The 72089-nt window shown below is 33.1% G+C and overlaps 2 protein-coding genes across 3 annotated transcripts; both read right to left on the bottom strand.

The window, feature by feature from the left end:
* Positions 1-7606: 7606 nt before the first annotated feature.
* LOC139521480 (acetylcholinesterase 4-like) lies at positions 7607-13046 on the bottom strand. The gene is given in 4 exon segments (XM_071314955.1): positions 7607-7888; positions 7890-8199; positions 8243-8462; positions 13004-13046. Coding segments are annotated over 4 exon segments (855 nt in total).
* Positions 13047-16778: 3732 nt separating this feature from the next.
* Positions 16779-35141, bottom strand: LOC139520243 (probable peptidylglycine alpha-hydroxylating monooxygenase 1). Of its 2 annotated transcripts, XM_071312729.1 has the most exons (14): positions 34862-35141; positions 30538-30641; positions 29700-29754; positions 28538-28628; positions 26958-27073; positions 25512-25601; positions 24071-24119; positions 23638-23702; positions 22982-23062; positions 20870-20946; positions 20435-20488; positions 19026-19075; positions 17537-17750; positions 16779-16877 (listed from the first exon to the last, which is right to left on the bottom strand). In XM_071312729.1, exons 2-14 carry the CDS (start codon positions 30631-30633, stop codon positions 16866-16868), a joined length of 1050 nt encoding a protein of 349 aa, XP_071168830.1. In that variant the 5' UTR covers positions 30634-30641; positions 34862-35141; the 3' UTR covers positions 16779-16865. The 2 variants fall into 2 exon arrangements, with proteins under 2 accessions (XP_071168830.1, XP_071168829.1); XM_071312728.1 differs by having other exon boundaries at positions 16779-17750; positions 34862-35140.
* Positions 35142-72089: the final 36948 nt, after the last annotated feature.

Genomic DNA, 72089 nt, shown 5'->3' with positions numbered 1-72089 from the left:
TATTTTTGAGTGTAAATTCACATTGCGATAAGACGTGTCACGGTACTTGTCTATCCCAAATTCATGTATTTGGTTTTGATGTTATATATATGTTCCGGACCATATGAGTATTTGGACCATACGCGTATGGTCATGACCATATGCGTATACTCATATGGTCCGACCATACGCGTATGGTCCGACCGTACGCGTATGGTCGGACCATATGAGTATAATACTCGTTTGGTTATTAACGGGCCGGACCATATGAGTATTTGGACCATATAGGTATATTTATGTTTCCAAATTACATTATAAACGTTTCAATAATACAAGAACTTTATCTAAAAAAAACAGTGATGGTTTAAAACATGACAATTTTTTAATTTTATAATAAAAAAAACTATGTAAAAATTTAATATTGATGCCATAGTTAGTTTTCATCGCTAGTTACATTAGTGCATGTAGGCTTGGATGACATTCACTTCCACACGGTATCATAGCTTTTTTGCATTTGCAAGTTTTGTGCACGATCTTTTTCATTTTCACATTTTGTTTGCGAGTGAAAAACAAGCCTTTTTTGCAGCTGCGTACAGTGATACCGAGGTCTTTGGCAATTCTGATGTCTACAGTGTTTTTAAGAAGCTCTAGATCTCAAATATCGTAAAATGGTTGACTGCAATACACCATCTTCACAACACAACTTAAATAAACTAATAGTATGCTACTTTCCAGTGACTTCTTATCATGTAACAGTTCATTACGAAATTTTTGGAATTTAATTTTTTAGTCGACATATTGCCATTTACTCGTAATAACAAATCGGTTATGACCATCGGTAATGACCATCGGTAAAAAATGTGTTTACTTTAAATTTGACAATTAAGTGAAATTAACAATGTGAAACTTCTTATTTTTATTTAGCTTATCTTTTTATTATAATATAACGATAAAATTACCTATATGATAGCGTCTTTTGAATGAACGGTCATACCATATGAAGAGTTTAGAAGTATTAAAAGTAAACTGTAACAGAGTGTTAATTACCCCGACCATACGCGTATGGTCCGACCATACGCGTATGGTCGGACCATATGAGTATATACCCATATGGTCATGACCATACGCGTATGGTCCAAATACTCATATGGTCCGGAACATATATATGTTATATTTGTTATTCTCGTGGGATTTTGTCTATATGTGTTACATTTTAGTGTTATGTCGTTGTTCTCCTCTTATATTTAATGCGTTTCCCTCGGTTTTAGTTTGTTATCCCGATTTTGTTTTTTGTCCATGGATTTATGAGTTTTGAACAGCGGTATACTACTGTTGCCTTTATTCATTCCTATATTATTTTTTGTTTTTTGAGTACATCTTTGATGATGAAATGGACCGTCTGTCATATGTCTAATGTTTTTGACTACATATTTCAATTTATGGTTTAGTGACTGCTTTAAAAAAAATCATTTTTGGTCGAGTGAAATTATCGCTTATTATGAGTAATATGATCACCATAATTGGTGTATGTATTCCTTTCAACGTATGCATATCCGTCTGATAGGGTTCATCTGTCCTCGACCTCATGTCACAGTTAAGTGATTTGAGTTACGTGGTCAATAAAAAAAAAAGTGGTATGATTGTCAATGAAACAACTCTCCACAAGTGACCAAATGATACAGAAATTAACAATTATATGTCACCATACGGCCTTCAACAATGAGGAAAGCCCATACCGCATAGTCAGCTAAAAAAGGCCCCCAAATGACAAATGTAAAACCATTGAAGGAAGTTCGCTACTCAGTTTAAAAAAACAAGCTTTGCATAACACTAGTATATATCGATGGTGGTTTAATAAAGGAACCAAACGAGCAAAAATTAAATATTGGTCAATGTGCTTGTTTTCGAAATGTTTGCGGGAAAATGTTTTCTCTTGACTTTTCATAGCTTTATCATTGACAAGTTTAAATTCTCAAAACTGTTAAAAAATAACAAATATTTATAAGACTTTTACAAATGGCTTATAATTATACATGCACAAGATTTTTAAAAAGAAAAATGAGGGCCAATGGGCAAACTCATAAGTCGAAGACAACCTGACAAAGTCATGGCTAAAAAGAAAACATACAAACAATAGTACACAAAACACAACTATCTGTATGCCCCTTTATTTAGCGGATGAAACGATTGTAGGTGATACATATACGTAATGCAGGTCTCATCTGACATTATTTTCATAGTTCACTGGAAAATGTTAAGTTTTTGTGGTTGCTTATGTTTTTTCAGATATGTGAGCATAAGTTGCTTTATTCCTTATGTATGGAACATACTTGTCTGTCTGGCGGGGTAAATATGACATTTACCTCATTTTATGGTTCAATGATCAATAATAAGTTTTCGTAGTTTGTCAATTTATTAGATTAGACCACGAGCAAGAGGCAATTTCTAGAATGAAATTCAAAACAGTGTGGCTGTGGCCATTGATTGACACATTAAATTCATCCATTGACTGGGACAATTTACGTGAACGTTTGTCTGTAACGATCACTGTTCACGACGTAACTACGATAGACATTTAAAATGTGGGGTCACCAAAGGTTTCTTAACGCCTTTAATTATAAAATAATTCGAAAAATTAATCAGGAATAACCTTTATGTTTTGATTTATATAATTGATATAAATCAAAACATCGTGTTATTTCTGATTATTTTTTCGAATTACTTTATTAAGGTGTTGAGAACCTTTGGTGACCCCATAGTTTAAGTGTCTTTAAAAAGTACATAGTGAGCAGTGGTTGTTACATACAAACGTTCACCTAAATTGTCCCAGTCAATGGATGAATTTAATGTGTCAATCAATGGTCACAGCCACACTATTTTGAATTTCATTCTATATGGTTTACGGAAAGAATGTAAGATGAACCTGTCTGTCTGGCAGGGTCCATATGACTTTGACCTCATTTTCATTATTCAGGAATTCAGCAATGGGAACACTATTATTTAAGATGAAAATGTCTTTTTGATGGGATTTCACCTACCTTTACCTTATTTAAATGGATCATTGATTATAGTGATTGTATTTGAAACCTTCTAATTACAGACTTTTATCATAATGACAACAATGATAAGTAAAGCATGCGATACATTTCAGAGCGGGCTCTATTGGTTAATCATAAATTATGACGTTTGTTTTCTGGTTTGAATTGTTTTACATCTTGTCAACGTGGGGTTCTCTTTTCTTGAGGGGGCTCTGTGGTCTAGTGGTCCGAGTAGTCGAACTTGCCTGTCAACACTTACCCCAGCAATGTGACAATCGGTTAAACAATCGATCTCGAAGGCCGTACTATGCCTATAATTGATAACAACACCATTTTGATTTGGCAGATAGTTGTCTCATTTTATTCTATATCTTCACAATATTAAATAAACCCGGTTTAATTGGAAAATGTGAAAGACAATAAAATAAAATTATTAAAATAGAACTGGTTTTAAGATTTTAATCAAGCTTTAATCAGGGCTTGGGCGCAAGTACTTTCTTTAAGAAAGCACACTGTGATTTCCTCAGTCTTTTGCCATCTTGAGCACAAGCACTGTCAATAATCAGATACTTCCTGTCCCGACAATTATATATATTCCAATCAGCACAAGTGTCTGTACAGAAGTTTGGATTTCTACGACAAAAATGAAATCATTTCATAATGTATAACTCTAGATCTTTATTAGTTGTATCATGAATAAAAAAGAAAATTATATTAACAGAAAATAGACATTGGGATTGAACATCTTAAAAGTCAGTTACTTGATGTACATAGATAATAAACTTTAATTGCCGAAACAACTGTAAATAGAGAAACCATTTAATCGTTTATTGTTAAAATGGAGGTTAATAAAGTGTCTCATTGATAGAAAAAAGAGACACAAGAAATGAATGGGACGAGGGATTACCGTAGCTACCTCACACCAGTGTTCTATATTGCAGCAAAACTTTTTTTCCGAAAAGAGATATACTTATTTGATGCATGATGCATTTCTTACTAAAATATAGGGTACTATATGAAAGCTTGGTATGTTGTATAAATATGTAGTTTGTGTGTACCTCCACACATCGTTTGGTGTATTGCTGTCTCGTAGATACAAATTCCTGCATAGCCGTTTATTCTTATCAGGATAATTTTCCACTTCATTCAATTATTTGTTTTATTTATTTGTTAAAGCGACAATTGTATGTGTATTCTTTTTTTTTTAATTTTATTGTTTTTTTTTTTTATTTTGTTGTTATTCTGTTTATAAAACAGTATTGTGTTTAAGATATTCTTTATATTATAATTATTAATAAATTTCATTTCACAAATATTCAGAACTTTCTGATATATCTTAACAAAAGATAAGTGCTCATTTGAACGACCTTTTGTGCAAAATATATACTGAGCCAAATAAGTTTAGCAACACTTTTTTTTTCATTTTCTTTCTGGAAAAAAATTATTTAAACATCATTGATATAATCCTGTAATTTAAAACCGTCCTACTTTTTTCGTGGTGATTGATTTCGCGCCATTTCAGCTTTGCACGTGCACGTGGAATTGATGTTTGACCTTCTGTACCTGTTCTTTTAAACGACATTAAAAAAATCTTTTTCACTAACATTCAGAAACACACCATTGGTAAGAAATACACATACACCTTTGAAAAAATTGCATGAGGCGTCAACCAGGCCTCCCCGAAAATGACCGTCAGAAAGCTCTTGTAATGGTTGATGCCGGAATGAGTGTTGCTGACATCGTGGCTCGATTTAATGTGCATAAGGCAACAGTTTAGAAACTAACAAACAGATATCGACAAATTGCAACTGCACAGGATAGGTCGATATCTCGTAGACGAAAAAAACTATTGTCAAGGTTTTTTTCAGGCCACAAAAGTAGTGCATTGATTAAGGGCAGCTACTGGTGTGCCTGCCAATCCTTCATAGGTACACTTAGGGCATGGATAAGAAATTGATTTTGAATAACACTATACTCAATTCCGCATTTTGACTCTCCCGCGCTTCAATGTGAGTGATACACATCCATGTTGCTTCTGACATGTCATAATTCCAATATGTTATTATTAAAATTATATGTTGCTATGTTTTGTAATAAAATAAAATTCCATATTTTTGTTGCTAAACTTTTTTGGCTCAGTATAATAGTTTTAACATTACAGGTCTATTTGACGATTCTATTTCAAATTTGGACTGGATGTCATTAGCACCGTCTGTTTCTTTGATATATTATTAAGCAATGTTTTACATGAAAACTTGCAATAAGAACGATAATATCTTTAACTATAGAATATATTATCGTTCTTGGTAAAATATACAAAAGCGTTCACAAAATGTTGATATTGGGTCATAAACAATGGGAAATCAAGCAGTTTTGGGTGCTTTCGAACAAATGTTCCGTTAAGAAAAATGTTTTCACCAGACTTTAAACAAATTTTGAAAGAAAGAATAAATACCCTGTTTTAGCAAATGTTGTCCAATAGTTCATGATTCTCCTGCTGACAATTATGTCTGTGTCAGAGTAGTTGCCGCTGTCTATCAAAGGCGCATCAAAGACAAAGTCATTTTCAGATGCGTGTGGAACTCCAAAAAATGGAGGTATAGATTCAAATGTTGCCCTATAGTCGAAGGAATACATGTAGACTGGATTACTAGGGTTAACTCAGGAGAGAGTCTGCGCAAGTTCTATAACACCACATTTGTAATTAATATCTGAACCTACAAGTATCATATTAGAAGCATCTATCATAAAACATTTTAAAAAAGCAAATACAAACATACTTATACATATTATGTATAAGTATGTTTGTATTTGCTTTTTTAAAATGTTTTATGATAGATGCTTCTAATTAAACTCTTAACTTTATGCTTTACATATATACATTTTCATCATTGACGGTTTGTACACTTTCATTATAATATTAGTAATTAGTATTTTCTTAATGAAAGTATTTTGAAAAATGCCTGAAAACATTGTAAGATTTAGGTATTTTTATTCCTGAAACTATTTTATCGAATGAAATATTAACCAAAAACTTAGCAATTGGTAGTGTAGAAAAACATGTAAGTTTTATCTATAATAATTACTAAATTTTAACTCTCACATAATAAGAGTTGATAATAATAATAAATAAATAAGGCTGTAGTGTGACCTATAGTTGTTAATTTCTGTGTCATTTTGGTCTCTTGTGGACGGTTGTCTCATTGGCAATCATACCACATCTTCTTTTTTATAATTACTGATTTTTTCTCATAGGACTGAATTCGACATGTATGTGTTAGTTCTTAAAATGTTTGGACGGCAAGTGCTGCTCCACATCATATCGGAGTTGTTTTGTTTTATTTTAAATACATCGTTTGCGGACATTCAGATCTGTTAATACTTTTTTCTGTTAAGCATTGGAAAAACATTAGGCTTTGCAAACAGTAAATATATCCGTGTTATACCAAAGGTTTCAAGTTAATTAAGCATGCGCATGTTGACTTAATATATACTATGGCTTATCATAGCAAACTACAGACTGAAGTAGATCTTCGAATGTTGACGCACCCGGCATCGCTTTTTAAAAAGTGCATGCAATTCCCTCATGTTTTAATTGAATACTTTGATTTGTCTCTTTTTAATCAATTTTCGAGATTTAAATATCGGAATAGTACTTTCGCCTTATTTGATCAAGAATTCCCTTGAAGCAATCATATCACAACCAAACACAGCATTTCAATGTGAAACAAATTTTATAGGAGGTAATATGTTTGTTTTTTCATGATGTATTTTAAAAATCGCTATTTTTATGATTGGGACGTAAAATAGTATGTCTCTTGTTAGGCGACTGATACAATGTTTGCAATTATGTATCTCAATTAGATACTTTTTATACGAATTACCTAATTGGTGATTTTTGTTTCAAAACTTCAATCATTTCAGATGACTAATTTAAGTTTTTTTATTCTTTTATATAATGCCTGTCAAGGTAAGGCATTTGATAAATTGTCTGAAAATTTAGTAATTTTACAAAATTTCTGTAACATATATAGAGACACAAAATTTTAATCTTATGATTTCAATATATCTTACTGTGTTATAACATATAGGATATACATGTTGTCAATATTACCTTTTGTAAATTTTTTAAATTAAATCATTTTTTTTCTTCTGTTTGAAATGAGTCGTGGTTGTTGTATATAGTTACACAATTGAAAATATAAGTGATCTAAATACAGTTTAACAATTGTTTACATATCGCAAAAGTTATTTAATAACATATATAAAAACGAAGGAAAACCTGAATGTTATTTCATATAGTATCTTAAAGTTAAACAATAACCTATGTCTATGAAGACATCTAGGTATGACTGGGGTTCTCCTGGTAGGAATGGACGACGATAAAACAATTGACGAAGTCTATATCTAAAGTCCTCTTCCTTCGAAATAACTGTCTCAATGATGCCTTCTAAAGCAGGGATAAACGATGTCTCATCTTTAACAACCCCTAGCAACACTGGTATATGCTTGGGAAGAGGCTGTTTATTGAGCTTTGTTGGTGATTTAGAAATGAACCTATTTTTGTCAATTGTAGGTAAATGTAAATTTCAAAACCATGGAGGTCTCGGCATATGGGTAGCGTGTAATGTCCTCATAAATGATTCTGGAAATGATTGTAGACATTTAATTGTTTCCTCTACTTTGGTTTTGTTACAACTATAATCCGCGGCAAAAGTATAAGCAGCATTAAGTGCTTCAGAAGGGGAATAGAAATATTTCTTCGAATGAGCTTCTCCGCTTTGTATGATTGCTTTTTGAAAATATGGTCGCGAAAACTTGGATAACATGTGATAATTCACACTAGCACCACCGGCACTATTTCCAAAAAAAAGTAATTTTATGTTTTCTTCCTCCAAATTTTCTCACGTTGTCGTGTATCCATTTGATTGCTAGTGATTGATCAAGCAGTCCTATATTACCAGGTGATTCTTTGTGGTCAATATATAGAAAACCTAATGGCCCAGCTCTATAATTAATTGTGAACACAATAGTATCTGTAAATGCAGCAATCGCCTTTGGATTACTTCGGGCCACATCCGCAACAACGAATCCCCTTCCTTCAATCCATACCATTGTATGTTTGCGTTTACATCCTCCTTGTGGGATCCATGCATTTAGATAAAAACAGTCTTCACCTTGACTGTTTATTTTAGTGACTGTTGGAATATAAGAGTTAGAATAACTTGGCTGTGGACACGATTTGGCGAACTTCTGAGTTTTTCTTGTTTCTCTCCATGGCCTTTTTTGGAACAGGTTTCCTAAATCTAAAATGTCCGACTGGAGGTTCGGCATATGGGATTCCTAAGCATGTAATTATCTCTTTACCAAGCACAATCTGAGTAAACCCTTCAATTTTTCCTCTTTTCGTTTTTATTTTTGTATTTACTGATGTGCAATTGGTTACTAAAAAACAATTAAAAGAAAGCACGATACAAACATTCTCCAAGTATATGAGGATTGATGAACCGATTCCAAGATTGAAACTGATAACATTAACAACTATTCTGGAATGCCAACAAAATTACTTTTTATAATTACTCTTGTAACATTTGTTAAAACATGCGTTTTTAACATGTGTTTTGCTCTTTTCTTAATTTATTCAAGATAGTGAATTTCCAGAAGGCTGATGCATGTTCATGCACATGCCAGTGCTGACGTTTACAGACTTCAAGGTCCTTTGTTATTGCCAAGGACATTCATGAGTAAATTCAAAATGTCGTATACAACAGAACATAACAATAGATATATATGATATAGATATTTAAAAAGATCAACACTCATCTAAATTACAGGTTTAATTAAACGAATGCAAAGCAATGTCAGTAAAACAGACGATTAATTTCTTGCGCGCTGTCGGTCAGATCAGTTGACCATTTTCATTTGTCCTATTTAAAATTTTCTTTAGTGTGTGCGTTTTGCTATTCACGTCCAAAGTAAAAATGGTATACGTTTTTGTTACTGATGTACAGGTAGAACTGTTGTAGCTTGGTGTTTATCTGGTTACATTTTGTTCCAATAAAAATATTTTGTATTTATAGACATTGCCATATATTTCACTGCTCTCTTGAGGGGCATGAGTTGATTGTTTGGTAAGATATAAAAACGTAGGCATAGAGTTGATTATCAGTCTTAACGAACCAATCATTCAAATTTATTACACAAGGTTTTCAAATACAATTGAAGACTGTTTTCTAATTTTACTATCAAGGCATAGAGTTGTTAATTTCTTTGGTCTTTCTGTAGCAAAAATTGAATAATTAACATTATATCCCTTTCGAGCTCCGTGATTTTAATCCGAGTAATCTTAATTTTGCGGGATAATAAGTAGACAAACTCAAATTATTGTTGATAGAAAGTATGAATAATAAACCAAATTATTTGATATTTTCTATAGAAATATTTCAGTCTTTCAATAGGTAATCAAGGAACCGTTTCAGTATAAATATATAAATGAGCACGGTTTGTTTTAGCAACTATAGTTCGCCGTATGGCCTTCAACAACGATCAAGCATGGTTTATAGAAGACTAAGTCCTCATAACAGCAAAAAGATAAAACAAAATAATCTTAAAATCATTTACTGGTGTTTAAAACTTTTGCACTTTCGCAATCATGGTGTTAAGGGCGGCATCATCATCATTGTCATAAAATGAATTGAGAAAGATTAAAAGTCATACATTCCGGGAACACAGTTATTGTCCTTTGAATTTCGTTGTCCACGAATATAGTCCCTATTGTAGACAGTGTGGTACTTGCCAAATTCGTTTTAATATCCCTTTCAAATTTATTTTTTTCATGTTTAATGCCTCAAATAGCAAGGATGGGGACGAAATTTCACTGAAAAAAAGGGTTATGAATTTTTAAGTAAAGTAGTAACTTGGTGCAGCTAAAAAAGGTAAAAACTAGCATTTCGGAAGCTGTCAAAAGGTTTCATGACCTCTTAACATAAAAATGTCAATATTTTGAGTTAGAGCCGACGAAGTTTTCTATAATTGTGATACATGTACAATTTGTACCTGTAAAAACACTATTTAATTTTTATTCATTGTCTAAAAGAAATGCACTACGAAATTACTGTGATCTCAGATTAAACATGCTGATCTGTATTTTAATGAAAAAATCTCAGTAGTATTTTTAAACGTTGTTTACTGATGAAAGCAGAACGCTCATCAACCTTGTAAAAATCAATTCTTAAGTGAAAAGTTGGAGACATATTTTACGAATGTGATCAAGGTTGTTTATGTTCGTACGTTCAACTCAAATATACAATATTTGTACATTTATGAAAATTTTAATTTTATTGAACCGAGCTTCAGAAACAAGAATAATGGTATGCCTCGGCGAGCTTAAGAAACAAGAAATGGATGACTCGCAGAGCTTTTATTCTTGTTTCTTAGTGCGTACAAATGGATTTTACAGTTTTTTTTTAAATATACAAACTTATGATGTTTTGTCCTGCAATTTAACACTTATTCGTTTTACTTTATTAAAGCATTAACACCGAGGCTAAATGATAAACTACAAGTTCAACACTGATATAACGTGTAAAAACTTCATCAACCAAATCACTAAGCCTCACAAGTCCCAATAAATGAATGAAAGCGCTAGACACTAAAAGACACTTTGACTCACTCGCTATTTTATTTCTTCATAATTATAAAAATAGGTATATAATACTGGAAAATCAGAAATTTTTCCATGAACTTATTATTGAAATTGTGAAACAGTAGACGAAACAAAATTAGAGATAAATAAATGCTATTGAAGCAACTGCTATACACAAATTATGTATCAACATTTAAAATTTATTTTTGCACAATCTATACCATCGCACTCATAAAAACATCGGGAAAAATGAGTTAACAATAGTTAACAGAATTGACATAAATATAAACAGCATATTGTTTTCATTGGGCATTTTTCGTTTCGTCAGCATCAAAATTCTTAACTTCTTTAATCAGTGTCTTACTGAATGAAATTAGCCATATTCTGTTATTAATGTTGGTTAGAAATTGAGGTTTTCCCTAAAACACCTAATAGTATGTTGAACTATAAAAAAAAACATATTAGTAGATCAACAGATTTGTTTGACAGACCTTTGAAATAAAAATGCACTTTATTAATTCATTCGAAGCGCATTTCTGGAATAAACAACACTCAAACTCAAACCTTAGAAATCAACGGATTATAAGACCCAATCATATAAAACCCCTCCTCTGTAATGGCATTAAAATTTGGTAATTGTGTCAATTCCACCACACAAACTGTTCATAATAGTCGCTACTGAAATGTACTTGAACTGAAATAGTCAAATGCATGATGTACGGGAGTTAACTCATGTTATCAACCCGTTTAGAAAATATCGGATTCGTAGAATAAAACCGTCGCACGTGAACGAGCAAAATGTAGAAAAAATCCCCATGTTTTCACAATAGTTGTTCCTCACAATTAGCTACTGACCGTATGTTTGAAAATAGTCAAGATTTTTTCTAATGTTTTTTTAATTACCCATGGTTGCAAATAAACTCATCATATAGAAAAGGATTGATTTTTTGGGGGTATTTGCGCCAGACGCGCGTTTCGTCTACAAAAGAAGACTCATCAGTGATGCTTGAATAAAAAACAGTTAAAAAGGCGAAATAAAGTACGAAGTTGAAGAGTAATAAAGACCAAAAATTCCTAAACATTTTGCCAAGTATAGCTAAGGTAATCTATTCCTGAGGTAAAAAAAAAGCCTTCGTATTTAAAATAAAATCAAAGTTTTGTAAACAGTAAAGGAGTAGGTCCGGTAAGGGCCGATTTTGGCCTCAAATTTAAGGTTCATCTGACGAAAGACTTTGACCACTTTTTAAACACTTAAGTGTCTATATTATTTGAATCAATTAGTGTAAGTGAAAGATTTTAACTAATTTAGTCATAAAAAACGCACCGATTCAAGCTGAAACATGAAAAATCTACCAAATATGCCGAAAAATGTCACTTTTCAGATGTTTTTTGTCAAAAATGAAAGTGGCCGCATCCGTGTTCATCCTCAACCTTTATATATGTTATGTATTATCATAAAATACAACTTACATTTCAGTATTAAGGATGTACACGAATGCGGCTACTTTCCTTTTACATGCTAAAATTTAACTAAAATGCTAAAATTATGAAGATTTCAGTAATTTAGCATGACTTAATGGTGCTAGTACCCGATATGTGTGCTTTGTATTGTGAAAAAAACAGCCTATATTTATGTAGCAGAAGCATTTTACTGTTCAATAAATAACTAAAAGTGTACATTTTAACAATTTTGTAAAACTGCTAGATTTTGGGGCCAAAATGGGGTCTTACTGGACCTACTCCTTTATAATTATGACCATATCAATTATATGCATGTCCATATATACATGTATGTGTTCATGTTCGTTATATAGTATTTTTTTATTTTTTATTAAACTATTACTTATACAGTTAAGTCTATTTCGGCAATATCCATTTGACCTGGCTCAGGACTTATACATCCCGTCATTGCGTTATTGTTCTATGGTAAAATTTGTATTCTTGTCTTTCGTTTTTACTTATGTGCTTTGTCTTTAGGTCCTTCTTTTTTCTTTGTTGATAAATTGGTTGGTTTACAAATTAAAGTGATTAAGATTATAACACATTGGTGACTGCTGTCGCCATTGTTTTAACATTTGTACCTATTGTGTCTGGGTTTTTTTTTGGCACACATCGTTGTCAATATAATCGAATTGTATTCCACTGTAATACAAGTGAAAGGTTTAGATAGCTTTCAAACCAAGTTTAATCCACCATTTTCTACATAAGAAAATGTCTTTAACAAGTCAGAAATATGGCAATTGTTATCCATTTGCTTGATTTACCATTTCATTATGGTCTTTCCGTTTTGGATTTTCCTCGGAGTTTAGTATTTTTGTTTATTTACCTAAGTTTTTCTTACCTTGACGATTTCGTACCACAAGGAAGATTTGTGTGTAAATCATTTCTTACAATTCGGAATAATCATGAATAGGCCATTTCAGAATTATTTATATGTTAGCCGCTTGTACAATATAAACGATTTATAAGTATGCCATTTTGCAGATATTCCTTTGCGGCTTAACAAAACCCGAAAATTTAGAGTTAAAAATCAATAAGGAATAAACATTTCACACAAAAACCGTTATCAAAGTTATTAGTTTTTCCATGTTCTCCTGCTTCATTAAACCAATCGTCGCTCATTTTAACGCTTTTGTTATGATATAAATGTACTTTTTTTAAATTAAAATCATCTCAAAGTGATAAATCATACATTCATTTTTTATCTTCAAAACTTGAATACCACTTAACACCTTGTTGAATGAACCAGTAATACATTTTTTAATAATAAATCTGTGTGTTCAAAACTCACAAATACAATTGTTGATACAAAATGTCAACGATTTACAGCTATATGACAAGAAATAGTATAAACAGTTTGCCCATAAAGTACAAAACGGAAAATCATTGGTATTAAATGGAAAAAAAATGTTGGGTACGAAATGGCCTGGATACGTAATAAGGAGCTTCCGATCGAAATACCTACTACTGAATTGATGATATAATCGGAAACTTAATACTGTCCACGAGCCGTGGTATACCATTATATGTGTGTCGTACAAATGCTTATAAATGAATATTTAACTTTAAGACAACTTTGTTTCAGGATTTACCTTCACCGGGAACGCTCAAATCCAAATTTTTGAAAACCGAAGACATAAACACAGGCCGAGGTAAATGAAAAAAGGACATGATAAATAACCAAATTCATAAAACTCAAGGTCTACTTTGCCTGCGAAATTTTGAACCTTGGTTTCTTATTTCTTTCTTAATAGATCAAAGTGCTTTTTGACAAAAAAATACAAAAATACAGTTGTGTCAACCATATGTTACTTGACATTGAATATACATGTTTCCAAACAACCATTACACACTTTAACGTGTCAAAGCCGTCACGATTTACATATAACCGTTTGCGTATGTAAACATGTTCATGTTATTCTTCGAAAAACAAAATAGAAGTCAAATAAATGTAGGGTGGTTAAATCTGTATTAATGTACATAACAACTCGTCATTTTGAATTAAACAAATTCTAGAAAAATGATGTAAACCATAAATTAACGTTGTGCTATGTCATAACGTCTTTAACAATTAATAAAGTTAGAATGTGAGATTTATGATTTTAACCCATAGTTGGATGAGTACCCAAAAAGTCGTGTTTATGTTATAGGATTAAACACATTTTGTCTACAGGTTTTTGATGTGTATACTGATACGATTAATTGGTCAACTGTTTACAAAACTTTTGAATTTTTGAAATACAAAGGCTTTTCTACCTCAGGAATAGATTACCTTACCTGTATTTGGCAAACATTTCGGGAGTTTTGGTCCTCAATGCTCTTTAACTTCGTACTTTATTTGACCTTTTTAACTTTTTAACTTTTTGGATTCGAGCGCCACTGATGAGTCTTTTCTAGACGAAACGCGCGGTTAGCGTAAATACAATATTTAATCCTGGTATCTATGATGAATTTATTTACAACCACTGGGTCGATGCCACTGCTGGTGGAGTTTTAATTTCCTGAGATTATTACCAGCCCAGTAGTCAGCACTTTCATTGACAGGTCATAATTATAAATTAACTGTTTACAAAACTTTTAAATTTTTGAAATACTAAGGCTTTTCTACCTCAAAAATATATTACCTTAGCTGTATTTGGCAAAACTTTTAGGAATTTCGGTCCTTAGTGCTCTTTAACTTCGTACTTTATTTGGCCTTTTTGACTTTTATAGATTCGAGCGTCACTGATGAGCCTTTTCTAGAAAAAAAAAGCACGTCTGGCGTAAATACAAAATCGCAATCACAGACGAAGAGATCTCGACTGGGTGAATATTCTGAATATTTTAAAATGATATTCAGGTTTTATGGAAGGTAAAACCTTGATATAGCACTATTGCATACAATTGCATTAACTGTAGTTCGATAGCAGTTTTCAGAGACTAAAATGAACAAAATAACCTTATCAAAGATATCAGGATTGAAATTCAGTACGTCAGACCCGCATTTCGTCTACAAAAGAGTCACATATGACGCTCAATTAAAAAAAACGACAAAATAAACTATGAAGCTGAAGAGCACTTAGGACCCAAAATTCCTAAAATTTTGCAAATAGACAGGGTATTCTATTCCTGTGGTAAAAACCTCAGTATTTCAAAAACAGTTAATATTTAATTATGACCGTATAAATCAAAAATCATGTCAATACAGAAGTACTGTTGATACCACCGGGGTGAAAATCTCAACCAACAGCGGCATCGACCCAGTGGTTGTAAATAAACTCATCACAGATACCAGTATTGAAACATTGTACGCATGACGCGCGTTTCGTCCACAAAAACCTCAACAGTAACACTGGAATCAACAAGAATGTGTCCCCAGTACACGAATGCCCCACTCGCACTATCATTTTCTATGTTCAGTGGACCGTGAAATTGGAGAAAAAACTCTAATTTGGCATTAAAATTAAAAAGATCATATAAAAGGGAACATGTGTACTAAGTTTGAAGTCGATTGGACTTCAACTTCATCAAAAACTACCTCGACTAAAAACTTTAACCTGAAGCGGGACAGACGGACGGACAAACAAACGGACGGACGAACAAACGGACGCACAGACCGGAAAACATAATGCCCCTCTACTATCGTAGGTGGGGCATAAAAAGTGTTAAAAAGGCAAAATAAAGTTCAAAGTTGAAGAGCAGTAAGAACAAGAAATTCCTAAAAACTTTGCTAAATACGGCTAAGGTATCAATTCCTGAGGTAAACGCCTTAGTATTTCGAAAATTCTAAGTTTTTGATTTATAATCATGACCATATCAATGTTATTTTATGGCAAACCTGAAATGCTAGCTATCGGTAGTGGGATACCTTCGGTATAATAAATATTAATGTAAGATAATGAAAAGGTCACTTCATTCGCATTACAATTTAAATAGTTTACATTGCAATTTAAAATTCTAATCAAATAATATATTGACAGTTTGCCGTTTTAGTTTACATCTTTTGAAACAGACGAGATTACCAAAGACAAAATTGTTCTAACAAAGTTGATCATTACTTTTGTAGGATATGAGTCCAAACTGCATAAAGTATTGAAATTGTGATCATTGTTTTCCGAACGAACTATGAGGTCAAACATGGGTATAACATTAATCTTATTGCCTACTGATTTTCAAAACATTCATTTGAAACTGTAGATGATCGCCGGTGCTCCGGATCGTCAACAGATTCTGCTCAATATGTGGCACCTATCGTATTGCTCATGGAATTACTCATGTAGCCAGACGTCTAATTCGAGATAAAGAGACGGGGATATGGTAACGACAATTGGAACATATATGTCGTGAAACAGAAACTCCATAGATGTTAACTAACTCTTGGCGTTCGTAAAATTTCAAGGGATTATTTTAACTTCAACACTTGGAACAGGTTGTGTGTGTGTTTTAGAATGTGAAGTTACCAACGAAAAGTAAACTTGTTTTCTATACCTTTTACGTCTGCTTCGCTACAATCATTAACATACTAGTCAACGACAATTTGTACTTCGAGGACCATTGCATATGAATTGGCATGTACACTGTAAAATGAAAGAACTTGGAATACCCAAAGAACTAAAAGAAACTGAAAGCACCAATTCTTTCTTTTTTTTCTTTATTTATTAAAATATCTGCATTGTCTGGATTTCGTTAGTAAAATGATGGACTGGTGGGTTAGTAGTCTGCTATCACAACAACATCTGCATAAAAAACATAAACTTTTAATCACGTGATACTTAACTATAATATAAACAAGATTCTTGTTGTTTTGAATGAAAAAACTAAAAACAAAATCGTAAGTTAAGTAGAATTAGCCAAAAATGGGGATGAAAAGTCGGCAGTGTGTTAACTTTAAAGGAATAAGATAGTCTCACCCTGTGTCACATGTATATATGTGATTCACTCTATGGGATTATAATTATGTGTCCATAAATACCTGTTATGACTAGTTTCAAGACAAATATACCCGTTTCATTGATTACAAAAAAGTGTTAAATAATAAACCATAATCCACTTCGAATAAACAGATTATTTCTGTTTATGTGTCATTGAGTTAAAATAATTTCTCTATGTAAAATTTTCAATTATTCCTCGAGTAGTTATTAATGCATTAACGCATCCCTACCCAATCTATATACATAACAACAGATAATTCAATAACAATTAGTAATTTCAATGTGACCTTGAACACAATCATAACATCTGATGTCTGAATTCAGACTCAAAAACCCTGATCTCTGTAGCGTTGTCTGTATGACGAATCAAGACGCCTCAACAAGTTTACAAGTTCTCCATCATCATTGGGCTTCCTCAAATTTGCCAAAGTGTCTAGATATTTGTCTTGAACAATGGGCTGTACCTTTCTTGTCGTAATTTTGTATGACTTTCCACTTTCCGGTTCTGTACTGATATTTTCTGGGGCGTTTTCTGGGTGAATGGCCTTGGCATATTGTGTCGATTCGTCCCAATAAAAAGAAGGTGGTCCTGCTGTCCAACAGTTCTGGGAAGTTGTTTTGGTTCCATCGGTGTAAAACATGATGTAAAAATTGCACATTTCATCTTTGCTTGTAGCTCTAAATAATAAAGATCAAATGCCAATATAAACAAGTGAAACATTAAGCTAGCAATAAAACCGGGTTTTATCCACCATTTTCGACATAAGAAAGTTACTGCATGCAGTCAGGAATATGACAGTTTTTATCCATTTGATATGGTTGAGCTTTTGATTTTGCAATTTGATTAGGAACTTTCCTTTTCCAATTTTTCTCGGAGTTCAGAGTTTTTGTGATGTTACTTTTTTCATCCTACCTATATATGTGACATACGAAATTACAAGATACCAAAACTATAGCATGCCATGTCAGTAGTGTTCAGAGACATAGGTCATGTTCAGTCATTTTCAGAAATAAATGGTTATGCATTTCAAAAGTAGCCTCCTTCTCAAGAACTTGTGTTTTACAGACCAAGATAAGAATATTATAAGTGTTGCGAAAACTGTTCATGTTTTTGTTACATTACGCCTAGTAATGGTATTGTGTCACAATTACTGACAAACACAATAAACCGCAATGTTTTGTCTTCCTTTACCAATTCTGGTAAAACATATTTTCATGTCCCTTTTGGTCATATATCTTCTCATGCAGTCAGGTGCTGGTACATCCTTGACTTTTTATTTTCGGGTACGTTTGAGTGTTCCTGATAAAATTAAATCAAGAAAAGCGCTTCAGATGCAATAATCTCATTTGTGTTATTTTCATTTACACTACTTATTTTCATTATCACTGTACTATGATCTTTGAATATTGTCTTAACGGTACTACAACAATAATGTGGTATAATCTCATTATTTTTGGAATTGTTTACATTTTACTGTATTGAAAAATGTTTGATATGTTTTTCACAGACAAAGTCTTGTGCAATGAGTATTTCGATTAAGTTGTAAAATAAATATACAATATAAGGTCAATGTCAGGAAAATATAACCTTTTTTGTATGAGGCTGAGAAAATGTGGAAGAGCGAGGTTATATCGATCCCTTCCCCGGTTTAGCACCAAAAACAAAAAAAAATATATTTTTATGACGTTGACCTAATATTGTTTTTATACAGCAACTTACATTTATACATTAATAGAATTTTAAATCGTAACATAAATGTCAAACTTATTTGCAACCCTTTATGGAACCCTGATTGTGGAGAAAGTGTTCCATGCTGAAATTGACATTATACAAAATATAGCTATGTTACTATATTTAGGAAATAAAGACAGGTCGTTTCAGTATAAAATACACATGCATGAAATAATATGTTGGTGAAGATTCATAATGTGATTTGTGAAAATAAAACTTACCCTATATATACATTTCTGTCCTCGTCATTCTTCATTGTACAGCGAGCAGCCTATAAATGAAAGTATTACAATTAACTTTGAGATATTTAAAAGCAGTAAAACATATCCATGTTACATTCCAAAGAGACATCTATTGTCGAAATGCGCATCTGGTGCAAGAAAATTGGTACCGTTAATTTTATTCCAGAAGTAGATACCCGTGACAGGATTACATTTTGTATTTACATAAACTTGTCTAGCCAATTGCTAGCTATAGTACCAGGTTGAATTCACAGTTTAGTAAGAAAGGAAATGCCTGTACCAAATCAAGAATATGACAGTTTTGATTGGCTAGTGATTACAGTAGTAACTACTTAGACCACTCGGCAACCGAGGCCCCTCATATCTAAAACATACCTTTGTTACATGTAACAATCATAATTATAAATCAACTTCATCTGAACTTTGGTAGACAGTTTTCTCAGTTGGCAATCATACCACAATTTATTATTTTTATAAAGTCTTTATTCCTTTTCTCTTCTAGGATCATATTTACATTAAAACAAATATGCCTTGTGTGAATGATCCCATGGTTATTAATTACCAAATGGTCACACTAAATTAGTATATTAAGTTTGGACGATTTAGATAAGTATTACTTTAAAAGCAACTAAAGGACAAGGTATATTTGACCTCTTTTTGTCTCCCTGAAATAAACACCATATTCTGAATATGCCGAACAACATACTTCAGATGTCTATGATACATTATTATTTATATTTTTAAATTGTAAATTGTAAGCTGATGTACAATCGATATAACAATTAACAGATCAACTCTATCTCAGCCAACTTTCTTGTCTGCAAATCAGATGAATAAAAGTGTTTGAACAGTTCACCACCATGAAAGAAAATTCCATGGAGACCCAAAGAGAAATCTTATGATGTATCGTGAACAAATAAATTGTGAACAGATGAATAAATAGAGAATATCATGTGGCTTTTTCAATATCGCATCCGTATCAACCCGAGACACCAATATAATCCCAAGAGCTCTGCTCGAGGGATTATATTGGTTGAGGGTTGATATGGTGTGTGATATTGAAAAAGCCATATCATATACACTTTATTATATACATATACATCAAGTAGATGTTTTTATGTAACATGACGTCATACAGATTATAGGTTTGACATGACGTCATACAGATTAGGTATTTGAAAGCCTTTGCAACATTGACTGCAATCGATGACGTGACGTCATACAGATTTAAGGTGTGATAAAGCTTTTGCAACCGTGCTGATATCGATATCATCACGGGTGGCTGATACAGCACGCTTGCCAATGATTGTATTACACATACAATTTATCTGTATTTACTACTAAGTATATAATAAATTATATAAAACACATATAACGTAATAGTTTACCATATAATCTCCTGGGTTGATACGGACTCCAGTTGTCGTCACATTGTAGAACATCTGAAAAATATCAATGAAATGAATAAAACTTCTGCTAAAATTTGAAGATATCAATGCATTTACGTTGAAGAAATAACAGTTAAATGATCTTAAATGACATTTCATAACAAAAGAAAAGAAAACAATAAAGAAAACACTGCAAAGAATACTTGATTGAGCAACATGAACCCAATAATAAAACCGGTGTTCTCTGAATATGCTGAAAGGGTAAGAAGTAAGCATGCTCAAATTTTGGTATAAAGTTTGCAGTGGTTAATAGATTCATATTTATAAATACACTCATTTCGATTATCAAAACGGAATACATATTTGGGGATTCAAAATTAGACTGTTATGTTTATACACAACTTGAAAAATTTATAAAACCAAATATGTGTTTACCTCTGGTTTCATGGGATCTTTTCTACCTAGTTCTGTCCACACACCATCCTTTATAACATAGCCAGATACAACCTTTCCTGTTAAAGTTAAAACAGATAATTGTATGGCACACACCATCCTTAATAACATAACCAGATACAACCTTTCCTGTTAAAGTTAAAACAGATAATTGTATGGCACACACCATCCTTAATAACATAACCAGATACAACCTTTCCTGTTAAAGTTAAAACAGATAATTGTATGGCACACACCATCCTTAATAACATAACCAGATACAACCTTTCCTGTTAAAGTTAAAACAGATAATTGTATGGCACACACCATCCTTTATAACATAGCCAGATACAACCTTTCCTGTTAAAGTTAAAACAGATAATTGTATGGCACACACCATCCTTAATAACATAACCAGATACAACCTTTCCTGTTAAAGTTAAAACAGATAATTGTATGGCACACACCATCCTTTATAACATAGCCAGATACAACCTTTCCTGTTAAAGTTAAAACAGATAATTGTATGGCACACACCATCCTTAATAACATAACCAGATACAACCTTTCCTGTTAAAGTTAAAACAGATAATTGTATGGCACACACCATCCTTAATAACATAACCAGATACAACCTTTCCTGTTAAAGTTAAAACAGATAATTGTATGGCACACACCATCCTTAATAACATAACCAGATACAACCTTTCCTGTTAAAGTTAAAACAGATAATTGTATGGCACACACCATCCTTTATAACATAGCCAGATACAACCTTTCCTGTTAAAGTTAAAACAGATAATTGTATGGCACACACCATCCTTAATAACATAACCAGATACAACCTTTCCTGTTAAAGTTAAAACAGATAATTGTATGGCACACACCATCCTTTATAACATAGCCAGATACAACCTTTCCTGTTAAAGTTAAAACAGATAATTGTATGGCACACACCATCCTTAATAACATAACCAGATACAACCTTTCCTGTTAAAGTTAAAACAGATAATTGTATGGCACACACCATCCTTAATAACATAACCAGATACAACCTTTCCTGTTAAAGTTAAAACAGATAATTGTATGGCACACACCATCCTTAATAACATAACCAGATACAACCTTTCCTGTTAAAGTTAAAACAGATAATTGTATGGCACACACCATCCTTTATAACATAGCCAGATACAACCTTTCCTGTTAAAGTTAAAACAGATAATTGTATGGCACACACCATCCTTAATAACATAACCAGATACAACCTTTCCTGTTAAAGTTAAAACAGATAATTGTATGGCACACACCATCCTTTATAACATAGCCAGATACAACCTTTCCTGTTAAAGTTAAAACAGATAATTGTATGGCACACACCATCCTTAATAACATAACCAGATACAACCTTTCCTGTTAAAGTTAAAACAGATAATTGTATGGCACACACCATCCTTAATAACATAACCAGATACAACCTTTCCTGTTAAAGTTAAAACAGATAATTGTATGGCACACACCATCCTTAATAACATAACCAGATACAACCTTTCCTGTTAAAGTTAAAACAGATAATTGTATGGCACACACCATCCTTAATAACATAACCAGATACAACCTTTCCTGTTAAAGTTAAAACAGATAATCCTTAATAACATAACCAGATACAACCTTTCCTGTTAAAGTTAAAACAGATAATTGTATGGGGACGCATGGTTGCTTATATCCACGTCATGGACAGATAGTTGTCTTATACTGCTTTTTCATATTTTTGAATGGGTACTGATAAAAAATACTATTACGTATATTTAAAGTATAAAATCTTGATCATTTGATATTCTGGTAAAGAGTGAGACCTCTGTTTGTCTGGAGTTGCTGGTTCGTAAATATGTTTAAGAAAGACATAGCCACATGCTACTAAATTCATAAATGTGAAAATGTAAAAATTCCTTTGCTCCTCTGTTAAAACGTTTTATTGCCTTATGCATACAGTGCTTAAGTAACATGCCTCTGTCATTTAACTAACCTATCATAATATATATGTAAAGATAATAATTGATAAATCTAGACGATAGTGCTAAAGATAAAACAACATGTTAACAATGTATTTAAACGTACCGTGCTTATGAGCATGTGTCCTGTAGGCAAATGGATACACCGTGAAACTCTCACGGTACTTACAAGCAGTCTCAAAGTACTCTGAAACAAAACAGTATATGATAACCATTCAAATTGCATGTGTCTTATGAACAAACAATTTTGTCAAGTTAAAGTTTAAATTCCCGAAATTTTTAAAACTTATTCAAAGAAAAGCGTGAGAAAGTTCCTTGAAACATATTCATGACAACAATGTTATATGTTTGGCTATTTGATTCTTTTGGGTTATAATATCTCTGCTGCGCTTCTCAAATTAAATAATGTCAGATAAAAGTATAAACAACGGAAAAGAAAATGTAATCTTTATTGACATTTTCCCTTTTCGAGGAATGCCTTCCTTTTCATTTAAAAAGTGAAATATAGAAAAGTTATGTTCAGAAATTTCATACAATTTTTTTTATAAGAAACGCTTCTTAAATCAAGTGTTAATGCAGTAAGAGCAAGAAGATGAACACATGTCAATCTATTAAACGTTTCCCCGATACTTTTACTAGATGCAAAGAGAAGACAAGGTCGGTTCTAATAACAAACTGCATTGATTAAACAATAAAACCTCTGCAATAAAAATAGTATCATCACAAGTTTATTTCCTCAACACCATTGCAATTCATACATACCTACAGAATGTTTGGGTAGCATTCCCCCAGTACCTAGTAACATTACCCCTGCTCGCTTGGGCTGCCTGAAAATATTTCAGTACTATCAATACGGGTTTAACTGAACATTTTGTTAAGTGCAAGTATCAGAATATGAGTCATGTTTTAACTAATATACTCAATTAAATAATATTTGAATTCCAATCAATATTTTTGAGAGAAACATGTCGGCTTCATATAACGGAAAATCATTTGTGCTTAAGTATGTTAACATTTTATCATTTCACCATTATAAAGTCGCTTTTTTTGAAAAAGTAAGAAAGTGTTTATCAGCAATAAAGTTATGTATTTTGGAAGCAAACTATTCGATTATCAGTAATTGAATATTAGACAAAAATTAATGTTGAGATATCTAATCTAGTTTTATGAATAAAGGCTAAAGTTAGGTACTTACGGTACTTCTGTTGTTATTAGGGAGACACCTGAACTATCTACTCCATTGTCTGAAATAAATATTTGAATATTTGAATATATGTATAAGGCGATGAGGAGGCGATGATGAGTATTTCAAAATGTGTTTGATTTAATCTCACACACAGTTAAAAAGACACTGATGTTAGTGTTTTGAATTACATTTGTATTTCTGAAATTCAGATTGCTCTAGTCCATTTTGATTTTGTTTTTTCCATTTCGTTATTTCGGCATAGTCATTTTCCGAGTTATCCTACGCTTTCTAGGTACAAATATCGAAAGAGTTAAAACACAAACTTGATTTCCAAAACAAACATTTGTTACACTAATACATACACATACGTTTTATTCTTTTTTCGAAAATTGCAACAAACGTGCTTTTAAGCGATTTTCTAGCTCAGACTTTTTTTACAACGTGTAGATGATTCTATTTTAGCCAATACAATTTTGATTCAACCAATCTAATTTTCAGACTCATTCTTTAAAATGGTACACTGCACTTGGTTTGCTTCATCACAACAATTCATAATAAGTCGTGGGCTAAAGTTTCTTATGAAGGAGAAATAATGTTTTCCAATCAACTTTTGTGTGTTGTCTCCAAATAAAAGTTAAAAACAAAAGTGTGGGAAGCTAAATTTTAAATTATATTTTCTCAGCGAAGATACCTCAGTGAAAAGTTGTATTACTCATTTTTGTTTTAACATCTTTCAATTTCAAAAATAGCAATAGGGAAATATAAGTTTCGATTAGAAACATGAAAATTTGAGTTTATTGTGAAAAAGTAATAAGACTATCCTTAGTTTCTATCTCCGTTAATAGAATGACAGGAAAGGGTTTGAAAACACCTAGTCGCCAGTAAATGTTACTGGAAATGTCAACAAAGAGGGCTCGTTTTGAAGGAGAACATGTGGGATAAAAGTTTTCTGTTGAAATAGATCATTGATCTTTTTGACAGAACATATGAAAAGCCTGTTTTTAAAAAAGAGAGGGTAAATGCCAAAGGGGAATTAAATCTCTGAAGTCGATGACGACGTCATTGCAATAAAAGACTATTAAAAAAACGAACAAAAGACAAACAAGTATATACAAAACACAACCGAAAATACTAAAGACGGAGCAATACGTATCCCATTGAAAACTGGGGATGATCTCATGTGATCTTGAATGGTGGGTAGAACCTGCTCCACATGTAGCAACCGTTGTGTTGTGAATATATATTTGCATTATACTCTCATGTATAATTATTATTGTGCAATGATGTAGTTTAACTTTTGTAGCCTTGTGCCTCATTCGGGGGCATCAGGATAAATACATGGTGTATGCAAGTAAACGGTGTAACTTTCCCCTTAATTGATCGTTTAAGTTAGGATTTGGATTTTTTTTTTTAGGAAAGCGAAAAAAAAACTAATATATTAAAAACTTACTGGGAGGTAGAAAACTGGAAACATCTTTGTAATGAACTTGCAGTACTAGATAATTTATACCAGTGTCTCCGCCTACTTTGAATGCAACATCTGAAATGAAAAGTACATTTAGCACTGCAGGTCACGTGGTTTGACATTGTAGTGATTTCTGCTAACGATATGTTAGCAGACGTTTGTAATATTTTTTTAACATACTACACCTTCTTTTTTTTAATATTAAAATATGTCAGTTATCGCTTCCAATGATAACGTAAAAGCGGCACTGTCTCCACAACAGAGATTCGGATTATATTTGTAAATATATTGATATGACTATCACTATATAAGATGAGGAGCAGCAATAAAACGCTGCTCTTTCGTTTTTGGGTTTTGTCATTCACGTGAAGGTATCATTTTATTGCATCTTTCCCACAACAGTAAAACTTCTATTCATAGAAGGCGTCAGTTTTTAATTAGATATGCATATGAATACGTCAAAAAAATATTTCTAGTGTTTCTCTCAAATATGCCTTTCCATTAATAAAGCATGATAACATTTTGTTCGGAGGTAAACAACTAAAATGTTTAGCCTATAGAAATGTATAGGTAATATAAATTCAGAAAAGTCGTCAAACAAATGATGAAATCAATAGGAAAAATACTAATATTATTTGTAAAACATCACATTAAATGAAAACCAACGACCATAAAATACACATGTTACATCTCATATTATTCGAAATCAATAATTAAGTTAAAATAAAATATCTAAAAGCAATTGTGTTTGATACTCCGATCTTCAAAAGCGTCAATTCAGCTTGTTTTGTTTGCTTTGCAAGACTCCGGTGTTATGTTCAAGTTATAAACGTAGTATTGGATATTTTAGTTTTTTTATTGGATAATGTTTCAAACGCAGATCAACAGTTCCGATTGATCTGGATTCCTGGAACTCCTCTAGAGCGTAGGAGTTGACTGATCAATACCAATTAAGCTTTATCAACATATTGCGTACATGATTTATTGATGTCATATCCTAGCACAGCGATGGTTACGTATCTCTCTTCGTACATAAGCAACAAATAAAGATTCTTAAAATATAAAAAGGAATATTGATCGGTAATGATTGTTTCAAGTGAAATGGTATTTAAAGGTGCAAATTCAGAGAATATGTTTACAGGGATAATCAATCGCTATTGGGTATTAATAGCCGGTAACATTCAGACAGTATTCATCGGATGTAACGCATGAAGTTGAGTTTTTTTTTCTTCAGAAAATAGATAAATATTTGAATGTCTATTTCTTAAATAGATTGCCTTCTTTTCATTAGGCTCACATTGATTGATTGAACAAATAATTAGTAAGACAAGTTTTGCAAAACATAGGCGTTGCATGGAACATAACATGCATAAGGCCGAAAGCTAATAAAAAACAAACTACTGCCAATTTTTTCTCAGACAATAAATATACCTTTTGGCAATGTCAGACCAGGTGCGTCATAAGCCCAGGCATATATAATTCCTTTATTTCCGGTCTTGCATGTACCTGCTGATTTGAATGATGGATGTTCCATTCCTCCACAATTCCTTAAAAAGGTTGATAACGACTTTATAACGATTGAAATACTGTACTGTATAATATCATTGATTTTGATTAACAGTAATAATTGGCTCAAAATTTCATTTCTTTGCTAAATTTTTAGAAAAACAGTATAAAATTATTTACTCTTACAATCCATAATCTTTAACCTAAATGGAAATGTAGAATCAGAGACATATATACACGTGTATATATATATCTCTGGTTGAATCATGCAAGAGACTTTTTGACTAACATATAACTTGGATCAATATGTATTAGTCTAAGTGTACAATAAAACAAGTTTGATATTATAGCAGGTTGGCAGGTCACTGATTTTGGTTCTAGGGTAAACATATACTAGTACATGTATGTGTAAAAGAGCTAGTGATTTTCTAAAACTTCAGCAGCATTTAATGCCCCGCCGACGATAGTAGAGGAGTATTATATGTTCCGACCGTCTGAGCCTCCTTCCGTCCGTCTGTTCGTCTAGTATTGGGTCAAAGTTTTGGCTATTGTTATTTTTTGGTTACATCAGCTTGAAATTAGGAGCATTATGAAGTCATTTTTTAAATTTGATTTATTTATAATATTTTGTATAGTAGTTTCTACAGTTAGTTATGGCTTGAAAATAAGGAGATAGTTTAATTCCGGTGAACGTTGTAATTATTTTGGGATAAACTTTTTGAGGGTTATTTCTAATCAACTTCAGCCAAACACCATCTTATACTCAATACTTATGTGAGTTCTAAACTTTTTGTGCCAAGCATTTCTAAAATATGCTATTTCAGAGCATAACATTTAGTTATATTTCAATACTAGTTCGTTAAATGTAAATAAAATCTGCTTCGAAAATTTACCTGTTAAGATTAATGTCTTCGTTATGTTACATGTATGCAATGATAATGTTTAAGTCATATGAAAACAAGAATGTGTCCCCAGTACACGGATGCCCCACTCGCACTATCATTTTCTATGTTCAGTGGACCGTGAAATTGGGGTCAGAACTCTAATTTGACATTAAAATTTGAAAGATCATATCATAAGGAACATATATACTAAGTTTCAGGTTAATTGGACTTCAACTTCATCAAAAACTACCTCGACTAAAAACTTTAACCTGAAAATGGACAGACGAACGAACGAACGGACGAATGGACGAACGGACCCACAGACCAGAAAACATAATGCCCCTCTGCTATCGTAGGTGGGGCATAATAACAAGACGATTTATGCTTGTAAACGAGGCAACTATACATCAAAGTTCAAAATAAAGTGGATGTAAAGCATGTTGCCAACATGACACAATGTCAAATGTATCTAATAAGCATATAACAGGATGAAGTCGAAATTATAAACGAGATAAATATGTGTATATATGTATCTGGATAAAACAGATCTCCTCACTTAAGAGATGATCATTTTATATCGTGATTTATTTTTTGAAAACAACAATAAAAGGACGTACTCACCAAACTTTAGCCCCGGGAATACCAGGTGTATCACAACCATACAACAACATGTGATGGGCTACTTTCTTATTGGCATGGGGTTCAAATCCAACTGAAAATCGATAAATTCTAAGTTAAAACTGCCTAAAAACTAGCAATTAAAAAAGAATAAAAACACATTTTGAATAAATATAGTAAAGAGTAACCACTTTTACTCTTAGAAGAAACAGTTTAAATTAAAAACCATTGTTACCAAGACTTGGAAAATCTGAACCTATTAAAGGTTGAAGAGTAATAAACCAAAAGATACCAAAAACGAACAGAAAACCAGCGATGTTATTTTTTAATTTGTTGCCGCTATTTAAATTTATCGTTATGTATTACAGATAAAGACCAATGTTATATATGTAAGAAAACATTACTGAATTCTTGAGCCCAAAAATGGAATTGAAAAAGGCACATGTTGAACAAAGTTATCTACTGGACCGAGAAGAACTTCGACTGAATTTATAAAGATCTGACTCACAAGGTTAAATTCTGTATAAACAATACAGACACATCATTCCAACTCCAATTGGACCAGTTCTTGCTCTTATCCCGAATGCTTGTCATGCAAACAAAACATAGCCATTTTTTAAAAACTATTCGTATGACAAGAGACTACAGCGACTATAAAATGTGATCTAAAATAGTCGCATTTTCCCCCATGGATTCATGCAGTAAGGGAAACCATCTTACTACTCAGCACTGTATGGTCTTTCGTGGAGCCTGTCTAGGAGACTACCGTTTGATGTTCAGTCTAAAGAGGGGGGAGGATGATTTTTGGAATCAGTAATATTATAATGAATGTGATGATTAAAATATATAATCTTGCACAAAATGCAGGATATAAATGTGCATAAAGGTGAAAATGCTGACACAAAAAAAAATCGACAAACGCTAAAAAGTTTAAATGATTATTAAGTCAGAAAAAAACCCTGTTCTTGAATCCACTAACAAGGGGTTTACTATATATATATTGGGCATGTAACTTCAATATGCCCCGCTTATATAATAACTAATAAGTATTCTTTGTTTTTGTTTTATAAATTAATGTATTTAGTATTCTAAACATTTTCATGTAATCGATTATTTTCCTCGTCAAAAGCTTGTGATTTGTACAATTACTTTTTTTAAACTTTACCTATGTAAGTGTTTAATTCTGACATTTTCAGTGGTATACACAAATATGTGTCAGCCTGAAATAAATTTAAAAAATATATCAATAAAAATACAGTAACTGCAAAATTGCCCGAATAAAGTGTAAAATGGCAATAAAAAATTTAATTAGTTACAATAACACATTATTAATCTTTGATCTGATGATCAATTTTCGCGAACATGAAAATTGATTTGTAATATGCCTGGAAGTTAAATACATATGTCATCCTGAATCACTAGTTTTAAATAATAACGAAAGTGATGAATATATATATAATTAATTGATTTACTGGTGTTTGTTTTGTGCCGCCTCAGCATAATACGGTTATATCGTGGCGAATTAATGAACATATTATTGTTAATAAATTCGGCCGTTAGTTTTCTTGTTTGAATTGTTTTACATTTCTCATTTCGGTGATTTTATAGCTGATTATGTGGTATTTGTTTTGCTAATGGTTGAAGACCGTACAGTGACCTATTGTTGTTAATCTCTGTGTCATTTGGTCTTTTGAGGAGAATTGTCTTCTTGGCAATCATTCCACATCTTCTAATTTATTTCACAACTATCTTAATTATTTAAGACGGATGTCGTGTCTTGAAGTCACAACCAAATAATGTAAGCATCTTATATGTAAGGCCACATAAAACAAATTAGGCCAAGGTAAATACTGATAATAATTACAATCTCATAACATTTATTCCAAACGTTTAAACAATAATAGAGATGGAGATGAGGATATGTGCCAATGTCTTCTTTTCTTGTAAACAATTCCTTTTTAGAGAATGTATGATTTATAACTTCACCTAACTGTAAATCATACCTTATCGGGAGCCACTTCAGGCATAAGAAGATCTAATTTCGATGCATTCACTATACATACTGCTAGCAGCAACGATATGGCCTTTAAAAGGCTCATTTTGACTTCTGAAATGTAAAAAAGACATATGTTAAAAAAAGTCAAATGTTGAAAATTACAGACAATTTGAATATTTATGTTACAGTGAATGTGTAATATCAGGGATTTGTCAGTTTAAAATATATTTGTCTTAATATAGATTGACCATTGCTGGTTTACCCTCATTTAAAGCGACCATTCGATGACAATGATCAATGTTTGCAACATAAGTTTGGACGACAGCTCCCTTATGAAATTTAAAATGTTGCTGCAGCATTGTCTCAGCGTTGCAGCTTTAAAGCTGCAACCTAATCAGGTTGCCAGAGGATTGTTGCCGGAGTAGTGCCGGATGATGCTGCTAGCGGCATTGTTCTGGCATCATTGCGACACTAATTCCTTTCAAAATTAATGAGCACCACAATATAGCCAGAACATTTGATGATGTCACTTCCAGCGTTTTTAGCTATTCCCTGTACTAGTGTGTTAGAAATCCACCATGTTGCTTGTGATTATAATTGTATTGAAGAATTTGGTGTTCTAGTTGGGTTTTTTTGAAGATTTGAAGACTTGTAAGTAAACTCATATCAAGTAATTGCATGTATAGAAAAGATCAATCTTGCATTGTGTATTTCAATAACATGGCCTCATCTGAGTTCACTATACATGTATCGGTGAAGTTTGTGGGTTTTTTTTGCAGCAGTTTAATTGCATACTTGTAGTTTGGTAAATAACACAATATTATTTGCTAAACTTAGGGCACATTAAAAATTGTCATTATTTTTTATGCAGATACCGCTGACATTTATTTTATGTGCCTGTGCATACAAATTTATAATGCATGAATGCATGTCATATATATGCATTGACAACTTGTTTTTGCCGGCACAATACATTTTATACAAAGCACGGCCTATTCGCATGTTTTGTCACTAAAATGATGCAAGAATATAGCCGTATTAGCGCCGCAACAGCGCCACAATAATGCCAGAAAACTAATTTGCATACGAAGTACGCTATAGCCGCATCAGTGCCGCAACATGATGCCAGAATATTGCCGCAACGGTGCCAGAATATAGCCGCAATTATGGTGCCAGAAAACTAATTTGCATACGAAATATGCTATCGCTGCATCGAAGCCGCAACAGTTTCCAGCAACAAAGCCGCAGCATAGCCATACTGCTACCGCAACTATGTGCCAGAGGGCTTATATTTCCATAAGGGAGATGCTACTTAGATTATTGCTTTGCTTTTTCAGAAACATACCTATTTTTAACATTTCCACATTCAAAGATCTTCTTACCTTCATAAAAAATAATAGTAAACAAAATTAACTTTTTCTTTAGAGTGGAGAAAAAAAAAGAAAATCATTTACCCATATGTGATAGCATAGACGTATATAACAGTATCTTAAATATGACCAAGGTAAGTCATGGAAGCATGGGAAAAAAGTCCACGACTCAGCCTGGTTGGATAACTAGATGGAGTATTGATTTACATACAATCTGTTGTCTCTTCTAATTTTTTTTAATGATAGAAGTCACTTTTTTATATGTAGCATATTAATTATGACAACACTTTCTTCGCTTTTATATTTCCTTTTTACTGATAAAATATGAAAATTATACGTTGATTATAATGTTTTACTTGTTTTCAGAGTTGGAGTCAGAATGGTATGCCTTGGTATAGTTAACATGTCTTCCTGAGGACATTTACCATTTGAATTAGATGTTAATATTCCGGAACAGCGTGCCAGTCTAGCATAGCACAGGGTTCAAGAGTTGGAGTCAGAATGGTATGCCTTGGTATAGTTAACATGTCTTCCTGAGGACATTTACCATGTGAATTAGATGTTAATATTCCGGAACAGCGTGCCAGTCTAGCATAGCACAGGGTTCAAATTCACATGACATTAATATATCCTATATCGTCTAATACAATGCAAAACTCCAAGGCATTTTATAAAAGGGGGAGTCTACAAAAACTAACAAAATCAAACAAAGGAACCAGTAAAATATAACTGCCATATTCCTGACATGGAACAGGCATTTTCGACGAAAATGGTGGCTTAAACCTGGTATTATATCTAGCTTAAACTCCATGAGAGACATTCATACACCAATTAACTCCTAACGCCTTGTAACTGTTCCCACCTCGTACGAGAGAACGAAGAAATTTCTATGAAAATATTCCACAATTTTCTTATATTTTTTCCGTTTCTATATATTACATTATAGTTTTTCCTAAGTTTAATGAAAAATGCTCAATCACCCTGTATCAAAAAGAACAAACTGTATTTTTTTCAATGAATTATTTAAACCAAGAAAAAACAAACTAAGTCATTGTATTTTTTCAATGAATTATTTAAACCAACTTGAAAGATTGGTTATTTTTTTCAAATTTCCTACACTTAATCAGTGTTTCTGTATAGCAATCTTAATGATTATTGTAGGGATTTTATAATATCCCTTGTCCATATCAATGAATTTACAAAACTCCTGCAATTTTAGGGATTTTACATAGTCCTTGAATTTGCAGATTCACTGTAACATATATACCATATATAAAACAACAAGGCTAAATATTTCATTTGAAGTCCATAAAAATCTATATTTAAAATATCTCAATTTTACAGATAAAAAGTTTGTGAACTATAATTCTACTTTCTCCGTTAAAACTTACTTCATGTGTGACGGGCTGTTTTGATATTTCAAATAAAATCTTTCAAATCGGAGGTAACCTTTACAATTGAATCAACGAACTTTTTAATTAGGCCTATTCCTTATCTAACCTGCTTAGTATTTCCAGAGACATATGTATATATATGTCACTGGTACAAAAATGTATTTCAGACTTGTGAAAAATATTAATAATGACAAAAAATAGGTGAAAACTGTTGGAATTATCAGTGCAAAAAAAAAAACACCTATTTATAGCATAGTTAATAGTGCATACAACTTTGATCATCGGTTGACATGTATACAAATTATTTTGGGTAAAGGGTGTTTTTTTCTGCCCAACTAGCTCTGTTTTATAGTATTGTATCGGCGTTAATTTTAAAGAAAACCACTTTCTTTCATAGAAACGCACGCAAAAGAAGTTAGACAGTAAATATTTCGACTATAATGTTTGTTAAGAACTAGGGGTATACCAGCCGGTAATCAGCCACAAATAGCCAAAATTCAACTGTTAACAACGTTACATATTAATTTGCAGTTAAACAAATGTGTGTCAAATAGACATGGTTAGATCAATAACTTATGTTGATTAACATGTACCAATCATTTTAAATTTAATTGCCGAAATCAACAATGTTCGTGTACTCTTTCATGACATTACTGATTTTTTCCCCAGAAGATATATTATTCAATCGGACATTTACATCATACAACATTCTATTCAGCTGTTGACATTGATGGCATATTATTTAAAATTTATAAATGAATAAGACTCTGTAGAAGTTTCGTGTGTGTGGTGGTTTATAGTTTTGAAAAAAAGGGGGGGACAGGTAACCGGCGATTTATAAAAAATGTCATTGTGACATCTGAATAGCGATAATAACAGACACAAACCGAAAGTTAAATAACATATTGAAGAAAACTTAGTTAGAATGCATTCATACATGTAAAACGTATCATTTTCTCCTCGCTAAAAGCTATCATAAGTTCTACTACATGTAAGTAAAACACAAAAAAACTGGGATCCCAGAAAAAAACGTAAGAGATTTCTAAAAGGTCATTTACATGACATATGTAGGGTTTATCTCTTGTATGATAACGATAAAAAAAGAATGATGCATAACTTGACATTTTATATTTATCTTACATGTTTACATGTACAAATAGAATGTACGCCATGACTAAATATCCCAAATTTTTATAGTGACTAGGACTGGTATATACAAGTCTAAAACAGTCGATATAGTCCATGATAATGAAAACCTGATGCTTAATGTATCAGAAAACAAATGTTCTAAATCAAGTACTTTGAAACCACTGTAGTTGCCAGGGTTTCATATGCAAGAACAAATATGTTAGACATGCTAGCTGTGGTTTATTTTTGAAACAATGAAGAAAATGGGAGAGGGGGCAAACCCCGTCACTAAATTGTGCGAATATAGAGAATTTTATAATTGAAGATTGGATTTCTCCATGTAAACAAAAACAAAACCATCAAAACAAAACATTCGCCACCAATTACACATATTATTAAATGTCCATATTGAACGTAATAAAATTACATGTCAACTTACCGTAATCTATTTCAACTATAGATGTGTCCTCTTATGTCAATTTCTAGTGATAAGGAAGTGTAGTACGTGATTGATATCTTGTGTAAATTTCTCTCACACACACAAATGTATTTATCTTTTACATTTTAATCAACATGGAATTCTAAAATGGAATTATTGACGTAAATGGTGGTTTCCAGGACGATCCATCCTATTATCTACAAATACAGCGCCATCTATGATAATGTTGAGAGAGAAAAATCAATGACAATGTAGCCGATGGAATGGGTCGATATAAGATGTATAATTGTATATCAGGTTTAAAAATATCACCTAAGGCGGTCGATAATTGTGTCTTAATTTATTTTATTATATTTATTATTCGACAAATTATTAATTTATTTATGTTAATTAACAAACAGAGTAATTCATAAGATGCCAAACCAAACAAAACAAAAAACTAGAGGCTCTCAAGCACGGGGGGGGGGGGGGGGGGGGGGGGGGGGGGTAACTTCGATATTTTCTTGATAGGGGTGTGCCATTTTTGCCTCAAAAAACGTACCCATTTTAATATAACATTCACTGAAATTCAGTACCTATAGTTATATAAATATTTAAGAAAGAATGACCTATACTTATATACAATATTTAAAATATGAGCCATGCTTATATAAGATTCATATAAGCACTGCTTATAAAAGCACTAACTCACCGGGATTCATTTGGGAACTTATTTGAAAGCACTTTGTTTGAAAGGTGAACTTTCAAATGAATTGATTTAATTTAATATAATAATTGACCATTAATAATGTATGATTCTCAATAGCATATTTATATATGATATGTAGATCATACCCCCGGCCGAATCAATATATAGTTATCAAACGTAAATGCATTTTAATATAGGATGTCATTAAAAAGGAGGGTAATTTTTATATAAAATCTCGCAAAATTATGACCCATATTTTTGGCACATCCCCGTATACCCAATAATAGGAAGTTGACCCCCCGTGCTCTCAAGAGCCTGTATCGCTCATCTGATTCTACTTGGGTTTTTGAAATCATATAAAAAAAAAAAATTTGGCTAAAAGTAACAACACTTGGCCGGCACCTCATAAGGAAAGGAACAGTCATGCTATGTTTGATTTCATTCAATTCAGTGGTTCTTTAGAAGAAGACTTTTGTTTGCATTTCCCTTAGGGTCCTATGTTAAACTAAGTCCCCCTGATGGCGGCCATCTTGGATGTTGGATCGGCTACAAAGTAACAACACTTGGTCAGCACCTCAAAAAAAACATTCATGCTATGTTTGGTTGCATTTCATTCAGTGGTTCTCTAAAAGAAGACATTTGTATGTATTTCCCGTACAGTCCTATGTTAAACTAAGTCCCCCGCTGGCGGCCATCTTGGATGATGGATGGGCTACAAAGTAACAACACTTGGTCAGCACCTCATAAGGAACATTCATGCTATGTTTTGTTTCATTTTCCTTCCATTTAGTGGTTCTCTAAAAGAAGTCATTTGTATGCATTTCCCATAGGGTCCTATGTTAAACTAAGTCCCCTGCTGGCGGCCATCTTGGATAATGGATCGGCTACAAAGTAACAACACTTGGTCAGCACCTCATAAGGAACATTCAGGCCATGTTTGGTTTCATTCCATTCAATGATTCTCTAAAAGAAGTCATTTGTATGCATTTCCCATAGGTCCTATGTTAAACTAAGTCCCCCGCTGACGGCCATCTTGGATGATGGATCGGCTACAAAGTAACAACACTTGGTCAGCACCTTATAAGGAACATTCATGCCATGTTTGGTTTCATTCCATTCAGTGGTTCTCTAAAAGAAGTCATTTGTATGCATTTCCCATAGGGTCCTATGTTAAACTAAGTCCCGCGCTGGCGGCCATCTTGGATGATCATGGATCGGCTACAAAGTAACAACACTTGGTCAGCACCTCATAAGGAACATGCATGCCATGTTTGGTTTCATTCCATTCTGTGGTTCTCTAGAAGAAGTTCAAAATGTAAAAAGTTAACGACGACGACGGACGACGGACGACGGACGCCAAGTGATGAGAAAAGCTTACTTGGCCCTTCGGGCCAGGTGAGCTAAAAAAAGAGAAAGAGTACGATTTGATAAACGTAATAAAGTGCACTTGAGACCCAATGTAAAATAAATAAGGTACACTTGAGCTTGAGGCCCAATGTAAAATCAAATACAGTACACTTCGTCTTGATACTGAATATAAGATCAAATAGGGTACAGTTTAGACCCAACGAAAGATCAAATAAGAGTACACTTGAGGCCATATATAAAATCAAATAGAGTACACTTTAGACCCAACGTTAACGAAAGATCAAATAAGAGTACTCTTTAGGCCCAATATAAAATCAAATAGAGTACACCTCGTCTTGGTACTAAATATAAGATCAAATAGAGTACACTTTACACCCAACGAAAGATCAAATAAGAGTACACTTGAGGCCCAATATAAAATCAAATAGAGTACACTTCGTCTTGATACTAAATATAGGATAAAATAGAGTACACTTGAGACCCAATGTAAGATTAAATATAGAGAACTCTTGAGAATAAAAATAAGATCAAATAGAGTACACTTGAGGCCCAATGTAAAGTCAAGTAGAGTACACTTGAGAATGAATATAAGACCAAATAAGTCTGAGAGTACACTTGAGGCCCAAAATAAAATCAAAACGAGAACACTTGAGACCCAATGTAAAGTCAAATAGAGAGCACTTGAGACCCAATGTAAAGTCAAATAGAGAGCACTTGAGACCCAATGTAAAGTCAAATAGAGAACACTTGAGACCCAATGTAAAGTCAAATAGAGAACACTTGAGACCCAATGTAAAGTCAAATAGAGAACACTATAACAATAACGCAATGTAACCGTAGCCTCAATAATTATTGTTACATTCGTAATTAAACAGGTCCTTACCCAACCATGCATTCCGGCATTTAGTCTCCAATGTAACAATAACATTTTTATCATTGTTACATTTCCATGTAACCGTAGCCAGTGCCTTTTTAAAAAAGATAATAGAAACAAATAAAAAGAAGATTTTTTGCTCAATTACGAAGTATTTTGTTTTAAAAACACCATTTGCACAAGTTTTCAATGTATCTATTACAAAATTAAGCAGAATAATTAGATATTAAGTCGACGACGACATGGGTATCTATCAAGTTCGGTGTAGAAAATGCATAACCTCCGATTTAAAAAAAAAAATTTACCACATCAATCTATTTGTTTAGTAATTTTCGTGTCTGCCCTTCCATTTTGTGACTCAAGAAAAAATTCTATAAAATGGGTATTAAATGTTGGGGCGTGTTTGAGTTGAATATTTCGTCTTGAAAACGTATAAAAGCATTTAAAGCAAGAGTATTTGATACACCATCTCGCTTCAGATTCTATCATATTTTTTTTTCATATATCAAGGCTACAGGTTGACTTTATAACATAAGAAATTCACAGTACTAAAAGATGGAATATATGGGTCAAGTGAAATACCTTTCTTATGAATCTCGAATCACAAATACAGAGTAGGTGTGTTCGAATAGCTAATTTTTACTTAAAGTACTTGACGACTGTCTTTTAAGTTGGATGGTAAAAATGCATTTTAATCTTCGAAAAAACATAATTTTTCGTGTGTGATAATTAGGGTTTATAGTCTTCAACCACTGAACATTTTTATTTTGCCCTTCCACGAAATATTTAATGAGAACTTTTTTAAATGTTTTATGAATTTTCAAAAATTCCACTCGACAACCGATCAGACAATAGTTTTAAGTTGACTTTCTGCAGACAAGAACATTAACTAAATTAATGATCAATAGCTGGTAGATACATTTGGTTTTTTCAAATACAGCTGACATGTAAGGATATTAATGGTGTTATGTGAATAAATTTATCGGTTTTCAAGAGCTAAATTGGCAGCGCATCATGGCTTCCATATCTACGATTGTAAAATGAACTGGCGTAATGGGGAGATAATATTGACAAGAAGAATCCTGACTGGTATGCATATATATGTCTTTGATACTTTAATGTGTGTTGGTGTTTAGTCATATCATTTGAATTTGCCACAAAAAGCATGTTTAATTTATATGACAATAAAGAATTATACACTGAATAACGTAAATTCCTGTCCTTTGGTATGGCCTTTTCGTACTAAAATACCGTCTATGATGACGACTCAGTCAAGCTTGTACAAGTGTCTTCTGAATAACGACCCCTCCGTGCCTTTCAGCAGGAAAACTACCCAGGTGTGCTCCTTGTTTTAGTTAAATGTTTAAAATTCCAAAATAAATGTAACGTAACGATTGATTGAATGTTGCTTCCTTAATTCCAGTGGCAAATATATCATGTATATTGGGGACTGAAAAAGATAAACAATTAAAAAAACACGTAGTTAGCAATATCCTTCCATACAATATATATACTAGTAGTTGATCAGCTTGACATATTGCTTATAGTTTAAGAAAAACAGTCCAAAACACAAAAACTCTACAATGAGCAATGAATTGTGAAAATGAAGACCATGTGAAATTTAACCTGCGAGACTCATGACATGCACATCATAAAATATTTCCATACACCAAATATAGTTGACCTATTGCATGTAGTATTAGAAAAATACGACAAAAACTCAGACTTAACTGACTACTGAACCATGGAAATGAGGTTAAGGTCAGATGACACCTGTCAGCTAGACATGTACACCTAAAATCATTCCATACACCAAATATAGTAGATCTATTGCATACAGTATGAGAAAAACAAGACTAAATCACAACAAATTAACTAAAACTACTGAACCATGAGGTCAAGGTCAGATGACACCTGTCAGTTGGACATGTACACCTTACAGTCCTTCCATACATCGAATATACTGTATCCAGTGGGTGATCCAGAACTTTTCATTAGGTGGGTCCCTGACTGACCGAAAAGAGGGGGGGGGCTCCAATCATGCTTCAGTGATTACCTATATAATCACCCAAATTTTTCCCACAAAACAGTGACTGTAGTGTACTATAGAAAAAAAAATTGTTTACAAGTGATTTGATTTTGAAAATGCCATCAAATGTGTGGTGTTAACAAAAAAATTCAGAAGAATGAATATACTGTCTTTTCATAGATTTTGCAAAGGAAAAGGGTCCATGTTATCAAGAGACGATATTCGGATATTCCAGGTTAACAAGTCCGAATAAGTTTTTAAAACCTGGCCTCAGGTTAAACCTGGGATAGTTAAGGTTTACTAGTCCTGAAAAGTCTGATAACCCTGGGACTTCCCAGGACAATTCTGAGATATTTCAGGTTTTAATACTAGACCTAAAAATTTCTACCCTGGAACTTTTCAGGACAATCCTGGGATATTTCAGGTTTACTAGTCCTGAAAAAAAAGTGTGCATACAGATAATTTCCATGGTACAAAAATGGTAAAATTGTCCTTGTGTGCCTCTTTCCTTGTCAAATCTTTCTTATTTGTGAGAGAGAGATGGACCGAATAATTTTTTTTATCGAAACAATAACACATACACTATAAACTCATTCAAATGGCTTAAACATTGGGAAAATGCATTGTATAATTATTGTTAAAGTTGTTCCAGAAAGAAGTAGACTAGTGCTTTAAAAAAGTATGCATCAGTCACAGATTGATTTTTCCTATGCTGTTTTGTAAAAGAAGACAAAGCGATCAGTGTTTTAGTCAATGGTATTCTATAAATATTATAATATAACAAGTATCATCAGCCAAAAAATAAAAGTGGAGTGCATATCATTTATGATATCATTGATACACACAAGAAATAACAGAAGTCCCATGATCGATCCCTGTGGTACTCGAGCCTTTATAGTATCCCACTCAGAGGAAACATGTATTAATTATAAGTATCCTTTGCTTTCTATCGGAAAAATATTTGTTTACCAATTCCATAATGCCTTTATGCCAATAGTTTCCAATTTTCTGAAAAAGCCTTGATGCCAAACTCTGTCGAATGCCTTCCTTATATTGCAAAAAAAATGCTACAATTTCTTTCCCGTCATCTTATGCCTTCATATACTCATTTGTAATATTAAAAATTGACAAATAACTGAGACCTATGGAAAGCCTCAGCTGTCATATATTAGAGATTTACATAACGTTATGCTGAAGCTTCCATTGTAAAGTTAATACAGCGTGATGATGAATTAAATCATCAAAATGAAAACTTTAAATAATAAAATGCTAAGTTGAATCTGCGTTTGTGTTGACTTTTGATGATTTAATTCATCATCAGGCTGTATTAACCTTATATTGTAAGCTTCAGCATAACGTTATGCAAATCTCTAATATATGACAGCTGAGGCTTTCCATAGAGACCCTTTAAACCTGATTGGTTGGGTGTAATAATCTGGTTAGCAAGTACTGTAAGTAGCTACGGATATGCTTAAAACACACCTTTCTATGACTGCCTAAATATCACTTATCAATGAGATTCATTGACATACAGAAGTTACTTTAACACATTTCCAGTCGATGGGACATTTGATAAGTGATGAATACACTTCAGGTTTAATAATCTGCACAGCGGATATTTCAAAACTCTAGGTGCCTATTAGAGAAGCAGTATGCTTACACGATTTGCTCCTGATGCTTTCAATAGTCCAAAATTTACAAAATGTATACTACATCGTTATCGCATAATTTGATTGATTGATTAATTACTAGTAATTGGTGTTTAACGCCACTTTCAAAACTTTTGTGCTTTTTTGTGGTGGCAAGTTTTTATTGGTATAGAGGAAACCGGAGTGCACGGAGTGAACCATCGACCTTCAATAGGAAAACTGACAACCCTTGTCACTTTAGATTTGGGTCGAGCATACCTATCACGTGCGTATTCAATTGTTCTCGAACAGCGCTGCTTCAATAATTGTAGCTATCAAAATAGGCCTACAGTTCATAAAAGCAACCTCAAAGACTTAGTACTAATTTGCTAATGAAATCGGAGCATCTTACACACTTTATAGCATTTGAGATCTTCATTATGTATTTTTTGTCGTTCATAATCATAATGATGTTTGACATACTTATCACTGTATTCGGGAAGAAGGAATACGGCTCATAGTTTTCTAGTAAATGTTAGATTTTCATTTAAAAAAAACCAACTAATGATCGCTAAATTGCCCGCAGATTTAAATTCGGTATTTCCATATTAATCTAGGCTAAACGAATGGTTGCTTGACTAATGCAAATTTTAGATTGTTTTTAGCATGTTTTATAGGCCATTTATCTGTTTGACAGTCCGTATTTTCCTATCCGTACCGCCCATAGGTCCATAAATTATTGCAGTGTTTATATAGATCCAAGATACACAGAACAAAAACCCGTTAGGCCACACTTAAAAATATTTTGGTTTGCCCAAACCCTACCCAGAGGTTGAAACAGTGGGGGCAGTGTGTAGGTAGGTAGGCATGATTGATGGTTTGGAATGGGTTAAATGATTAAAGAATAATGCCCTTAAAAAATGAAGATTAGAGAATTAGTCTAGTCAAAATAAAGTTTAACGTCAAACTAATTGCAACAAAAGAAATTTTTGGTGAATTTGAATTATAATATATGTCTATATAACATATTAAAAATCGACAAAAATCGATCGGCTAGTTATTTCTTAAAATCGATTTCAAATTTTCTAATAACTTTCGTGTAAATAACGTTACGTTCGGGCTACCGTAGAATGAAACAGTTCACAAAAGGGAAATAACCGCAATGTAGCAGACGAATTTGTTGTTTTGATATCGACGATTTTGCCAGTATTGGTAAGTATTTTAATGAAATAAAAGACCCTGAGTGGTATTGTAGGTGTATTTATAGTGTGAAATCCATATACAAACGTTCAGTAAAGACAATTGTTTGGTTTGTACAATCTTTCAATCAATATGATCCAATATTGTACACCTTGGCTCTTGCGACGTCTTCTTATGAATTAATATTGAATTTAAGCTCAGAAACTGTCATAAGTCGTTTGGTTATTAATAAAACCAATTACCCGTTACTATAATTTATCCAAAACATCGAAAAAATTGCATTTGGTGACCACTGCTAGCCTACGCTATTTCGGATGGAAAAAAAGTATGGAAAGCCGTTAGCGTTATTACATATTTGCAATTATCGTAAAGAACATTGAAATTTTAACGTTTTAAGGGCAATTCTGTCCATTGCAAGTTAAATATTTTCCATCACTATTTTATTTCGTTTGATACCAATTGATATTTGCACTTTTTATACATTTTATAGTGTAAATTGCCGTTTTATAGCCGTTTTATTATTTATATTCATGTATGTCATATGCGTTTATATAAAAAAAAAATTAAATATTTGCGGCTCTAAATGATATTATTTATTAATTGACGTCTTCATCTGATGGTATAAATTCATACAATTTACGAGGCAAAAGAATAATTAATTATTTGTTTTATATTTTTGAAATCCTGTAAATAAAACCAAAAGTTTAATTCGCGACTCAAAATGACAAACATGAATATTTTTAATGAAAAAAATATTTAAAGGTTAATTTTTAACATTTATTAATATTATTTTAGATGGCACAATGGACAACTGCATCTTTTGTGACAAGCTCCTGGAAAACGGCGAACAAACAGTCAAACTTGGAAAGAAAGGGTGTGATAACATCAACAAAATCAGCTCCGACAGACAACATGAAATATTAACTGTTCCAGGTCTTACAGTTCACCATGATTGCAGACGTGATTTCATTAACCTTAAATCGACGAGATGGAAAACAAGCTTGGATGTAGACACGGAATTTAGTACTCCGGAAATTTGGTCTAAAGGAAAATTTCAATCAATTACAGTAATACCTTTCCTGAATCCATAGGTTTATATCTATCAAGTGGTCCCAAAAAAATCATATGCTTATCTGCTCGTTTTTCCATAAAATTGAATTGAAAAGATCGAGCGCAAAATCTTTGTTGATAAACACTACAATAATGTATGGACCTATGAACGGTACGGATAGGAAAAGACGGACTGTCAATCATATAAATGGCCTATAAAACATGTTAAAAACAATCTTAATGTTCATATAAACCCACTAAGAAGGCTATATTATTCTTCAATTATCTAAAAATCAATTTTATTGTACAAAAACTTTCATATTTAAAAAATTCAGGGGCCATAATGCGAAACTAAACTTCTAACTGTGTATTGCTACCTTGTTCTGCGGCCAAACAGCAAAAAACTACAAAAGAAAAAGAGGATATGACGTTGTTTGTGTCAGAACTTTAGAATTTCAGTCTTCAGTTGAAAGTTCATGCAGAGAGAGAAATGACAAATGGGGAGAAGAAGTATTAAGCAGAATACAGATGGCTCATTCTTATTTGCATGCTGCAGATGCGGTGTATCATGCACAATGCAACTCGAACTTTAGAACTAGCAAGCAAATGCCACAAACTATTGCTAAAACACCAGAAGACAATTTGAAAAAGAGAAAAATATCCTACGCAGGTAGATCAAAGAATGACATAGCAGAAAACGGATTCCAGGCAATTATGTTGAGAATAGAAAAGAATCAAAAGCAGATATCAATCGCCGAATTTGTACGGGAGATGGAACAGTTATGTGGTTTAGACAATACTTATTCAGTTGTCCACATGAAGAAGAAAATCCAGGATTATTTTGGTAAATCTATAATGTTTACAGAAGAAGAAGGAAAACCAAGTGTCCTGACGTTTCGTGACAATATTTCGCCGATATTGCATAACTTTTATAACCGTATAGGAAAAGAAAATAAGGAAGAAGAAAAACAATCTATCATATCAACTGCAGCACAGCTTCTTAAAGAAGACATCAAGCTAATAACATCGAAAGACATTTTCTATCCGTCTGCAGAAGAAATGGAGTCCGAGACCTCAAATGCTGACTATGTCCCTCGTTCACTACGAATATTTTTGAACTCATTATTTAGCGAAGCAGATTGTGTCACTAAAATTTCAGCTATTGGACATGCAATCATACAGGCAACAAGACCGCGGAGTGTTATAGCACCATTGCAGATTGGCTTAGGAATTCAAATGCACCACCACTTTAGTTCTCGGTTTCTTATTGACACACTATTCAATCTTGGGTTCTGTTCATCCTACAGTGAGGTACAAAAATTTGAGATGAATGCAGCTGCGTCAAGAAGCACAGAGATTGCAAATGAAAACCAATCAGTTGTACAGTACATTGCAGATAATGTTGACCACAATATTAGATCTTTAGATGGTTTCGGAACTTTTCATGGGATGGGTATTATAGCATCCTCAACTCCTGGCATCAAAACAGCAAGATCGGTTCCTCGCACAAACCCAACGGTTCCTCGCACAAACCCAAGTATAAAAGAAATAACTGCATTAGCTAAAATAAACATCAAATTCTATAAAGAACAATCCAATTCGTTTCAAAAATTGAAATATGAAGTATTCGAGAAAAGAGAGATAGAAAATAAGTCATGGAAGCTCGACTTACTATCAAAAATTTGTTGGCCCTTAAAGTTCAGTGCAAGTTGGTCAGCTATAATGCATAAAACTAGTGGATCGTATCCTGGACAGTCAAATATAACATTTCTTCCTATGATCGATCTTAATCCTAGCGACGAGTCATGCATCTATACAACACTCCATTTTGTCTGTAAAGAGGCTAAGCAGAACAAATGCACTCCTATATTAACTTTTGATCAGCCATTGTACTGGAAGGCAATGATGATAGTTCAAAACGAACCTACTACCAGCTCACTTAAATCTCTTGTACTGAAACTTGGAGGATTCCATGCAGAGATGAGTTTTGTCGGGAGCATCGGATACCTTATGTCTGGATCAGGATTGATGAATATCTTCGAAACTGTATATGCATCCACAGCGGTATCACATATGTTAAGTGGAAAGGCAATTGCTAGGGCTGTAAGGGGTCACTTCCTATTAGACACTGCTCTCACTGCATTGATACTCTCAAATATTTATGGGATTCCAGTTCCGAAAATTGAAGTAAACTCAGAAGAAAATGCAGAGGGAAACTTTACTCAAACTTATGATACTTCTAAAGTTCAAAGTCATGACACATGCTACACGGAAGAAGTGTCACATGCTACCGATCTGTTAGATTTATTTTTAAAAGGAGATGTGTGTCTGGCAGACGTAAATCAGAGTAATTCATTGGACACTATAAAAGAGAAAATACAACAATTTCGACATTCGCGATCGAAGTACAAAACAGCTAATCTTTGGTTCCAGTATATGGACATGATATGCATCCTACGTGATTTTATAAAGGCAGAGAGAACTGGGAATTGGACTTTACATTTGGAATCTCTAAAGGCTATGCTACCATATTTTACAGCTTCTGGGCACAATTTGTATGCGAAGTCTGCATGGATATATCTAAACCAAATGGAATGTCTTAAGGACAAAAATGCGGAAGTAGCAGCTCTATTTGAAGCAGGATATCATGTGATCCGACGTACTGATCAATATTGGGCAGGTATTTCATCTGATTTAGCGATAGAGCAAGCGTTAATGCGAAGCATTAAGACTATAGGTGGACTTACCAGAGGACGAGGTATGAGTGAAAGTCAAAGAGCACTCTGGATTTTATCTATGCCTGATTGTGCCGAGATAAATAGCGCAATGATGTCATTTACGGGAACAAAATTCTATTCGTCAGATCAGCATAAAGAAGATGGTGTAAGTCGTCAAAAAAGGGACACTAAAGATACAATGATATTTGTTTCCTTTCTCGAGGAGAGAAACCCGTTTATTGAAGAAGAGGGTATGAGAAACATAGAGACGGGTGTATCAGCAACATCAGATGTGAATGCAGATAGAGCTAAAGATATTGGACTCAGTATATTAAAATCAATGGAAGGTAAATGTGTATCAAATTTCACTTTCAAAAGAAAACACCAAGCCATTACACTTCAAGACAAACCTATTTGTGTAAATGTAGAGCCTGAAATAGCAACAATCGACCCACAACTACTATTTCAAAGATTTATCGTAGCTGCAGACAGTATCTATGAAGACAAATAACGGGCAAAAAAATTGAAGATTAGAGAAAAAAGGGGTTTATTTTTTGAAGATTAGAGAAAAAAGGGGTTAATTTTTTGAAGATTAGAGAAAAAAGGGGTGAAAATTAAATGTTTACAGAATAACAGACCCCCATCCAGACCCCCATGATTCAGTGATTTCCTATAATAAACCAAATTTTTCCTACAAAAGGGGTGGCCCGGGCCCCCAGGCACCCCCTTGATTCGCCTATGGGACCCAACATGAAAAATAAGAAACCATTATTATAGCAAAACAATTTACGAATAAGAAATACGACTATGAACCAATGACTTCACATACGGCAAAATTGCGGGTACTTTATTCATTAGCTAAATCACGTGACATATACTAAATCCGCCCCTTTGTGCGAGTTATCTCCCTTTTAAACTCACATGCCAAGTTTCAAGTTTCAAGTTTTTTATTTCTCAAAGACCCCAACAGGGGTATGTGAACAATAACAAATACTACATAAGTATTCATAATATAACAAATAACAAAGTATCAAAGTAATGCAGTGAACATTATAAACATTCATTAACATATATACATTTGAAAAAGTAATGCATTTAAAGGAAGACAGTAAACTTCAAATGGACATATTAATGGTTGAAACAATATTAGTTTAATTAACAACAGCTAGTACAATTTTACAAAATTTTGCAATTTTAAGAACAACATTGTAAGAGTCAGAATTAAATCATTCATAAAATTTGTCAGTATTATGATTGGTAATAAGATTACAAGGTAATACAGATTTCCTTTCATTATTGAAAAAAGTACAATTAAATAAATAATGATATTCATCACCTAATTGGTTTTTGTTACAAATGTCACAAATTCTGTCGTCACGTTCTATACCCCAAAAGCGACCCCTTTCAATAGGGAGTCGATGATTTAGACATTTAAAATTGCATAAGGCTTTTTTCAAATCATCTGGTAAATTAAGTAAATAAAATTCTAAACCATGATTATATTTAAAAATTCTGTAGTTAAGACATTTTGGGGAGTTAAAAATAGTTGTATACCAATTCTGCTTAAATTGATCACATAATCTCTGTTGAACAAGTTTTGATAAATTTATACATTTTGGTACATTTTGTGCAATCCAATATTCAGAAAAACCACAATCATTCAAGATATTTTCAATATATGTTATCCACTTAGAATGGAAAAAATCTTTCTTATGATAAACACACATAAAAGGAAAATTGATTTCAAGCGACTTGCCGACGGAAACTTTAGTGGCACTGACCGTACAGCGACAAAGACCGTCGAAAGGAAAGAAGTCTTACCTGAAACATATGATGTCGAGCGGATAATTGCATGATCTTGCATGCCGCAAGCTGAAAAGGGTATGTTTTTCTGCCAGGTTCTGATATTATGACCTTGAGTGAGTCTGACTTAAAATTAACCCATTGTTGTTAAGTAATAGCCTATTGTAATAAGTTGAGACCGCGTCGTTTCTTTCTTCTTTTTTTACAAGAGATGATGATGATGATGGATGGCTACTTTATTACGTCCAGCAACAAATTTTGATATGTATATTCAGGACAAGAACAGGTTAATATCAAAGATTAAGATAGGTCTTGACTTGGGACAGGCATATAAAGACTAGTGTGGCCGGTTTTAACATACGAGTGCTCAACTTCACCCTTTTTTCTTCTTTTTTTTTTTTATCTGGGACACTATGTTTTTCCTTTAAAGTTGTTAGAATAAGATCGGAATGGGTTAACTGTCCACTGAAGGACATTGGTTATGCATTTTGAACATCTGGATAGAGGGGCTGGGTTTCATTTTTTTTTACTGAAAATCCAGGAGGGGGAGGGATGACATCATGCAAGGCTATTTTATTTTGGGGGGGAGGGGGCAGCTTGATAGTAAAACAGCTGTAAATTTTGCCACATGATGTCTAGCATGAAATTGATCGGAGTGGACAAATCTCTTGAGAAAACAAGAAAAGCGTAATCAATAATCTTATATTATAGTTTTCAAGCCGGATTGAGTCAGTCAGTCACATCTAAAAAAGAGGGTGTTCTAACTTGTAGTTTTTCTTTAGAAACGGAACTTCTCATTGACTGGCAGCGATAACAAGTATACAGACGCGATCTCAACATACGTGACTCAAACAAATTAACTACATTTCACAAATTAAAAAAATTAGAAATTCATGTAACGAATGAAAATATATACGTGAATAAATTAAGAAATTGTGTTTACACATTGAAAAATTGCATTTCACAAATCAAGAATTGAATAATTATGGCAGATATTCCCTTCCATAATACAGGCGCTTATTAAAAGTTTGGGCGTCCGTCCGGCTATGCTGGATGTTAATGTAAGCAGTTAAGCTCAGCTATTAAAATTGTAGATGTTAAACCAGATACCTCGTGTAGGGAGAATGTCCTATTCTCTGCACATTAAACCTTTGTAGCATGTCACTCTTTCATGGTGCCATTTTATTTCGGAAGGCAACATGTTTTTAAAATTTCAACGACTTTTATTTAAAACGGCCCTATTACATCCAAAAAAATTAATGGAGATTGAAGAAGTTCTTGCTGAAGTCATATAAAAAAATCGGTCTTACGAGCTCTTAATTTCTTTTTTAGTAAGATTAAACACACTCCAACTAGTGTTATTCTCGTTAATAAACGTAAAATATTAGGTCCTATACGTCATTCCCGGTACGATACTAGTAACATATCTACAGTATTCATTCTTAATTCAAATAATGCGTGAAATATTTAGCACTGGGCGTTTATATGTCTCCTGTGTGTGTGTCTTTAGTGAAGCTCGAAACCTAAAATTTATTAAAAAAAAGCTCGGATAACCAGTTTATGATTTGAAGAGCTTTTAAAATACCAGACTGATTTTAAAAAAAGAAGCCAATTCTGCTCAAAGCCCGCCGTGCAAAAAAAAAATGACTTCTGAAGAACAACGTCTCTATGGACGTTATAAAGAAAATAGTAAATTGGTCATATATGTAATTCATGTTTTTCTGTGCTTTACACGTATTTTTCATATGTTATTATCCATCATCATATCACACTGACGCTAGACGCATGACAAATTCAAAATCAAGCACACCTTTTTACCTGCATGCTTTCTAGTTACCGCCGAAAAAATCCCTGCTTACCTGTAATATATTTTCATACCTGTGTATTTGTATTCAGTCGTTGGATGTGTTGCTACATATTATATATATTTATAGAAAGGTGAGTTAGTAAATCAATAGTTTATTATAGTGTCATAATCTAATATACATCATCATATACAATATAAAAATCTTTAGGACCATATTAGATACGGAGGTCTTTTATAGGACAGATGAGACATTAATTTAATTTAAACATATTTATTTATAGTGGATTGGGAAACAAGTTTTGCAACTTATATTAATCCCTTTCCACTTTGCGGGTACGAGTGCTGCCTTGTAGCGGCATTAGCGTACTCTTTTTTCGAAATCTACAAGGGTGTCTTTAACGTGCAAGAGATATGGCTCTCTCTTAACACGGGTCGGCCATTTATCGTCCCCTTCCGACTGACTATCATCGTTTCCTCAAGACCATACTCGCAAATGGTGTCAAGGGAGAGCCGAAAATTGAGTTCCTGAGACATTTTCATCCTTTAAAAAAAATATATATATGTAGGACTCTAAAGTGCGAAAGTACTCTAAAGTGCGATGGTCTACGGCTACCCTTAAGTGCGATGGTGTCGGACACTAAAGTCATTGGCGGATCCAGGAGGGGGGTCCGGAGGTTTGAACCCCCCTTTTTTTGGGACAATCAATGCATTTGAATGAGGACATGTGGTTGGAACACCCCTCCCCCTTTATCATGTGTTAGGATCCCCCTTTTTAAAATGGCTGGATCCGCCCCTGAAAGTGCGATGGTCGTTTGCTTTTTAAGTCCGATGATATGACACGCTAACTTCCGATGGCGTATAACGCGGATGTGGTTCAGGCAATGGTTTTCTTTTATTGCTTAGTTTCTGTTACATTTTTGTTTTATTCATTTATATATATCAAGTCGTCGTCTTTCTCTTTTGAATTGTTTTACACTGGTCATTATATAACCCTATATGCTGCATGGACGGTGACATTCCATTAGTCCGACAACCATTATTCCGACAGCCCACTATTCCGACAACCCATTACTCCGACAGCCCATTATTCCGGCAAAGCATCTGTCTTATGTTTATGGGTAAATTTTCTCTAAAAAGACCAACTCCGTTTTCTTTAATATTTGTGATTGTCCGTTTTGATTCCAATTATGCTTTCCATGCGGTATATTTGTCTCAGTATATTAGAGTTGATACACATGCTTATTGCAACTGCTCAGTCCTTTCCCTCGTCCTTCTTTCGTTTTACGTGTCTGGGTATTTTATTTTATTTGTCCTTATATTTCATCGTTTGTGTGTCCACTGTCAGTCTGCTGCTGTAGTTCGTTGTTTGTTGGTGTCTTGGTCTACCTTCTTTCACTTTGATTTTTTGATTTCTCCCTTTTGCGTATTAGATAAACCTGATAAATCGTCGTTGTCACTGGGGAGTTACATATTATATACTGTACAGAAAAGAAATGTCATACACTCGCACATCAATATATAAAAAAAATATGAAACATTTGCCACTGGACGTTAGACAACCATCAATTAAATCAGTCTGATCAACAACAAAGGTAGACACATTTTCGTGAAGTTTGTATAAAGGAAAAGAAAAAGGTTTGAACTAAGAAATCAAGTCAAATAGTTGTAAAACTATTTACACTTGTGCATGTCTGTTTCAAACTTATAGGAGATTTAACCGGATTTTAACTAGTCCAAGAGTAAAAAAAAAAAGAATGGAAAGATGTTCATTTCGAAACTATTAGATATCAATAAGGCATTTAAACTGGTGTATGCTTTAAAGTCAATTTGCCAAGTTAACAAAAGTATAACATAGTAGAATGTTTTTTCTTACAAAAATTGTTACATGAAAAGGCAGCAATACCTGCTGCTGTGAGTTTTTATCGTATATTTAGCAGTTCCTTATACTTAAACTATGGTTTAATCTCTTTACATTCGAGGTGAAAAGTGAGACTTATATTGCCATTTTCTATTAAATGATCATTAAATGTAAGTCCTAAATACACAATCTGTGAAAAAGAGAAACCATAAATTAACCGACAATCATAAAAAAAACAACTCAATGCAAGCTCATAATGTAAATTTCGAAAAACTCACTTAGAAAACAATTTACCGACAATCCAAAAAAAAAACAAACAACTCAATACATGCCCAATTAATAATGAACACAAAAAGTAATTATTTTTTAATGATCTATAAAAATTATGAATGTATTAAGACAAAGTTGATCATGATTAACGGTAAATAAACAAACAATTAAGTTTTTTATCTACTCATTAATTAATTTTATATTTTGTATTTTTGGAAAGATTGTGGACACCTGTGGTGTAACAACTTCTTGTGTACCAGGTGTCAATTAAAACTCTTTTAAACAGGTTGTGATTTACCTGACCATCGAATAATTGAATGTAGGACAGAAAGTCACAGGACAAAAAGTCAGACAAAAAGTCACGGACAAAAAGTCACAATTCATTTTTTCTGATTATTTTCTTTGAATAAAAACACTTATTTCTACACAAATATTTTTGCATTTTCCTTATCTATTGTATATAAATCAGTTTTGTTTACAAAATTTATCAAAAAAATATCAAAGATGATCAAATAATTGTTAAATAAACAAAATGTCAAAGTGACTTGGCACTTAAATGGCTTCATGGTGCCAATAAAGAGTCCTTTGCATGATTAAAATTATATAAATCTTCATTTTTCAAGTATAATGACATATTTCCTAAACTTTCGTATGAATATATGTATTAAAAAGTAAATTTTTCAAGATATTTCTCTTATATATTAAAACAATTGTCCACAAATTATTTGTGACTTTTTGTCCTGTGACTTTTTGTCCTATCAAATCTGTGACTTTATGTCCTGTGACTTTCTGTCCGTTTACCGAATAATTCAAGCCTAATATACATGTCACACTGTGAAATTATGTCTCCGACACAGGTGTATAGAATAGAATAGAATAGAATAGAATATTTTTATTTCCCAAATTACAGGGCCCATAAAGGGCATAAAATCAGATACAATTGATTTACATAATTGGTAACAACAACAATAGAGGCATATACATATATATTTGGAATATAAGCATTGGTTAGAATCAAGCTAAAAACCACATATATATTGTGAATAAAAGAATAATAAAATTACATTATACATGTATATGTATTTGTTCTCAAATTATTTACTTGACTTGGTGTCAGTGTTCATACCTGATCTCCTTAATTCAAAACAGTCACAAATATAACGGCCCAGTTTTTCCATAAGAGTAACATTTTCTTGGGTCAAGAGCCATAAAAATTTAGAAGATTTATTTCAATTTATAAAATTACAACAATTGTTAGAAATGTCTTGAAAAAAATCGTCCCTTTGAATATCATAAAGAGGGCATTCTAATAAGAAATGAAGCTCATCTTCAACTTTACCAAATGTATATTAAATAGAAACCCATTATGAAACTATCAAATAAAATGAACTCTGATACAATTTATTAAGTGTCAACTGTTTAATATCGTTTTTTTTTAATTCAATATCAAATTATGTCTCTTTTTCAATAATACAAATAATACAAATAAAATTAAAATGACATTGAAATAAATATTTATGCATGAACTCAAATTATTTAATTAATTATGTTAAATTTAACACTGAAACAGTTAATTTATGCTTAAACATTCACCCTTACTTCGTGTACTTTTAATACTTTGATGAAGACTCTATTACCCAAAGAGATCTCGTGAGGTTTAAATGTGGCCGTGTGATATTACGGGATTTCGCCGAGTTGCCAATCTCTTGTATTATGTCTCTGGTTCAACCTAGAACTGATTCTGACAGTTCTACTTAGAACAGTTCTAGGGTAGAACTGTTCTAGGTAGAACTGTTCTAGGACAGGTTAGAACAGTTCTATGACAGAATATTCTGACAGTTCTAATGAGAGGTTAGAAGTGATCTCCACTGTATCTTGTTTAGCTAGTTACCTCTTGTTTAGGTGTTTCTCATGATTCAGTAAACTGTGACCTTTTAAGAACTCCTCTTTTTAAGAGGTGTTCTTGGTGATTCTTTTATACCCTGTATATGTAGCTCTCTTGTTTAGGTGTCCTATAGTATTCTTTTATACCCTGTATTTGTAGATCTCTTGTTTAGGTGTTCTCTGGTGTTCTTTATACCCTGTATTTGTAACTTATTTCTTAACATACTCCTGAAGTGTTGACAAACTAACATTTAACATGACCTTCAGACAGACATAGAGATCCCTTTAAGATTGAAACACAGAATCTAGTAAACCGAACATTATATCAATGAGTTTGCTGCTGACAACAAGATTATTTAATTTCTAATTTTTTTTATTAATAAAACATATAAATAATTTGGCCCTTGGGAGTCAAGTTCTCAGCAAAGGGAAATTTAGCTCCAGGCCCTGTCGACGACACTTGGTATAGATGGACCAAACCCCATGGACATGGACACTCAGTCAACCAACCGGAACCAGATGAGTTCCTATAAGGGTATGAAGCGTTGCTCCATCTCATAGCAGGTGGCTACGGTAAAGGAGGTTAGATTGACGGTGGAGAGAGAAATAAATGTAGATGTATTACATTGAATGACTTGGGAGAAATGAGAAATTAGACCAGTGGTCAATTTCGAAATGGTCCAAAAAGTCAGGTGTGAAGCAGCTGCGTGACCCCCAAGGTAGCGACACCATGGATTCAGATTTATTTCTGTACCAATACTTATAACTAATATCAATGATATACCGCAATATATAATCGGTATGTAATCGATAAAAAATAAAGACAACACGTTAGGGGACGACATCAAAACATCAATGAAGGATAAAAAAAACTTAATTCAAATAGTTTGGGGTGGGGGGGGGGGGGGGGGGGGTTGTCAAATGATTACATCGATTTTATATATATCCTTATTGTTCAATCATTATTTTCTAAATTAAGTTAAGAGGGGAGTATGGGGGTCAGTGATCAAACTATATGAATTAAGTTGTTTATCCTACATTGAACTTTTGATGTCGCCCCTAAAAGATCCAGGATTGAGTTCAATATCGTAGCTGCTATCAATATCTATGTAGCAACTGGTCTATAGCTACACGTTCAATAGTCAAAATCTACGTAGCACTACGTATCTGCTACGATATTGAACTCAACACCGGACTCCTAAGTGCATTTGTGGATGATTTAATTTCCTCGTGAAAGCCGAATCTTTGAAGGCCAATATTGTATAAGAACTGCAATAGTTGATTAAAAGATAAAGATGATTGTTCAGAATTGTACGTCTAATAACTTCATCTGCCGACATGACTGCAGATAAAAAAAAAAAGTCGTAAATAAAGTAAAATTAAAAATAAATATGAGGGAATACACGTGCATTTAATAATTTAATGCCTTACCGTACAGTAAAAAAATATATTAATACTCAACCCTATCATACTTTTAGGCTTAATACGAGTTGATAGTTTTCACTGTTGCTCCTAAATGATGAATGATAAGCGTTTGAAATACATCAGAACTGTGTATGTTAATAATTCTCTAGCTTAGTTACTGCATATATATACCATTAATTATCAGAGTACCAAATAATATTGTTTGTTTAGCAAATCATATATGACTTCTGAGTATATTACTTTTAAAATACATTAATAAAAGTTTGTCTAAATACTCGAGTTACGGTCATCTTTCAAAGTAACGACCATCTTGTGTCAGTTACGACCATCATCCAAAATACTATAGTTGAATTTACGACCATCACACATTTAAAGTTACGACCATCATGCTCGAATTTTTGAATGACTATTTTACCAAAATTGGAATGATTGTATTTATCAAATTTGGTTTCAATATCAACGCACTCACGATAAGTGTATATGAGACAAGCAGTTTGGCTCAAATGAACATTTTACTGTACGAAAATCGAAAAAGAAAAATTATCTCTAGAGTTGTCGCCCATCTCCGGATGGTCGTTACGACCATCCGCTTACCACCAGTGTAGATACGTGTCGGACTTATGGGTTGTCGGACTATTGGGTTGTCGGACAAATGGTCTGTCGGACTAATGGGCTGTAGGAATAATGGCGTGTAACCGCATGGACCATGGCTTTACGTTGACGACCGTATGATTATTAGTTGCATACATGTGGCTAGATAGTATATTTCATTTTTTGCCGTTGGATTCTTTTTTTTTTAAATTTAAATCGGGTTGCTATTTTTTCTTTGAATTGTTTTACACGTTTTTTTTTTTAGGATTATGTACCTTGTGTTGATTCAATGATAAAATATGAAAATTTTATAGAAAATCCACAGCCTTTCCCCTTGTACTCTCATATTTTGCAATTCGGTGACTGATAGAGAATTATTGCATGCAGTGCTATTTCCTTAAAACAAGTTTATAAATTATTTTACTGGTTAAAACAAATATACATATAGACCAAATCAAGTACACCTTTCAGGGTCTGCTCAACTTTAGTGACTCAGCAGGAGTTTTTTTTTAATTAAAAGGTTGTTTAGAACTTTTTGTAAAAAATAAACACCAGCACATCATAGAAAACCAAGTGAGTAATCTATGTTTCAAATTTTATAACATCTTTGTACTAAAGGCTATGGATTTTCTATGAAAATATTGGTTTATTTGCCACAAAGTCCCCCTTTCTCTAGATATTGAATGCAACAAAACATGCTTTACACGAAGTTTACCCTTTGTACAGTGGCGTAGCTGGGTCATTTTTACGTGTACGCCCGAACCTTGGCGAGGGATATGAGGGGTGCCAACCGCTCAATGTCAAAGCACCTGTTGGTAGTGGGTTCGAAAGGGACGAAGCCCCCGAAAGCTATCGAGAATGAGATACCATAATGATTCCTGTCAGTAAAAAAATCATTGATAACAACATACTTTTGAATCTAAATGGTTTATTTTTTTTTTGGTTAAATTTTGTAATATGTTAACTTATTCATCGTGTTAAACTGGAAGCTAGCCTTATGGCCATTGGTTTTAGAGAAAACGTCCAAACCAATATTACTTTTAAATAAGTTTAAATGGTGCCGTGAGTGCGCATATAATCAACAAAAGCACCTTTTAATGATCACGAAAAAAAATATTTCTAAGAGGTGCAATATAAAAAAATTCTGGAACACCTAGGATTTCTTCCACAAAAAGTGAATCAATGTATCATTCCTTTACAGGGATTTAAAAAAAAATTAAAATTTTTTGATCTGGAATTTTTCACGACAATATATGAAGGTTTATAAATTGAGCATGTAATTGCGTAAAGAAGAGTCCAGCTATCTGTCTATCAGAAAAGAACCGAAAAATGAACGAATTAATGCTTTTAAAATTTTAGCTTTAGACATTAGTCATAGAAAAAGCTTCTTCGACATTTTCATAAATTTCGATGAAGGTTCGAAAAGTAGAAGAAATAACAAAATAACAAAATGTAAGCCCAAACTGCGACCACTTATTAATTCTGAGAAGTCTCAGATTAATTGCAGAAAGAAACACATTTTATCCTTAAAATGCGGGAAGATTAAAGATATAATTGCATTATTATATTGCTCTGAATACTTTTTTGATCATAAACAGTTTCTGTACAACTTTCGTAAAATTTCACGGTCGGAGAGTCATTTAAAAGAATTTATCCACATTCGGAAACCTAAATATTGACACCACTTTGTCTCGCTTTTGGGACATAAAACACAGGCTCGACAAAAATACAAACAGCATATCGAATCTGAGCAGATAGTGAATTGCTTTAAATATAAGAAAAGAAGGTAGAATTCAAAGTGGTTTCAGACTTTTACAAAAGATTCGAACAAATATATTAAATGATCTATTTGAGTAAATTTAGTCCCAATTTTTATTCAAAATTACAATCCATTAAAAAAGAAGCACAAGGCTGATGTGCTTTCTTATTCTATGTCGATTATTTGTTTTATTTTCAAAATTCAAGTGTACGCCCGGGCGTTTTGACGTAAACGTAGCTACGCGCATGTTGTATATGTACAAAATGGCCTATCACTATTATTCATTATATTTGTTGTTTTGATACTATTTCAGTTAGAAAAGTTCGTACTTGACTGGCTACAGAAGGTGTTATAAACACAGGCTCTCGTCTCAGAAAAAAATTCCTATATACGGTATATAGGATTTTTTTATTGTTATATAAAGGTATATACGGAAAAAAATCTGAGATGCCTGTGGTCATAAACCTTAAGGCCCATTGATCTTTCTAAAAAAGCATGCTGTGTAAAACAATGCTCTTTGTTAAAAAATCATCAGTTGCATACATCAATGACATTAGGTCGTGACTAGAGAGTTGTTGAATTGACTATCATATATTATGATGATGATCTGTTCATTAGATCGCTGTCTAGTTGACGTATATTCCTTATTCAACATTTTACGTGGGTTTTTTCCCTTCTAGTTCTTAGTTTTTATGTTCGTTTGTGATATTTTCGTTAAAGGGGAACTAGCTATACAAGGTATATAAAAAATCTAAAATATGATTTTTTTTGTTCAATCATTAATGAAAGTGATCTAGGGAAATGGTACTTCGCATTTAGCCGCAAGTCTGCTTCAATTTTGTCAAAATAAGGTTATAAACATTGATGATGAATAATTCGACCTTATTGAATCCGTATTCATGTGGACTTCAATTAACACCTTAGCTAAAGATGCATAACACAAGAATTGTACGTGTAAAGTTATTTAAAGAAAAAAGAATGTCAACATTAAAAGTGAAACAAAGGTAAATTATTTGAATGACCGATTCGATCCACAAAATATCATTCGTATACAGGTAAAAACAATGTTTAACATATATTTTCAATCTATAAAATGAAATTAAACAGACCTTGATCTAATTGCACGATTTCGACTAGACTAAATTACACACAAAACGAAGCTTCATATTATTGAACTCAGGCCATGTAAATTGTTTGCTTTAGACTTTTTATAATTTGGATAAATGTTTTACTTTCTAGTAAATCAAATAAGAAAATTTAAGTCAAATCGGTAAACACGAATTTAATGGCTTGTGCATTGTCGGATCCAGGGGGAGGGGAGTCCGGGGGTTGGAACCCCCCTTTTTTTGGCCGATCAATGCATTTGAATGAGGACAAATAGTTGTACCCCACCCCCTTTTGTCCTAGGTTGGGAGCCCCCCTTTTAAAATGGCTGGATCCGCCTCTGTTGTGTCCCTTTGATAACTGCCTCAATTCAATGAATACTATTCACCAACGGTATATTTATACTTTTTGTAACTAACATTGACTTTTGTATATGTATTTACAGAATAAATATTAGAGAGCACTTTCAATTCATATAGCTATATGGGAAAATACCTGGTAACGGTAGCCAAAACAATCAATATATTGCTATATAAAGAGTTTATAACCTACCAAAACTAATTAAAAAATAACACTGTATGTATTCATTTATATTGTACATCAATGTTATATTTACACATCTTTAGATAAGGTCTAATGCATTTTTCAATTGTATTCGTTTTTTCCTAACTTTGTGTTCTACAATAAATATAAGAAAAATATAGATCTTTGTTTGATGCATCGTAAATCCGTATGACGTCGAGTGCGTTGTTGGTGATATACGGATGTTGCTTTCCAGTTCGCATTTATTGTATTTAGAATCTAATCAAAGTTTCGAAATTGATAACTATATGATAGTATATATCAAAATGTGCATAATTAAAAGCAGAAATGAAATAGCCCTGAAAATCAATACCAACGCCACTGTCCGGACACCATGTTCTTATTCTTGTCCCCTAAAATCTGTTCTCTTTGCCAGAACAAACGGCACATCTCATTCTCCTTTTGTTGGGAATCCATTCTATGAAGTGCCGAGCAGTAAGTCTGGTACTTTGAAGTAAGCAACGTCTACCCGGTCGTGTCTGTCCTTCTCTGTGTTGTCCAATCAAACCCTGTATTATTTCCTGCTGAAATGTCAAATGGTCCATTTTCTTCTGTACCACAAAGGTATTTCTATAACGAAAACAAAATAAAACAATATTATTAAATTGATGTTTTTTAATACCTTTTGGAAAACAGTCATATTTGAATTGTATGCGAGTTTAGTTTGAGAAATGGTAATTAATTATCAGTATGATATAGGACTAAATGTTTGTAAAAACATCAGAACTAAACCCGTCACACCAAAAAATAAGATAGAGAACAAACAATTGCATAGCGATCGTATACTAACTTTAAATATATTTTTCAAATTAAAGTCTTTCGGTAACTTAAAATTTCGAATAAACCATACCTGTTGTTGTCATGAGGAGATTGAACAAAATCTTCTTCCATAATTTCAAACTTCTAAATTGGGGTTCATACTGTGCAATTAACTGGTCACCTTGGTCAACGCCACCCATAGTCTCATTGTATTTGTGTACCAAAGATGGCGCCTTCACAACTTTCCGCTTACTATTAGGTTTCCGGGTCATTCTGAAAATATAAAATATTTTTTTAGTCTAGATTTAGAATTTGATATAAAACAAATATTCTGATTACTTCAATGAATGTACTTACAAGTATGAATGATTTTAATTTTAAATCCTTTTTACTCATAGATATTCTATGAAAACGTGATCACGGCTTTTTAAATTGTGAACTTTTGGAATGAATTGTGAATACAGCTGCCCAAACACTCTGCTTAGTTTTCGCGGAACCATTAATATATGAATACGGTTCCTTACTTGGAAGAAGAAAAAGACTCCGGGAATAGTACAATACATTCAATAAAAAACTATTACTTTGCACTTCCAGCTGTTGTTAACAAGGACACTTGTCGGCGATCACTTTATAAAACAGACATAACTGGTCCTTGCGACTTTGCAAGAATTCCCTCCTTTGGAAGTTTTGCTTTTCTAAAACTTTGAGGCATGCCTTTTCTTGTGTTAATTACTGTACCCAGGCCCGTATCCAGGAATTTCCAAGGGGGCATATTTGGACTCACAAACTCGACTTTAACAGTCACAATTAGAACAGAACGTCGACTTTAACAGTGCTTATTTGTTTTCAAAGGGTGGGTGGGGGGGTCGTCCGACGCCCCCCCCCCCCCTTGGCTACGGGTATGGTACCAGTACAATATGTACCCCTGTTTCTGAGGTCGTGTACTAATTTCGGACTGGTTAACCAACTGTCGATGGTCACATTGTGCTGTTTTTCAAAGTGGGGTCTCATCAGATCCATAACAACTTTGTATCTAGAATATACATGGCATTGCATTCAATATTTACTGCAACGTTTATTACCCTAACATGTTATTTGAAATAAGTTAGAAATTCACGTCGATGGTTACCGTCTTTATAATACACCAAAGGCCTTCTACGAGAATGTGTGTACGGTATACGGTTTTATGATTATATATTTTTTTAGAATATACATGTACATGTAGTTCAGTGTTCACAGCGCTCGTATGTTGTACACTATACTATTGTATGTTTGAGTTAACGGTATGTAAAAATTTGAGAAACATAAATTAAACTGATTTTTTTTTTTAAATTAACCTATAGCTGCACAATGTAACCTATGGGAGTGCAACCAGAGTATAAATCTCAATAACCGAAAATTATACCATAGCTATCCATGGTATAATTTTCACACAAAAGTTTTGTTGTATAAGGTATTCAAAAGAAAAAAATTGTCTAGACCTGGCCGCGGCCGCCTGAATTTTTTGATAGAAACAAAAAAGTCAGTGTGGGGCCACTAAGCTAAACTGCCCGTTTTGCACCAGCTGAAATAAATGATTGCTTAGGGTGGGAATCGAACCCACATACACCAACTCTGTTGTCCTATATTTTAAATGAACCAAGATTCGCTCCCAGAACGAACAAATAAAGTTTAAAAATGTTGATTTTCGGTTATTAAATGGTAAACTTTCTATAGGCTCCACTGCACAGCTACATTTACATGAATCACATCTAACCGTTTGTTTAGTTTTTAGGGGATGGAGGGGACAGGAAACACGCCCCTTTTAAAAAAACTTTAAATATGGTAAACAAATAACCTACATGTATTTAATAGTATTTTCAAATGTTGGCTTGCTTTACCCCCACCCCACTATAAAAAGGTTTGATCCACAACCGGTTTATTAAACACTGCTGACATCTAAACTTTTAATGAGGCTACTTTATGTTTGACCGTTAAAAATAGATAGCGTTTATTTACTCTAAACAGGAATATATATATGTTAGATGTACTGTTCCCAGCTCTAATTGAGCTATTCCTTTTTTTTTTTTTAAATTATATCGTCGCATGTCAATGAATTTAATCGTCAAACATTTTGAAATCCCGTTTAATTAATGTACGCCATGGGCAAGGGGGGGGGGGGGGGGGGGTAGGACCTTTATCGGGACTCTGGGATCTGGTGTTTTTAAGCTAGGGATTTCGGGATTGACCCTTTCGGGATCCGGGAATTCTTTTTTTCGAATTTCGGTACCTCGGGATTTCGTGTTTTTAAGCCCGGCATTTCGGAATTTCGTATTTTTAAGCCCGGCTTTTGGGGATTTCGTGTTTTTAAGCCCGGGATTGCGGGATCAGGACCCCTCCTACCCTCCCTCATGGGCTTTTGGTTTCAAGTTAAACGTGGAATAATTCATACAAACTCTCAGACAGATTCTTGTGAAATTAATTTCCTCAAAATTAATATAAAAAAATTAAAATATTTCGAACATTTTGAAAACAAATAAGTAATAAAATTAAAAAAACCTACCCATTGCAGTTCAATTGTACGTAAGTTTGGGATTGCAGCAGTCTTCCAAAATATCAGAATTCTGTACTAGAAGTTTCTTATGTCCTTTTTCAGAACATCTAAAACAGTTTTTTCGTCACCAATGTAAAGATGCATCCATCGCTGTTGAAAAATCTTTTCAAACTGATTACCCGCTGTCTCTGAACCCCGTGGTAGTTTTAAAAAGTAGGCGGAGCCTTAAGTGTAAGGTCCGAAAAGGGTTATTTTACAGATTCTTGTTAAAATAATTTCGAAGTAAAGAAACAAAAATATATGAAATACACATTTTTTAACAGCGAAAGATGCAATAGGTTAAAACAGATAATTCATATTTTTTGGAAAGTTTTGTGGTGTTTCGTAAATTATACCATAGTGTTCGTTGAAACCCCTCGGCAACCTCACTCGACTTCGTCTCGTGATGTTATTGACGGGGGTTTCAACAAAAGCTATGGTATAATTTACGAAACACCACAAAATTGTCCAAAAGATATGAAATATCTATAACTTAACATTTTATAACTTACCATTGTGCATTACATTTAATTACAGTCTGGTCGAAGAATCATGTTGCTCTCTATAGTCGTTTTATTAATTTTTGTCATTGAGTGCTACCGATTTGACGATACAACAGACTTACTATTACTAAGATTAGTTTATTACAAAAGATTTACAGGACAATCAAAATTTCGTTCGTTTTTGTTTATCAATTCTCTGCAAACCGAAGTGTTATAGGAGATGATCACTTTCTATTTGCTTAGTGTGGTTATTGAGAAAAACGTTGACTGGTGTTAAATTCATTATGCTAAACGTAAAAATAAAAAAACGAAAATAAATAATTTCCAGACTTGAATTATTCTTTTGAAATGACACAATATAAATGTATAGACGTTACCCATGATATTATGGAAAGCCAACGGGGTCAAAATTCTTAATTCGTAACTTGTCAATTCGTTACTTGAAACTGTGTAATTTCTAAATTGTTAATTCGTAAATTGTTAATTTGCAACTTGTTAGTGTGAAATTCATAATGCTTAATTCGTAAATTGTCAATTTGTAACTTGCACCTTTGTAGTTTCAACATTCTTAATCGGTAAATTGTCAGTTTGTTACTTGTAAAAGTAAGTAAGTAAGTATATCATTTATTATAGTGACATGTGTAGTATATATAATATTACATAATAAGAATACAGTAATTAAATAAATTTACACCCGGCCCGTTGGACCTATAAGTCACTTTAAACCTAATGTTTAAATTTGTAATACGCAATGTGATTGTTACTTATAAAGAAGTTCCTTTCTTTTACAGAAAAATAAATTTAAATATTTAGCAGTTTGTCTTTGATGAAGTGTCATTAAATTAGCAAATGTTCTATTATCAATAAAATGTCTATCAAGGTTCACTGATTCAAATAATAATTGTCTTAAAGTATGGTAAGCTTTACAGTACAACAAGAAATGTTTTTCATCTTCAACTGATCCGTCATCACAGAAAGTGCAAAATCGTTCATCAGGAGCCTCATTTCTAAATCGTCCAGTTTCAATGCGTAAGGGTAGAATACCACAGCGAAATTGTGCCATAACTGATCGTTCTTGTTTCTTAATGTTCATTTTGACGTAAAGTTCAGTCTCGTACTTCTGTTTAATAGTAATGTAAGTCCTTAATTTGTAACTGTGCAATTTCATAATGCTTCATTCGTAAATTGTCGATTTGTAACTTGTATCTTTGTATTAAAATTTCTACATTCTTCATTTGTTAATTGTCGATTTGTAACTTGTAGATTTCAAAATTCTTTATTGGTAAATTGTCTTTTTGTATATTGATGTTTTGTAACTTGTAACATGTGACTTGTCGATTCGTGAATTGTCGATGCATGAAATGTCGAAGTGTTAAATGTCATCGTTGTATTATGCTAACGATCATTATGACGACAGATGGCGCTCGGTTTCTTCTTCTGTGTATAAGCCTCATGTAAGTAGGCTCCGCCATATGGAATATATCCCAAAGGAGTTTAAATCAATTATGTACAGCGCATACATATAAAAGATAACAAATAGATAAATGGAATACATTCATTTTGTTTGTTTTATATGGCATGTATAAAAGGGACTCGGTTTTATATTGAGGTAACCTCGTGTAAACATGTTAGTTTACTGTACTGGTCACCAAACCTGCAATGAGGTGTGTCACTTCCTTATTAAGGTATATAGATGTGTCGCTGGAACGGGCTTCCTTATCAACTTCGCAAATATATTACTGTCACTTGGCAAGAAATTTTTACTTAATATTTAACCAGGTCTAAACGAGACTAAAAACATGAAAAATAAGACGGTGCTGGAAAAATACTAATATTGTCCTGGGCCCGCAAATTTTTTGACAACCATCATTCATTAATATTATATTCTCAATATTAAAATTTCAGAAAAGAATGTAATTATCGAATGATATGTTTTAATACAAGAAACAAATGGACGAACAGCCTTTATTTATTTGGCTCCTGAGTTATGAAAATAAATCAGGAATCTGATTTACAGTAGTTAAATTGTCGTTTGTTTATGTAATTTATACGTGTTACTCGTTTTTTTTTCATATAGATTAGACTTGGTTTTCCCGTTTGAATGGTTTTATACTAGTAATTTTGGGGCCTTTTATAGCTTGTTGCTCGGTGTGAGCCAAGGCTCCGTGTTGAAGGCCGTATCTTGACCTATAATGGGTTACTTTTATAAATTGTTATTTGGATGGAGAGTTGTCTCATTGGCGCTCATACCACATCTTCCTATATCTATAAAAATGTTTAATGATATCATATAAGTACTTTGCAAAACAAACTGAATGAAAAATTATTTTAAATGAGTCACTTAGTTGATGTATACTATATATCAAAACTGTGTTGAATATGCACTTTTTTGTAATAAAATCTAAAGGAACCAGAAAACTAATCGAGGCCCTAAAATTTGAGATATTGTCAACCGGAATGCGAGAAAACCGCATATATTTTAATGGTCAGGTCAATAATGGGATATCATATGGTCAATAGTATGGGACCAGAACACATCTACAAACATCAATAAGCTTGAAAGAATACAACGACAACCTGTGAGATTTATAACAGGAGAGTACAAATCCAGAGAAGTTGGTTGCGTCTCAAACACGCTCACAAAACTTAAACTACAAGACATACAGACAAGACGCTCAAGCCAGAAGCTAATATTTCTGTACGAAAGTGCTATAGAACCATACCATCTTCCTATATCAATTTAAAAAAAAAACTCGTCTAAAAAGAACACTAAATTGCTGTCAAGGGCCCGATTTAACAATGATCAGTCAAGAAATGTTGTGAACAAACATGCAGATAAAAAACTACACGAGGTGTTTTGAGATTTCAACGAGTAAAATACAACAATATTCTAAATCATTTTTCGTAAAAATAGTATTCGAATAGAACAACATTGAAGAAGCGTAGTGCGTACACCGAGCGTTGACAGCCGTTCAGAAACTACTCTCGTGCATCATCAATACATCGACGGCGCTCTCTGCTCTACCGTTGAGTTCCTTAATTTTATTTCTCCACGAAAACATTTGCACATTATTTGGGGTTTGGCCAAAAGTATGTATTTGGTCATTTTTAGAGTAAAATGATAGCCTGGGATCCTGGCTGACTGCTCGACTAGAAGAGCCAGGCGGAATACAACCTGCAATAGGATATTAGGATTATATTGTTACGAATTCAATGCAAATGATTTTTTATTTTATATTTGACATGCAAATTTAAAAAAAAATAGGTATATTCATTAACATCGTTAATCATTTCAGTTTATTTACGATTGACAACATGTGAGATTTAGTAAGGTTGCCGGGCTATAAGGAGGTGTTGCACCAGATGGGGTTCATATCGGGAGTACGGGGCATAAAGCAGCTTTTGAGATCGAGGGACCCGTGAATATTTTGATCTTTTTGGTTGTACATTTTTATTGTAGGAAATCTGATAGCGGCAATTTTTAAGCTTCTTGACCAGAAAAATTCAGTAGGCATATATATTAATTCATAAAATTGAGAATGGAAATGAGGAATGTGTCAAAGAGACAACAACCCGACCATATAACCGACAACAGTAGAATAGAATATATATGTCAGCCCTTTCCTGTCAGAATAAAATGGTCCGATAATAGCATTTTGTGATTAATAGAAATCGTTTACAACTAGTACCTGGGGTTTTCAGTAATAATGTAGCCTTTTAAAACGACTATATGGTATTAGGTTTTGTCATTGATGAAAGCCGTAGGTTGCCTATAGTTGCTTTCATCGACTTAATTTGTACTTCGCGTTGGTGGATAGTTGTCTCATTGGCAATCATACGGTTTATTACCACATCTCCTTATTGTATATACCTGAATAATCCAGTCGTAATATTCCACTGACCAACGAATATTTCATTAACCCCGTAACTAGGAGAGCCTCAAATACTCGGGATGTTTTTTTATATAGTTTCCGTTCTCGAACGAAAGTCCACATCAGTAAACAAAATAAAACTGGGATCCTGTAAACATGCAATTTTTGTTTTGCTTTTTTTAGACGCATTTGCTGTAATTAATGGATTAAAATTACTTAGGTATATATTCCATATGGAGGTACTCCGACTTACAGGAGGATTATACACCGAAGACGAACCCGAGCGCCATCTGTCGTCATAATGATCGTTAGCATAATACAACGATGACATTTAACACTTCGACATTTCACACATCGACAATTCACGAATCGACAAATCACATGTTACAAGTTACAAAACATCAATATACAAAAAGACAATTTACCAATAAAGAATTTTTAAATCTACAAGTTACAAATTGACAATTAACAAATGAAGAATGTTGAATTTTAATACAAAGATACAAGTTACAAATCGACAATTTAGGAATGAAGCATATTATGAAATTGCACAGTTACAAGTATTAAACAAACTGACAATTTACCGATTAAGAATGTTGAAACTACAAAGGTGCAAGTTATAAATTGACAATTTACGAATTAAGCATTATGAATTTCACAGTAACAAGTTACAAATTAACAATTTACGAATGAACAATTTAGAAGTCACACAGTTACAAGTTACGAATTGACAAATAACGAATTAAGAAATTTGACCCCATTGGCTTTCCATATGATATTGGTGTCACTTTTGGTAACGTCGTAGGTTAATTAACGTCAAAGTCGTGTACTTTATATTGACGTGATGTTTTTATTGCCTTCTAGTAAAGTCTTTAAACACATTGTTTTTGTGAATAAAAGGAGATAAGGGTTAACACCATGTTCTCTAGGACAAAAGAAATTATGAGGTATACATAGTGTGTTCTATGAACGAAACAAGATATTGGATATTCAGTAAATGGACATAAGGTTTTGTCGACTACGATTTGTTGTTATATATTTCATGTAAATCTACATTTTTTCATAAAAATTATTCAGGGACAATTTCATGTTTGGGGTTTTAATAAAAATTGGTACCAACAGAAGCAGAACTCTCATAGTTTGTTTTTTTTTTGGGGGGGGGGGGGTAATATATTTGTTGTGTTAATTATCAATTTCTGATGATACACACAAAATTGATTTTCATCCTAAAATTTGCTTTATATTCCAACTAACTTAATTTGAAAAAAAAAAATAACTAAAGAAAAATTATGACCAAATAAACAAAATTATATTCTGCGTCTTTATAATGATTGTTTTATTAGCTGACCGATTTATTTGTATGTTGAGAAAGCCAGGACTATTGAAAATATATGTATATGCGCATTGGAGAGGATGGGTATGTCTTAAAGGCAGTAGGAACGTTCTTCTTGCATTGAGCTCGAACACCAACAATTGTGGAACTATCACGTAGCTACATGTATATATATATAACGATTGATAAAATATACGTCACACCAAAGTTCGCGGTATCACATTCAGAGTTATTTTTTTTTATATAGTTCTGTAGTTTTGAAAAGGTTAAATGGAAGACTAGTATGAAGTTTTGAACTTTTGAATTTCCTCGGAGTATTTTTGTGATTTCACTTTTATAAATAAGTATTTTTAACTTGACGCCCGCTTTAACCGAAAATGAATTGATTGCGTATTGGTGATTTACGAAATTTCAGCAGTCTTCTTAAGGAGAAGCATATGTGTATTTCTATACAAATGGGCCCACAAAGAGCATCTATACTATTAAACGAGAAGACCTCATTTTGTGTGTCGCTTCTCTTCCTTCCACAATAAATCAAGCATCATGCCTCTGTGTCCTATAGGTAACATGCATAGTCGCATTTGTCATCCATTCTTGCGATTATTCAGATTGAGTTATTTTTGGAGAAAAACGACAAAAAGGAGTCCGGATATGATTCCGTCATCAGACTGACTTGTAGTCATAGATAAGACTTCCGGTTTGAAACATGCACAAATACAACCAATCGTATGATAGATATCAAAAATGAAAAATAAATAAGCCAATCAGAGCGTTCTCCATATCATGGTGTTTAGATCGCAAGGCCAACACCTATTATACCTTCTTATAGAGGACAATTATTTTCTTCCTTCCACAATAAATCAATCATCATGCCTCTGTGTCCTAGCTATAGGTAACATGCATAGTCGCATTTGTCATCCATTCTTGCGATTATTCAGATTGAGTTATTTTGGGAGAAAAACGACAGAAAGGTGTCATACCACCAATTAAAAGTCCCTATCTGTTCAACCAAATTTTGCAATTTTCACAGCTTTCTAAATATTTTACCTTAAGTTTAACTTCATAGAAACTAGGTATATCCTGACTTGTACAGGTGTCACCTTTCTGCATGCCAATTTTCAACATACATTCAAAATCATATAAGAAAGCAGAGAGCTTCCGAAAGGAGGTACCACTAAAAATAACCCCTGGTTTTCTGGAAATCTTAAATTAGTATACTATGGAGCGCATTAATCCTCAATTTTTAATGCAAACTCATAGACAGGTAAATTTTGGCTCAAAATGGTCTTAATATATTTCTCTTTCAACAAAACTTTCATTTCTGCAAATTTGTTAGTTAGTTTAGGTGAACAATGACATCAAATGCACTTTTTTTTGTCCGAGTAGGCCTACTTTCACATACGTTCTAAATTTGAGGAAGTAATTGGTGGTATGACACCAAAAGGAGTCCGGATATGATTCCGTCATCAGACTGACTTTTAGTCATAGATAAGACTTCCGGTTTGAAACATGCACAAATACAACCAATCGTATGATAGATAACAACAAGAATGTGTCCTCAGTACACGAATGCCCCACTCGCACTATCATTTTCTATGTTCAGTGGACCGTGAAATTGGGGTAAAATCTCTAATTTGGCATTAAAATTAGAAAGATCATATCATAGGGAACATGGTGTACCAAGTTTGAAGTCGATTGGACTTCAACTTCATCAAAAACTACCTCGACCAAAAACTTTAACCTGAAGCGGGACAGACGGACGGACGAACGGACGCACAGACCAGAAAACATAATGCCCCTCTACTATCGTAGGTGGGGCATAAAAATGAAAAATAAATAAGCCAATCAGAGCGTTCTCCATATCATGGTGTTTAGATCGCAAGGCCAACACCTATTATACCTTTTTATAGAGGACAATTATTTTTTGCGTTTATCTACATGTAAACTACGATTATACTACTTTAATATATAGTCTAAGAGACTCTCTGTCTACTGTTTTCTTTGAAATGTTTACTATTTAAGGGGTCATACCAGTTGCATATATATATTAAAATAAGGAAAACATGTGACACAAGTACAACCAATCGTATGACAGATAACAACAAGAGGCTGTCACAACGACAGCAAACCGGATTTATTAACATTTGTGTCCTAGCAATATCACAAGAACCATTACTGATGAATGGTGAAAGTGAAAATCGTCAATATCAAATTTGACCTCTATTTTGTCATCAGTATCAACATATTAAAATTTGAAAAGCTTAGATTGAATGGTTCATGAGTAAATGCAATAAAGTGAATGGAAACGCCATTTTACGATCTTTCAAGAACCATAACTCCTGAACAGTAAAAGTCAAAATCGTCATTATTAAACTTGACCTCTATTTTGTCATCAGTAACAAAATAAAAAAAATTGGGAAGCTTTGGTAGAACAGTTCATGTGTAAATACACGGACACGACTGGAAACTCCATTTTTCAATCTTTCAAGAACCGTAACTCCTGAACGGTAAAAGTCAAAATCGTCATTATTGAACTTGACCTCCATTTTGTCATCAGTAACAACATATTAAAATTTGGGAAGCTTTGGTAGAACAGTTCATGCGTAAATGCACGGACACGACTGGAAAAACCATTTTTCAATCTTTCAAGAACCATAACTCCTGAACGGTAAAAGTCAAAATCGCCATTATTGAACTTTACTTTCATTTAGTTGTCAGTAACAACATATTAAAGTTTTAAAAGCTTTAGTTGAACGGTTCATGAGTTAATGCACGGACAACATTTGATTGCCGCCCGCCCGGCCGCCGTACATCCCCAAATCAATAACCGACATTTTTGTCACAAAAATCCGGTTAAAAATGAAAAATAAATAAGCCATTCAGAGCGTTCTCCATATCATGGTGTTTAGATCGCAAGAATACCTCCTTAGAGAGGACAATTATTTTTTCGCGTTTATCTACATGTAAACTACGATTATACTACTTTAGAGACTCTGTATTCTGTCAGGGACTTTCTATGTTAGTGTAGAAAGTCCCTGATTCTGTCTACTGTTTTCTTTGAAATGTTTAGACGTTACGCGCGATGTTCGTACATGTAAGCGTAATACAACGTCGCGAATATTTCGTACCGTTCAAACCAAAACTTCGACTGAAACGTTGTTTTTAAGCAAGTGCGACATTCTTGTAAGACTCCGCAAAATCGACGATGCTTTTTAACTACTTATTGAAAATTGGTGTATTTTAGATTTTTGAAAAATTAAGAAAAATAACATTTAAAAAAATCATAAAATTCTATCATTATAAGAGCACTGATAAGCAAACAATTGACGAAAATTTGAGTTGAGTTCGTTTTTACGTAAAAAAAATGTCGATGCGACAACCTTGTAAGCCTTTGAAAAATCGTCCATAAATTATCATATATCATTTTCCAGGATATTTGTCTCTAAATTCATAAAATTAAGCAAATTAACATTGATGTAGTAAATACAAATACTAACCTTTTTCCATTTTAGACAAAAGTGTTTTGATTCTCAAATCTGTAATCCCATTTTT

The sequence above is a fragment of the Mytilus edulis genome, chromosome 4 (genome assembly GCF_963676685.1).
Source record: "Mytilus edulis chromosome 4, xbMytEdul2.2, whole genome shotgun sequence".
Taxonomy (NCBI): Eukaryota; Metazoa; Mollusca; class Bivalvia; order Mytilida; family Mytilidae; genus Mytilus; species Mytilus edulis.
The sequence above is the reverse complement of the archived record's forward strand: the minus strand, read 5'-3'. Positions and strand labels throughout refer to the sequence as shown.

Bases quoted from the DNA above. Each gene is read 5' to 3' on its own strand.
- LOC139520243 (XM_071312728.1), bottom strand. From the start codon at position 30,633: ATGAGCCTTTTAAAGGCCATATCGTTGCTGCTAGCAGTATGTATAGTG. The intron at 29,755-30,537 runs GTATGATTTACA...AATTTATTTCAG, and splicing joins CTGAAGTGGCTCCCGATAAG to GCTGACACATATTTGTGTAT. The intron at 27,074-28,537 runs GTGAGTACGTCC...AACCTTTTTAAG, and splicing joins ATTCCCGGGGCTAAAGTTTG to GAATTGTGGAGGAATGGAAC.